The sequence below is a fragment of the Musa acuminata genome, chromosome BXJ2-11 (genome assembly GCF_036884655.1).
Source record: "Musa acuminata AAA Group cultivar baxijiao chromosome BXJ2-11, Cavendish_Baxijiao_AAA, whole genome shotgun sequence".
In the NCBI taxonomy this organism is placed as follows: Eukaryota; Viridiplantae; Streptophyta; class Magnoliopsida; order Zingiberales; family Musaceae; genus Musa; species Musa acuminata.
In genome coordinates, this window is record NC_088348.1 from 24,335,196 (window position 1) to 24,407,284 (window position 72,089).

At 37.6% G+C, this 72,089-nt stretch overlaps 4 protein-coding genes across 5 annotated transcripts; 1 reads left to right on the forward strand and 3 right to left on the reverse strand.

Moving 5' to 3' along the window:
- Positions 1 to 3,602: 3,602 nt before the first annotated feature.
- On the reverse strand, positions 3,603 to 5,889 carry LOC103971376 (pentatricopeptide repeat-containing protein At4g20090). The gene has a single exon (XM_009385380.3). The coding sequence runs from the start codon at positions 5,765 to 5,767 to the stop codon at positions 3,797 to 3,799; it is 1,971 nt and encodes a 656-aa protein (XP_009383655.2). The 5' UTR covers positions 5,768 to 5,889; the 3' UTR covers positions 3,603 to 3,796.
- Positions 5,890 to 6,015: 126 nt separating this feature from the next.
- LOC103971375 (uncharacterized) lies at positions 6,016 to 6,846 on the forward strand. The gene has a single exon (XM_009385379.3). The coding sequence runs from the start codon at positions 6,170 to 6,172 to the stop codon at positions 6,533 to 6,535; it is 366 nt and encodes a 121-aa protein (XP_009383654.2). The 5' UTR covers positions 6,016 to 6,169; the 3' UTR covers positions 6,536 to 6,846.
- Positions 6,847 to 13,790: 6,944 nt separating this feature from the next.
- LOC103971374 (nucleolin 2) lies at positions 13,791 to 27,903 on the reverse strand. Of its 2 annotated transcripts, none has more exons than XM_009385378.3 (19): positions 27,754 to 27,903; positions 27,121 to 27,180; positions 26,993 to 27,041; positions 26,713 to 26,897; positions 26,172 to 26,261; positions 25,953 to 26,084; positions 25,106 to 25,234; positions 23,674 to 23,730; positions 20,571 to 20,651; positions 18,388 to 18,489; positions 18,153 to 18,290; positions 16,410 to 16,484; positions 16,233 to 16,324; positions 15,897 to 16,014; positions 15,563 to 15,651; positions 15,198 to 15,288; positions 15,040 to 15,131; positions 14,099 to 14,403; positions 13,791 to 14,015 (listed from the first exon to the last, which is right to left on the reverse strand). In XM_009385378.3, the coding sequence occupies exons 2-19, from the start codon at positions 27,151 to 27,153 to the stop codon at positions 13,987 to 13,989; spliced, it is 1,887 nt and encodes a 628-aa protein (XP_009383653.2). In that variant the 5' UTR covers positions 27,154 to 27,180; positions 27,754 to 27,903; the 3' UTR covers positions 13,791 to 13,986. The 2 variants fall into 2 exon arrangements, with proteins under 2 accessions (XP_009383653.2, XP_009383652.2); XM_009385377.3 differs by having other exon boundaries at positions 14,084 to 14,403.
- A 424-nt stretch (positions 27,904 to 28,327) lies between these two features.
- Positions 28,328 to 35,528, reverse strand: LOC135626411 (hydroxyproline O-galactosyltransferase GALT2-like). The gene is made up of 7 exons (XM_065131666.1): positions 34,307 to 35,528; positions 30,585 to 30,817; positions 30,171 to 30,461; positions 29,614 to 29,742; positions 29,337 to 29,510; positions 28,894 to 29,001; positions 28,328 to 28,808 (listed from the first exon to the last, which is right to left on the reverse strand). Exons 1-7 carry the CDS (start codon positions 35,181 to 35,183, stop codon positions 28,602 to 28,604), a joined length of 2,019 nt encoding a protein of 672 aa, XP_064987738.1. The 5' UTR covers positions 35,184 to 35,528; the 3' UTR covers positions 28,328 to 28,601.
- Positions 35,529 to 72,089: the final 36,561 nt, after the last annotated feature.

Below are 72,089 nucleotides of genomic sequence, written 5' to 3' on the forward strand. Positions count from 1 at the left end.
CTCTTCAGATAACAGGCTTGGAGTTTTGAGGAGCATCGTCACAATCCTACTGTGTGGATCATCACTAGAGAGAAGGATGCTTGACCTCCTTCATCCTCTCCTAGAGATCTGCAAGGATTCAGGGATATACGATCTCCCTAGATAACACAATATTTAATATACGCAGTTTTCTATTTTGTGCATTTTGCGCACTAATCTTCACACAACGACGAATATATCTTTAGAAAATTGAGGATTTTATTTTATGTTCTTCTACTGCGCATGTGATGTCGTCCCTTAAATTTCCCTACAATAGCACTATTAGAATATTAATTTCTAAGAAAGAGATGTTAGAGAGTGAGGACTAGTAGAAGAACTCTTTGATTGGCTACTTTATGCGCTCTTGTTCATCCTTCGTTACTATTAAAAATAGTCTCGATCATGTTAAAACCTAAAGGATCCCTTGATATATTATCCTTGGATATAAGTTTTTTATCTTTCAATTTCACAATAGTGGTGATTAAACTATACTATTAGAGTTTGGGTAATGGTATGCTTAAAATAAACTATTCATATTTTAACCTTTTGGATCATAACTTTCAATCGGAAAGAATCAATTTTTTCACTATCCTATTTAGGTAAAAAATTTATAATATTTATTTATTTATATAGATACTGAAGTTTATCAGTTATATTATCAGTGGTATTGGGAAGCCTTTATGAACCGTGTAACTAGTAAAAAATAACCTATTAATTTTATAGATGTTTGCATTAAGGCATTCGTCTTTACGAAACTCCCTAATGTTCATTACATTATTATCGATAATACCAAAGACTATATCATTAGGTTAAAATAAAACTAAACGTAGGTGAGATGCTTATATTACTAATATTTTAAGCATTTAAACAAATCTTATAAGTTCTCAATTATATATAACTTTTATACTGATATTGACATATTAATTTTTCATAATTTCTCTCGGGCGCTTGGATTGCCCTTAGTGATTTTAATATATTTTTTTCTCACGAAAATATTGAGGGCTTCCTTGTAAAATATTTAAGTATTACTCAATTTTCATATAAATTATATGAGCTTTCTTTATCTAATCTTAAATGAAAGATACATAATTTTATATTTTAAATGGTCAAACTCCTTCTCAGGTGCCAATGGTACCATAAATAAGTTAGATAGAGTTATGGTTAGTTTAGATAGGTACTTATTCTTTATGAATTTTTAAGTTGTGTTCTTACCACTTAATATCTCCAACCATTCTATGGTTATTGTGTATATTAGCAATACCACAAGGGTAATTGAGCTTAAAATACTTCAACCATTGGTCTAACTATCTTGATTTTTATAAAATTATTAAAGACACTTGTTGTAGGAATGGTCATGTCAAATTGTAAAACTTCCTACTTTCTCATCTGTTAAAGTGGAGTTACATAATATTCAAAATAATTATATCATGACTAACCCTTTTGATGAATCCCTTTATGTTCTAGAGTAGCATATTTAAACTCTAAGACTCTATTAGATGAAAAAAGAATATACTCTAGTAAAAGCCTACTTGTGGTTTTGCTTAGGTGACTGATAATACTTACTTTCATAAATCTTTTTATACTTAATATGACAAAAATAATAATATTTTAACTATCTTGAATGAAAAAGGTCAAAATATCATGTTTTACCAAAAGCTTCTTGCCACTACCCTTCATATTTCACACAATTTCATTTCTGTCTCTTTAAAATTATATTTGAATTATCTTGTTAGCTCCTCTCTAAATATGTCACCAAAGATGAAATCCAAGAGGTTGTTTTTAGCTCTATGCCTGATAAAGCATCGGTGGTCATATAGACTTTTGTTGATTTTAAATCTCATTTCATATGCAAAGTTATTTATCTCTTCGTCTCTAAGATCATAACGAATAGATTATAACAAGTTCTTCTAAAATCATTGATGCAAACTCACATACTTCTTTATCAAGAATAAGCTCATTCATGAGAATAGCATCTTTTGTCATGAGATTATGTATAAGTAATAACTATCATACTACGAAACATGCCTCTCATATAAGTTTAAAAATTAATCTTCATAAGGCTTAGGATCTGATTCGTGAGATTTTCTTCTTTATCTTTTAGACAAATTTAGATTTCTAACCTAATTTGTTGGATAGATCAAAGTTTGCATTTCAAATTCAATTTTTACTATCAATACTAATGATTTTAATGTGGATTTCTTTTAAGGATCTCAAGGATTTTATCAAGATTATCTCATGATACCTTATCTATTCATGGTCGTTATGTAAAATATCTTTGATATATCAAATAATATTACTTAGAAAGACTTTTTAACTCCCCAAAAATTTTGCTCTTTATCGTTGGTTACTCACTTGACTTTTGCATATGACCTATTTATATTCTCTAATGTTGATATAATCTCTACTACTATTATTCGTGATATTTTTTTGCTTATCATTCAGAGATATATATAAGTTCATGCAAATCTATTTTTTTTTTTTTTTTTTTGCATTTTGCTCTAATGAGTTACAATAACTTATTTCTAAAACTCTTCAAATGCTTATTCCCAATCAAATTTTTTAGAGTTCCTCTTGCTACTAAGAAGATATCAGTCAAGCCTACTTCTTATTAATTCTATTATGTCATAATACAAAATTGAATTTCTAGATTTGTTTCTCATGCGAGTTTTCTTAAGCGCATTAAGGTTGTTTTACTTGCTAAGATTATGTATTAGTGTTCCTTAATTCTACTTCTTCGGAATACAATGAATCAACTTGAACAACTTATGGCTCATTTCCTTTGGTCTATCTTAAGAGCTTTTCTAAGGTGTCTCGGAAAACTATTTATCATTCAAAAGATAAGGGGGGTCCTAGCATATGTAGGATATCTTCATTCAATTATGTTTGTCGCATGAGGTATTTATGGGTCATTGCTTCCAAGAATTCCTTAGGGGTCAAATAGATTTCTGATCAATATTTTAAGAGATAATAAATATAAATTTTATATTTTTTAATATTTGTTTCTTAGAACTTTAAAAGTATTTTTCGAGTACCCGTAGGTATAGAACATCTACATTCTTGTGGTTTAGACTCTTGATATCCCAAAGGTATTTTTCATCTCATGAGTTAACCTGTTGACTCGTGTTTTTTATATTAAACGTATCGAGCAATGAATACCTAATTATTATTATCTGTGTGATTCTCTTTCGTATATAATATGAGATGAATTGAATGACATGATCAAATCTAGAAATCATTTATTTCAAAATTATTTACTCTTAAATTTATCTCAACGATTGTTCACAAGCTCTCGGAATCAACTAACAAAAACATAATTACAAGTTTTTACTAAGTTATAGTGTTTTCAATAATACAAAAAAAATACTATAATATAATAGAAAAATGGTTAATCAGATTGAATTAAATCGATCCCATTCGTGACTATCAAATCAAAGAGCTAAGAAAATATGAGGCATCTCCTCTAACGAAATTCTTTTAAAAATTCATCCGTTATAATTTATGTTATTAATAATATTATAAAAATAAAATTTATAATATAATGAAAAGGAGTACGAGGGACGCCTTGATAGAATGAGACAATAGGATTTTCCTTCTCGTAATCCTTATAATAAAAAAATAACATTCACACGGTTAAAATATTTTTAATAGTAAAAAAAAGAGTCGAAGATATTTGAAATCGATCGAGGATCTAATTCTCATTTTCGGATCCAATCGACCAATTCCATCACGGTTTTATAAGCATGTCAAATAAAGAATCTGCTTGTACACGACATGATCATCACATCTTCCACATCTCTTCCCAACACTTGCCAATCCCGTCCACCACCTTTTTCCTCTTGAAAACCCCTCTCAGCACCAGATCCCATGTGGCCATCTCCGGCACCAAAAACTTGCCCAGCATCACCACCACCATTTTCCCAGCGCCGCCCACTCTCCCCCTCTTAATCAGCCTCACCACTAGCCCATCCATAAACTCCCTCCCCTTTCCCCCGTCCTCCCCTCCCTCCCCCAGGAGGGCTTTCAGAAATATGTCGCACGTCACCGGATCCGGGTCGCACCCGCGATCCAACATCCGGCCCAACAAGTCCATGGCCCAGCCCACGTTGCCCTCCTTCAGCAGCCCGTCGAACAGAACGTTGTAGGTGACGGCGTCCGGGTCTGCGTCCCCGCCGGCGAGCATGTCGTTGAGCAACCTCATCCCTCCGTCGGCCATCCCAGCCCCGCACAGCCCCTTGATCATGGAGGTGTAGGCGACCACGTCCGGGGCGCACCCGCGGCCCAGCATATGCTTCCACACCATCATCCCGTCCTTGAGCCTCCCGGCTTCGCACAGGCCGTTGATGAGCACGCTGTAGCTGATGGCGTTGGGCTCGCAGCCGCACCCCACCATCTTCTTCCAAGTCTCCAGCGCCCGCTCGACGTTGCCGGACTTGAAGTGGCCCCTCATCATGGCGCTGAAGGTCACCACGTTCGGGGCGCAGCCCTCCACGGTCATTTTGGCGAACGCCTCCTCTGCGGCCTCCATGCGGCCGTGGCGGCAGAGGCCGTCGATGAGGGCGGTGAAGAGGACCGCGTTGGGCCGCACCCCCTTGGACGCCATCGCCTCCCACACCCTCGCCGCCTGGTCCACGTCGCCGCAGCGGAAGAAGCCGGTGACGAGGGCGGAGTAGACGAATTCGTTGGGGCGGACGCCCCGCTGCTCCATCTGCTCGGCCACTTGGTGGGCGTCGGACGGGCGACCGATCTCGACGAGGCCGTGGACGATGGCGCCGCAGGTGACCTCGTTGGGGGCGAGGCCGTCGCGGGCCATGCGATCGAGAAGGCGGAAGGCGGCGGCGAGGCGGCCATGACGGCAGAGTGCGTGGAGGACGGTGTTGTAGGTGGGGAGGGACGGGGGGCAGCCCTTGAGGAGCATGTAGCGGACAAGGTTTGTGGCGCGGGGAAGGTCGCCAGAGCGGCAGAGGGCAGCGATGACGGCGTTGAAGGCCGGGGCGGCGGGGGGGACACCGTCGAGGAGCATCTCGTCGAGAAGGGCGAGGGCGTCGGTGAGGTGGCCGGCGGCGGCAAGGGCAGCGATGAGGGTGGAGTAGGAGTAGGCGTCGGGGCGGAGGCCACGGAGTGGAAGGTGGCGGAGGAGGTGAATGGCGCCGGGGAGGTCGCCGGAGCGGCAGAGGGACTTGAGGAGGAGATTGAAGGTAAGGAGGTTGGGAGCAAGGGAGGGGTGGCGACGGACAGCGGAGGAGAAGAAGGAAAGTGCGAGGCGGTGGTCGTGGTGGCCGCCGGGGGCGGAGAGGAGCGCGGAGAGAGCTGAGTTGAGGGAGCGAGCGGAGGGAGAGCAGCCGAAAGAGGGGAGCAGGCGGTGGAAGAGACGGACGGCAGCGAGGGGGCGGCCGGCGCGTCCCAGGGCGCGGAGGATGGGGATGAAGACGCGCTCGGAGAAGGGCCGGGGCCGCTCGCGGCGCATTCGGGCGAGGAGGTCGCGGAGGGCGGGGAGGTTCGGGGGCTCGCGGTCGGCATAGGCACGGGCGAGGGCGAGGTATGTGGCATCGCCCTGGGTGTAGCCGCCGGTGCGTCGGGCGGAGCGGAAGATCTCGTCGGCGAGGGGCGGGCCGGAGTCGCTTGCGCTGGCGTCGAAGTCGCTTTCGTTTCCATCGGAGTCGCATCCGCCTCGGCCAGCGGCAGGGGCGGAGGAGAGGGCTCGGCGGAGCTTCCTGGCAGCAGAGGGCCGTGAGAGATTGCGGGAGAGCATAAATCGGGTGGATAGCGGGGTTTGAAGGGTCAAGGGCGAGGGGCATGGTTAGATTACGCGGAGCGATCGGGCATTGCTTGTCGCTGGTAGAAATAGTTAGGGTTTTATGTCGAACAGCCATCAAAGGGAAAGAGAGGAGAGGAGAGAGAAACTTGGGCCACTAATCCGGCCTGATTGGGCCTAATGAACCAGGCCTCATTATTTTAATCGTTTAATTACATTCCTACCACGGTGTCACACACCGTAAAAATCAAGCAGGTCCCCCCGCCTTCCGTTTCAAAAACCCCCAACAAACCTCGCTGGAGTCGTTTTCCTCCTCAATTATCCCGCCCTTCGATCTTCCCCCCAAAACCCTAACGTGCACCTTCTTATCTCTCTTTCCGATCTCATCTTTCTCTCGCTATGAATCGAAGGATTCGGAGCCCAAACGCTAAGCTCTCGGCCTCCCAGATCGAGGAGCGGCACCACCGGTTCCTAAAGCCCGGCGCCCTTGCGCGCCTCCGAGACTCCAGGATCAGCACTGTAAGATCGCCCCGATCCCTCTCCCACCCCCGCCTATCGCCCCCGTCCTTCCCCTCCTCTGCTTCGCCGCCCGCTGCTGCTCACGACTATGGAATTCCTTTCTTTGCCGCTCGGGCCCGCGGCCCGCGGTTCCCGCAGCGGAAGAAGCTCGCCGCCGCCAAGTCGATCTTCTTCGCTCCCTCGAGCCCGGAGTTCAACGAGTTCTTCTTGGACGCCTTCGGCACTGATATGGTTGCTGCTCATTAAGCTAGAAGGGTTTCCGCTGTGGATCTTCTTTCCTTCCGATCGTTTGGTTCGGATGTGCGTTGGGTTTGATAGATCGAGACTTAATAACAGCAGAAGTTGTGGTCTAGGGTAATTCTGTGTAGATCTGATGTGGGAAATGTAGAACATTTTTTCTTAAAAAGAGCTAACCTTTGTTCTCATTCTATAGGTGGATTACATCATGGCTTATTATTACTTCATGCTAAACAAGTTTCTGGTTCTGGTGATGTTTGTTAGAAACTATGTGCCTTTACTAGGCTTTTAAATCTGCAAAGTTGAGCCGATTTGATGGATTATTGGCAGCACCTGCATAATTAGTTTTTCATTTGTTTGATCAGAATGTTAATCACTGCTTCTGTTGCAGTTCTATCTATGAACTGGAGTTCGTAAGTTCTCTATCTATTTATGAATGGTTAATGAACAGTTGTAGAACAAACATTGGCTAGATCTTGTGCTTACTTTCGTCGACATACAGAAGCTGCTAGTCCTGACTCGTTAGGCTTTTTTCCTATTAAGCAAAGATACTGTTTCATTATTGCATAATGAATGCTTGATTGATACTTGCGTGATTATATGCAACTATTTATGCCTCTGATGAGACACTCTAGAAAAGTGTTTTTTAATTGCAAGATATATGGTCATCATTTTTCTTGTTACTGCAAGTTTAATTTGTTCTTCTGCTTTATGGTAACTTTAGGTATTTCCATCTGTTTAACAGAAGCACACACCACCAATCTTCTTGTGAGAAAAGTGATTAACATTCTTATAAATCGTTTGCAAGAACATCTCTGTATTTAAGATATTGTTGCTGGGATTAAATACTAATATAACTTTCAGGATAGTTGTCTACTCTTATTTGTTGTTTTCGTAAATAATAGTGCCCTTACATATTTGTATATTTTTACAAATGGGATGTGTTGTTTGATGGTAAAAAATATGTTCAAAGGTCTTGTTTAGTGACTACTTATCATGCAAAAGTATCTTATGTGTGACATCACTTAAACTATACTTATTACAAGAGAAGTTGGTAGTCTCAGCACATAGTCAAGATTATGGTGTCTAAGCTCTATTCATGTTGTTTAACTTTTGCAAACTGACTTGTTAAATAAATTATCTTATCCTATCCTTGAAGTTTTATCATTTTAAAGAGGTTAGACATTTCTGAAAAGTGCATTAATTAGGGGTTTGTTGTGATATGGTTTTAACTCATAGCAAGTTCCTTTCCTCTTCTCTATTCTCTAGTCAATAAATTATAATATGCACTCTAGTAGTCCTTTCAAGTGAACTAACTACCACAGTTTAATTTTTGAGAACAGTATTTACAACCTGCGTAATTTCATCCAATCAACTCTTTAGAACTGTCTCTTTGGAGATCAATTAGCTAATACTATGCTTGGAATCTTGCCAATGTTGTTTAGATTCTTGCCTGCAATCTGTCAGCTTATCGAGTTATCATTATCTGATTAGAAAAGGCATCTCCATTATTACTGACCCATAGTGAGGTAAGTTGTTCCCTTTGTGCTTTTCTAGGTTCCACTGAAGTCTGAACATGACCAGCAACTTATTTCCACAACAGAAACACCTAATATATCTCATATAAGATCACTTGAAATACAATCCATTTCACTGTTATGTGATGCTCTTGTCTTGATCACCACCATGTTTCTTTTAGTGGATCTGCTCTGTGTACATTAAACACGAATCTGGTGTAGGCAAGGGACCTCCATTACTGGTCATGCCTCTGTATATCTTTTCTTATCGGGCGTGATGTTATGTCACAAGTTCCTTATTACTATGTATGGCCAATCAGTTTGTTAAGCTATTTTCTTGAGTGCTATTTTTCCAATTATCTTTACAACTCAATTTGTTACAGGCTCTTGATTGCACTTTCACGGTCACTTATTTCCATTTTTGTTGAGTTTTGGTTCATGATACTGGATGTTGTTTTTCTTAATGGGCGAGTTCATAATGATTGAGTTATTCTACGAAACATTTATGGATTCATATTTGACTTCTATAAACTGTTTTAGTTTTTGGTAACTCCTGTTTCATTTTAATGTTTGCTTAAAGGGGATTAGACATCTGAATTATATATTAGCATAGTTATATAAATTTGCACGGAGGAAGTTGCCACATAAACAGTTCAGATTCCTCTTATTTGTACTAAAAGGAGATGAAAATTTGAATGCTTCCATTCATGTTGCCTTACTATGACTTTCGTAACCTACATTGGCTTAGCACTTTATGGTAAACATGCTTAAATGGCAGCATATGACATGTTAATTGCTTATTCAATCTACAGACTCACTGGTTTCATAGACACCTTGATGTATGTCTCTGATGCACTGTCTATTTTGTAAATACGAATTGCAGGCTTTCCTTTCAAAGACCACTGGTTCTAGGTTTTCCACAATTAAATGAGCATCTCCAATGTTCTCTACAATTTTCAGTTATGCAGATGAGAAGAATTTGATGCTCCAACTATAGTGAGTGTGGAGAATTTTGCTTTAACTACCACTAAGGACATGATATTGCTTTCCTTTATGCCCAAACATTTTTTTCTGAATATGCTAGTAAGTTTCTTACAGTTGGTTGAATGTATCAGTAAGGTGCCGTTGCAGTTTAATCTGGGGATACATTTGTTCAATGTGATGATTCATTTTCTTTCATCATTTGTGCATTGTCACTATGCAAGAAATATGGGTCCTGTATGTTTGTATATATCTAAAAAATATATATGTTTCCCTCTACAAAAACTCTGCTGTTCATCTTGTATGTACGTTTATCCAGGTTTTTAGCTCCACATCTTTGATGTCATTTTGGTCAAGAACAATATGCTAGTTGTTTCCATCTTTTACTTATATGATTACCTGATCCAGTGTTTTTGTGCTGTAGGAATTCATAGCCAGTCACAGTTCAGATGCAAGGATTCCCTGGAACATTTCTGTATTGATTTGGTGACATCGATAAAGCCTGCCCTGTGAAGTATGGGTATCCATAAAGCGATCCGTGGGGAGTCAACCGAGTGGTCGCACAAGGTGAAATGCTTGCCAGCGGGGGAGCAGACAATGAGGGCATGGCTTGACTAACTGCATGTTATCCTTATTAGGATGCTGATGTTCAATAAAAACACATTGGATGCCTACTGAAATTACTACAAGAATCTAACAAAAAGAAGTTTCAAGAAATTTGAGCAAGCTAGGTCTGAACAACTGCAGAGGATGCTGATGTTCAACCATAAAACATTGGCCTTCTACTGTCTTTGCAGCTACCAAAAAGAAGCTTCAAGAAATCTGTACAAGCCAGGAAGGTAATATGTAGTAAGACCATCTAAACTTTTCTTTATCTGCTGGTGTTGCTTTGATCTCCTTATCCTATGGTTCGTATAATGTGCCCGGTAGGGTCATCCTTCGCTTCAAAACAATATACTGTTGTTTGTCAATGTTTTTAGAGCGTACTTCAACTAATCACCGGATAGTTTTGGCTTTCTTGAACGATATTGAAAATTGTGCTGTGGTGTTCCCTCGTTCAATTGCAAATGATGGAGTCAATGCCCTTTCTTAGTTAAATTGGACTTGTTTTTAATCCATCTTCTTGCATATGAAATTATTGTTTAACATTTACTGTATTGCTCTTTGAACACAATGAAATTTATGTGTACACAGTTAATGATGTGCGGAATTTCTCAACAACAAAGATGAAGACGAAGCCTACTACCCTCAGCAATCAACTCTCATTCTGTTCTCTCACACGGCCGTGGCTTTCTTGGCAGCTTCCAGGTTTGAGGTGATATTTTTAGTATACTCATTTCTTTTATTCAATGAAAATGTTAGGTGAATATTAAACAACCTTCACCTGTTTTTTAAGTCTAATCTAACCTAAGTCCTAACAACATACAAACTGTATTTTCTTCAACATATAATTTTCAAGGACTTTCTTTTATATATCCACACTTGAATGAATTCATTGTTCTCTAAGTAGTTTGATTCTAATTAAGTAATACGAAAACTCTTACTAATCATAATAAAAAATTTTATTAAACAAAATAAATGAAATTTAAACTTTTCAAAAATAGAGATTTTAGCAGGGTGATGATTAAGATCAAAACACAACAGTGGCCTAACATGGATCATGGCACCAACACACTGTAGAGAACAATTCCAACATGTCGGGGTAGCCATCATCAGCCAATTCTTAAGCTACAAACCATACACATGGTTGGCTCGTACACTTATACCTGCATGTACATGTCTGTCTTCACGTGCTTGTTGCCATTGACGGCTGGCTGTTGCTTCCCTCACAGATACGGCATTCCTCACAACCTCCATCCTTCTCATGGATACTGCTGGAGAGAGAGAGAGAGAGAGAGATAATGCAGCAAAACGTTACAGGCTGCCAAATATACTTAGAACAAGGGAAAGGTTTTATACTCTAGTTTAGACTCATATCACTTATTAAATGAATCGGTCAATTATCTAGTTAAAATAGATCATGAGAAAGCAAGTTCTTTGTGTGAGAGAGCAGTTGTGAGTTCTCATGAAATCCATGGAGAAAGATGAAGCATAAAGAAGCAAAACATGTTACTTCCTATGCTTGAGTCCAATTTTGTTGAGAGCATGGCAATTCCTACAGTTAATGTTGGAACTCTTCAAATCTCTGATGACTATTTTGTAGGTAGAACCAGCAGCATTCCCAAATCATAATGGAGACCAGACTGGGTTTTGTCAGCTGCTCATTTTGGCAGCCACGACTCCCACCATATTTAGTCACGATCTGGAAAAGAACTCCTTGAACCCCTCCAAACCGACCCTTTATTGCCTCCAAAAGCCGACCACGCGTTTTGACTCCCCGAGAATAGTCTTGCAGAAATAAGAAGGAGACGGTTTGGCACTCGAGATATAAAAGGCATGGTTCGAGTGCATCGACATCACTTCTTCTCTGTAAAGATCCTCCCTCCTCCGTGGTGCAACAACGAGCCACAGCTCAAGAACAATGGCGGGTGTGCAGTTAGCTTCCTTCTTCTTGGAGGTGGCGCGGAGCTCGCCTCGGTCGCGCAAGGCCCCGTTCTCGGCGGTCGCGCCGTGGCGGTTCATGGCCGGCACGAGGCGGCAACTCCAAGAAGCTACCCTCGATACCACCATTGTGGAGGACGACGGCGCGGATTCCTCAGAGAACTCGCGTGCTGCTGCTGCTGCAGCAGCAGAAGCTCCGTCCTCTGCACGCGTGTTGAGAGCTCGAGAGAAGGAAGCATCTTCCAGGTGGTGACCTTTATCACCGCGATGGGTGATGCAGGTGTGCGCCATACCCGAGGAAGAGATGTGGCTGGCATGTGTTGTAGCTGCATATGGTCGTGTCATCTTCCTAGTTTGGAGCGCTTACATGTAGAGTAGATATGAGTTAAAAGTGTGGTAGCTTTGTCATGATGGCTTTGGATACATCGATATTTTTCTTATGCTCCAATTGGTTCCGTCAACTTAACTGATTTTAATTACATCATATACTATTGTTTTTCGTGACACTAATTCACAAAGGATCGATCTCTCCATATGTGGAGCTGACTGCCAGAACGAGCAGCTGACAAAACCCAATGTGGTCTTCATCATAATAATTTGTCAATCAAGGTTCTACAAAAATGTCATCAGAGAGTTGAAGAGTGGGAATTTGAGTGAAACATAATTGACCAATTCATGATCTATTTGAATGACATAATTGACCAATTCATTTAATAAGTTATATGAGACTAAACTAGAGTACAAAACCTAACCTATCATCCCTTGTTCTGAGTATATTTGGCAGCCTGTAATGCTTTGGTGCGGTATCTGTCTCTTCAGCATTATTATCCATGAGAAGGGTGGAGGTTGTGAGGAATGCCGTATCTGTGAGGGAAGCAAATGTGTACATGAGAGAGGGATCGAGGTTCTCAGGAATACCGTATCTATCTGTGAGGGAAGCGATAGCTGTCAACGTGTACGAGTACGTGAAGACATGTACATGCTGGTTTCAGTGTATGAGCCGACCACACATGAACATGCAGGTATCAGTTTCGTCTGAGCCAACCAACCATCTGTGTGGTTTGTTGCTTAAGAATTTGGCTGGTTATGTAAATCCATCACTGAGTCAAACAAGTGGAGATTAAAAATTTTAGATTATTAGATTATAAACTGTACTTAGATATATATATATATATATATATATATATATATATATATATCATGTGATTCTCTCGATATTTACTATTCTCTTGGTCCTCATTTTCAATTTCTTCTAATATAGAGCTCTTTCTCTTGCTCATAAATAATGTAGGTGGTGCAATCAATTTTATCCGCAACCATAGCTTGATCAATAAAATAGTATGACTAACTTTGTCTGCATCGTAAACTTGTCTCTAGTTACTAAGCTCAAATCTTTTTTCTTTCTCTCTTTTTTTTTTTTTATCATTCATACTTTTCTTTCTCCTTTTTTTAAATTATTTTTATTTTTTAAAGAATTTTTAAAAGAAAATTTTCATGCCTCCGGGATCTTAAGGTGTGTGTCACGCACTAAAGTAACACCTAGCTAAAGACTCTTGCAATCCACTAAAAACCTACATAAAGAAGAAAATATTAGAAAGACAAAAATAAACAATATAAAAAAGGATAAGAAAACTCAATGTCATAAACAACACAAAACAACAACTAGATTTCATTATGCAGAAAAATCTATTGTAGATTTCAAAGAAATGTGTAGGTTAAATATTTACCTCACACTTTCTTTAAAAAAATAATAATAAGCTAAAAAACATTCAACCACTTCTCAATCATAATTGAGGCTTCATCCGATTTAGTATCACTCGAGAGATTCCAAAATGTTGAGATTTTTGTTGTAATGTTATTAACTAAAAATCAATTCAATTTGCAACATGTGAAAACATCACAGACGTAGATCAAACGCTTTGATCGTACCACTTCCTCTCCCACTTGTTATTTTGATATCTTTGTCAAAAAACCTTTTTTCATATTACAAGTTGATCGTCCATCCTCCCACGAACTATAATTACCGAGTAGGCTTCTGTCTTCTTTCGTGACGTTGAGAAATTCCCCACTTATTGACTCCTCAGATCCGGAAAAAATGCCTATCTGACCAAACTGATTTATTAATTGGATTAGTGAATCAAACCACACTGAGTAATATATATATATATATATATATATATATATATATATAGGTAAAATAACTATATATAAAACACAAGTTATCATCATCAACGAAATGATTAGTAGTTCTAAATGTAAATGATTGGTCTTTATGAATTCAACAACTCCAAACAACTAATTCAAGTGTTCAGTGACAAACAAAATGACAAGCATCAAAATTGAGGATAAGACTGCTTAAGATGGAGAACGAAGAGCCACGCCATTGATGTTTAAACCCCTGCCCAGAAGAAGCCATCATCCCTAATCATCGCGGAAGGTCGTCTTCTTCCCTGAAAACGAGTAACCCCATTAACATTATCGAAGTGTTCAAAAAAACAGCATTCATTTCAGTGTATACCAGTACTAGCTGTACCCATGCTTTGCCTGTTGGGTGTGCCACCGCGACCCCTGCCACCACCTCCCCGACCTCTGCCTCCACCACCTCTGTCACCCCGTCCACCTCTCCCACCAAATCTCCCGCCACTTCCTCTCCCACCAAATCTCCCACCACTTCTACCTGCGCTATCTCTACCACCACCACCACTCCAGCCACCATCACGGTTATCGCCTCTTGGCTTTGCTTCATCGACTGTCAGGGTGTACCCTCCAAGTTCGGAGCCATTGAGTTCAAGTGCCTGCGTGAAGGCATCTTGATCCTTGAAATCCATATATGCAATCCTGCAACCATAAAACCTTCAATGTCACTGAACGGAAGCAACCATAAATTTAATTTACTCACATTCTGCCCTTATCATTTGTGTCAGCAAAAATAACCACTCTTGCACAGATTATACTGGAAATAGATCACAAAAGAAACTGATAGGCTATGAAATCTAAGTTTAGAAAAGTGACTGGTTACTTTCATAAAACCCACCCAACACAATTATTCAGCTCTTCTTTCCAACATTATAAAATTAAGCTAACAATTCAAGAAAATTATCTTGATATATCCTAAGATTCATGACTTGTACACGTTCAAGGCTCATGGTATAATAAACTGTGAATTTTCACCTTAACAAGCACCTTCAGTTGCATCTTATCTACTTCTGGTTTTACAGAAACTATATATTAATTAGTTGGTCTCTCATCATAAACATCAGAGAAATGAGCACATGAAAGGATTTTAATCATCAATAAATTTAAGCTATACCATAATATGCATTAATCCATATTAAAAAGCCTAAAATAGCCAATTCTAGTAACACACAATCATACTGATGTAACAGCAAAACTGGATTGAACATACTGATGTAATCTTTACAGGTAGATTTGGCAAAGCAGATTTAAAAAAGCAAATGTAAGATGGTTACTAACCCCTTGGATGCACCACTTTCATAATCCTTTGGAATGGAGACTCGTGTAAGCTCTCCACATGACCCAAAATGCTCTTCAAGGGAGCTTCTAATCTGTAATGACTCACAATTAATAAACAATACGAAGGGATAACAAAAGAGGACATAATTTTATAATACCTGATCCTCTTCAAGTGATTTATCAAAGCCTCTCACAAATATGGTTTGGCTCTGACCTGTCCCACCCTTTTGGTGAGAATAATTGTCCTTCCTGTAAAATGTACAAAAAGCCAGCAAGTTTAGGAACTTCATCTTATTTTAGGAGTAAATCTTTGCAACTTTCTCATCTATAGAGTCACTAACAGGGGAAAAAGTGAGGATCTCTGGCACCAAAAGAGAAAAATAGAATCCTACCCATTTATTACATATTATGAAATGCAAACTGGTTGTTTTCTTGCTTCTATGAAGATCTAGACTAGCAAACATTAGCATCTTAACTTGTATCTTCAATTGGCGTAAGAGAATCTTTTAGTTGAGAATCCTACCCGTTATTAGGTGTATATGAACCCCTTTCACGGGCCACGTCAAGTCTTACTGCACGACCAAATAGTTCCTGACCATTCATTTCAAGTGCCTGCATAAAGAAAGAAAACTGATAAATATCTATTCATCAAATCAAGTCCACTTCAACAGTTTTTCCTGAAAGCATGTACAGAGAGCATCGCAAGTTCACAACCATCATTGACAATTAAAATCATTTAACTAAAACTTCCAAATAGAATAAAGCAACAAAATATAGCAGTGGCATAAAACCCACAGAGTTGAACACAAGATGTGTTGGGAATAACTGAATATACAACTTAAAAGAAGCAAGATGACCTTTTGAACTGCTTCCTCAGTAGCAAATTCAACATGACCAAATCCCTTAAAACTACCATCATCTGCTCTAGCCATCCGCACATCCACTACTTCCCCGGCCACTTTGAAGAACTCCGATCTTCAAGAGAAAGAACAATCTTAATAAGCTCACTATATCAGTAAATAAACCAAACCCTTCAATCATAATTATATGTCTACTTGTAAAAACATATTTATGCACGTGTAGGTCGATGTAAATAAACACATACAGGTTTACACAAATATGCCTACATGTACATACACAAATCAACGTAAAACAACACACTATGATAAATGGTGTTAAAAGATGAAACATACACATCATCCTGTTCAACATTATAGGACAAGTTTCCAACAAATATTGTTCGGGATCCAGTTGTCTGAGTCTGACTTGTAACAGGAGTTTTGGGCTATATCAAAAGGAGGAAAAAAAAACATAAGCCAATTTCATCTACAATAATAAAAATCATAATTAATTGAGCCAGTAGAGTATACCCCTTTCATTTCAGACTTTCTAGCAATTTGTTTTTCACTCTTCGGAGTTGCATCCACCATTTTCACATCTTTAACCTGCATTAAAACACTTTCAACTTAAAAAAATGATATAAGAAACAAATAAGCAATCAGTATTTGGAAAGGAAATAAACTACTGTTACTCCCACACTTCAATGAAAATTCTCGTTCAGGTTGCTGGTGTTGATGGGGTTGTGTGCTTTTTGTGTGTCCAACCACCAACATGAACAGGTCATATTTCCAGATTAATTCTACCTGAACTATGGTACAGTACCAGGTGTTACCAGACCACACAATGTCATCTGGTACCAACCTTCATAGTCATACAGATTCTTGGACTTGAAAAAACCAATTGGTATGTATCAATCCGACGTAATTCAGTGCTACGCATTGAGTTTCAAGGCATACTATTAAAGTCCTTGGATCTGAAATCAGGACGAGCGACCAGATCCAGAACTGACCAAGAAAATAAAACTACTTCAAAGGACAGCTTTTCGAATGGAATTTCTTGCTTTACACACTACAAGTATAGGGTATACAATGGAAATATTCAACTAGTTTAGACCTTGTTTGGATCTGCAGTTTTTGTCACTAGCAATCTTAGATCTGCTAGTTTATTCCCTATCTACTATCCGAAGCATATGCACCTCCATCTAAAAACTAGTACATAATATCTCATTTATATCACATTTAAAGACGATGCAAACGATGGATATTGAGAAGCAGATACAGCAGGAGAAAACAACAACCTCCCTCTCCTCTCCCAGTCAATTTATCTCTCTTTTTTCTTCTTCCTCTCCATTTATCCCATTGTGTCTCCCAACCAGCAACCAGAATTGATGGTATCAGCCAGTCTAGGTAAACTGAACAGTTTCAGTCAATCTTAACAATCGTCTGTGATTCCGGCTCCCCATTATCAAACAATCAAAAAATGTTTAACCCTTTACCATCCACGTTTATAATTTGTTTGTAATTGTTTCATCATACCTCATTACCATCCTTCAGTATCACTACTTTCTGATCGTTAACACATCTTCACTTCCATGCTTTGAAACATTCTAACAAAATATTCTCTAATTTCTCATTTTCTTATTGGTTCCCCAGTTAACTTTTTCAGTACCATTTTTCTGGCACTGCTGTTAAATACTATATTTGACTTTTATGATCTCCTGTGACAATTCCCAAGCAAATCAGGTATTAGCTATCCAGAGTTTGAAGAAACAAAAAAGGCTATGCATACTACCGTTGATACATGCACTGTTTTGTACTCATTCTGTAGTTGTTAGTGGGCATAAAAGTGTAAAATATTTTAAGCCCTAGACTGTCTTATGGACTTGTTCACTCAGCCCTTTTTCCTTGACATTATATCAAATTTACCAACTCACAGATCACAATAATTTGACAATTTTTTATTCGTTTGGTTTTTATTTTAAAACCATTTCATTTCCAAATTATTAATTTTAACTTTGATTCTGTCTGATCTCGTCCAATGAGTCCTGCATGGTTTTATTACCTAATTCTAATTGTATCTGCTCCTAAAAAAACAGTTTGTAGTTTTCCATAGCAGGGTTTGTGAGTGTAATACCAAACTATGAGTGCTAATACAACATTTTTGGCACACCTCATCAGGCATATGACAGCAGCCAAGCATGCATTCATGCCCATTTTGATGATGCTAAATCAAAAGATACATAATAGAAAATGATTAAATATGTTCATGGTCACCTTCTTAGCTTGTTGCCCTTTTGAATGTTCACCATCAGAACTTTCTTCAGAGCTGTCATCCTCATCTTCATCACTACTAGTGCTCTCCTTTTTGATAGCCTTTGTAGCAGGTTTACCAGCAGTAGATGGAACAGAATCCTACAAGATTAATATTTATCAAACCCTATGAGAAGTAAATGGAAGTGCAAATCTATTAATGCATATCAATTCATCATCAACCAACTCATCAAACTACCGGAACTTTTCGCTTCTTCAATTGTGGCTCCTCATCGCTCTCATCAGAACTCTCATCGCTCTCATCAGAACTTTCATCAACTTTAGTCTTGTTCTGAGGCACCTGAACACATAAAATTGAGAAGAACAGTCAATATTTCTAAAACACAACAAATCTACAATATTAAGATACATAACAGCAAAGCATACAACATAAAGTACTTGCAAAAGTCATAAACACATAATAAAGAAGTTCTCTGAACCAAGTCCCAATCAACGATGCAAAAGAAGTTTGCAAAAGATCGAATTCCACAAGAAAAACTTTCTTGTCAATAGCTTCACCAATTAGCATAATCAGTGTAGTCAAAAGCTCTAAGCGCCAAAAATCAGCACGGTCCCAGTGTCCGAGACACTAAACACTCGCCCAAGCAAAGCGAGAAGCTCCCAAATATTATAATTTAAAAATTATATATCATGAATAATAAAAACAAACTAAAACAAAAATAACACATCAAACTTCCATTCATTTAAAGTACTAAATTACATTGTCCATATTCAATAACAAAATGATAAAATAAATCAAGATTAACATCAAAGAACATTAAAATCCAGTTCATCATATTCAATCTTGTCACCATCTAAAGCTACAACAATCCAAAACACTAATAAGTAGCACTAATCACTACAGAAATAGCAATAATAATCAACACTTTACTACTGATTCACTAAAGCAGGCAGCAGCTGCTGTTCTCACAAACATAAACAAACAACAAAGACTAACAGCACAGCAGGCAGCTATTCGAAGTTTAAACTGACAAACATCAATGAAGTGGCAGCGGTGAACGGAGAATAGGGAGTGGAAGATGGAAGAGGGAAGATGCTGTAGGATTGGGTGCGGTGAATGGAGAAGAAGGCAACGGTGAAAGGGAATGAAGGCAGCAATGAACAGGGACGAAGGGAGTGGAAAATGGAAGAGGGAAGAGGATGTAGGATTGGCTGCGGTGAATGGAGAAGAAGGCAACGGTGAAAGGGAATGAAGGCAGTGATGGACGGGGAAGAGGGAAGACACTATAGGAGGGCTGCCGTGAATGGGGAAGAAGGCAGTGATGGACAGGGAAGAGGCTGCAGTGAACATAGGAGGGCTGCAAGGAACATGGAAGAAGGGAGTGATTAACAGGTCAGGAGGGGCAGAGAGAAGAGGGAAGAGGCTGTGGAGCGGCACAGTGAACGGGCAGAGGTACGAGGAGAAAGAGCGAGATGCCGGAAGGGAGGGGAAGCCATCGCTGCTGCCGCCAGAAGAAGATGCCACCACTACCATTGCCACTAGAGGAAGACGCTGTCGCTGCCACTGCTGTCATCATTCACCAATGGGAGGAACCCCGCAGCCGTGCAGAAACAGTGAGAAAGGGTTTCTGCGTTAGGGCTCGAGCGTGGACAGGTCTAAATCAAACTCTACAGTCGTCAGCTCAGGGTCTAACTGGTTCGATCAAACCAGATACAATTAATTGGTTCAACTCAAGGTCAAATTGGTCTCAGTTGAACCAAGCAACCACCCGACTCACTTAGTGCCTAGGCCTCGCCTGAGTGAAGACACCCACCCAACCCAATAGGTGGGTGCTCAAGCCTCGCCTTGCCTCACCTAAGCACCTAGGTGAGTGCTTGAGCGCCCGATGACTTCACTAAGCGTAACAGGTCAAAAGTCTAAAATGACCAAAACAACAGAACAAGTACAATAGCAGAATTTTAGAGAAAATATAGAGACATGACAAAGACAAAAAGCTAGAAACAGTGGAAATGATAGATCAAAATCTTCCTGATTACGACAATGTAAAAGGCAAAATAATTTGCAACTCAAATGAATGTATAAAAATTAACCAAGTTATTCTAGACAAAACAAATGTGCATCATTTTAACTAAGAAGAAGAGCAAATGTTCGCTTCTCAACAGTAGCCAGCCATTTGTACCTACCACTCATCAAAGAGACCAACTATGGCCACATTTGTTTAGAAATTTCTATAGTACAATTTACCAAAAATTCAAGAATTTTAATTTTAAAAAAAGAAATGAACTAGATAAGGGCTAGAGAGAAGAAATCCAGTTCAAACTAACATTCCATGTTCAATTAAAACCAAATACGGGTCAAATTAAAAAGAGACACTATATTACCAAAAGGCCATAAGAATTAAGCGATAATAAACAAGCCACCTTCTTATCAGTTTGATTTTTGGAGGGTTCGTCATCAGAACTTTCTTCAGAGCTGTCATCCTCATCTTCGCTACTGCTTTCCTGTTTAACAGACTTGGATTAAGCTTGCCCACATTTTAAGAAAAAGAATCCTCTATGAAAAACAATCCAGAAACCAAGACAGGAACAAGGAAATTATATGGCAAATAAGACAAAAAAACTAGTGGTCTTTTTTATTTCATTGTGGCTCTTCATTAATCCCATCAGAACTCTCATCAACTTTAACATTATTTTGTAATTTCTCAGCACATAGCCCCATAAAAATAGTCAATACCTCATCTGAGCAAAATTATATAATATCCACTAAATATGACAAAATACAATCAAACTACTAGAATATCATGGCATTGCCTTAACATCAGTATCAACAAATCCTGGAAAATAAACTGTTCAAATTTTACATGCATTGGACTCGTCTGAAATTGAACAGAAGAAATTGAGCACTTTCAGAGAACGATTATGACCAAAAAGAATATGTACTCTTGACAAGTAGACAATTTCCAAATTCAATACTTATACCACTCCCTCAGACTGGCATGAAACTAGTACTGTATTCGCTGGTGCAGGCTGAATAAAATGAAAAACAGATCTAAGAAATGGTTGGTTGCTGATGGTTTGGAGATTGGATAGCTACTTGTTTCATGGCCTTAATTTGAGCTGTTGATTGATCAGATATTAATTCCTTGGGGTGTTCATCTAAAAAATTCATAATTTTGTATGTATCTCTATTCAAATACAAGCACATAAAATAATGTTGTCATCACAGTCCTAACCTCCTCTTATTTTATTCTCTTTCCTTCTTTTACGAGGGTTAGTCATGGCAGAATCATGTAATCATGAATCACTTAAAACAATTTAAGGCCAGTTCTGTGGATTTGCTGTGAACCAGCTTCATACAGGTCAGTCAGCAACCTGGTCCTGGCTCAGACCAGCAGATACCAGGGGTTGTATCGTAAGGTTTAATGCCTTGGCAACTGGAAACCAGAACCACATAAACTTAACACCTATATCGGACAATGAAACTTTGAAAAAGAGAACACCATCATGTGCAAAGAAGTAAACTGGAAAAATGGTCTAAAATGTGCATGCATGAAGATGGGGTTTAACTGTCACGAAAAGTATCAACTAATCAACATAACTTAGCACTATCATTTTTTTTCAATGAAACTCTAGCAGCTTTTCATTCCAGGACTTTACATTACTATAAAGTACATGGAAAAGAAGTGAACTGAACTACCCATACCCTTGTATCCTTTGTATATTAAGTGTGTCCCCTTAAAACCCACTAATGCACCCCGGTCTGTTCGTTAATGCACAACAGCTTGCACCATTGCTTATTCAATTAAGCGTTAGCACAAGGGCTTCGCCCCTACTCTTCTTTACTATTGCTTCTTTCGGTTCACCCTCTGCGTTACTTGTTAAAGTAATCTTTCATTCGATTTCCGAGTCATGTTTTACTCTGTGTTACAACATTTTGTGGAAATGAGTCCAAATATAGCATATCCAGTGATTTAAAAAGCGCTAGGTGCCAGAAGGCACCAAGGTCCAAAAACACTCGAGGCGCTAGGCACTCGCTTGAACAAAACGAGACACTAAAATATAAAAATATATAATATAATTAATAAATATAATTATTTAAATAAAAATATGATATTAAATTTTAAAAATCTTACAAAATCATAATATCACATTAACAAAAAATCTCAAAATTCAAAACAATAACAGTAATTTCAAATAAATAAAAATTAGTAATATTAAAATTAAAATAATATATTATTAATCTAATAAATAAAAAATATTATTACTAGTATACTGTTAATAGTATACTATTAAGTCGATGTGAGAGGAGGTAGCAACAAGCAACGAGAGCGGGAGAGGCGAGCGACGATAGTGGCAACGACAGCGGTAGCAACGAGAAGCGGCAACGGCGAGCACCGATAGCAACGAGCAACGACAACGGGAGTGACGAGCGATGATAGTGCCAACAACAATGGTAGCAACGAGCAATGGCAACGACAACGGGAGCGACGATAGTGGCAACGATAGCGGGAGTGACGATAGTGGCAACGATAGCAACAAGCAACGACAACGATAATGACGAACAAGGTTACAGTTGGGAAGTCGCGAGAGGAAGGCTGATATCGGTGCTTTAGTTGATTCAATTGACCCAACTAAAGTATCGAAGACCGAACCAGACCTAAAACGCTGGTTCGATCGCCTGGTTTAACCCGAGCGCTCGCCCGAAGCGCCCGACGCCTGAGCTCGGGCGAGCACCCAGACGACGCCTCTTTGAAGCGCACCGCCTGGAAATGAAGCGAGGTGCTCGCCCGAGTACCTAGGCAACCACTCAAGCGCCTATTGAAATCATTGAGCATATCAATTGCTCTTGATTCTTCTCTAGTCTCAAGAGGTATTGCTGCACTAAATGTCATTACCCAACCCAGTGGGACAACTAACCCATCAATTTGATATAGACCTAAATCACACGATCTAAAATGCAAGTTAATGATAGGAGATTCTTGTCACCCTATAAATTGGTTCATTCTCCTCCCACATCTGATGTGGTTTAGATGTGGAATTAAACGAGACATCACAATCTCTCATATATTTTAGGCTTCACATCTCATCAAGGCTCAAGAATAGCCCAAAATCACCCCTAGTTGTGAGGCACAACCCCAATCCTTGTGAAGGCTCAAATATAGCTCAGAATCACTCTAGTAAAGCATGTGAGGCACAGTCAATAGTTGATTCATATCATGTCTCTAATATAATTTCAAATGTGACTATCCAATTAACATGGCATGGGACTACATCACATCAACTAAAATTCTTATCAACAATTTGATAACAATAGACTTATACAGCCTCATAAATCAACTCAATTTTCTGTGCATCCATGATCTTACACGGCACTAGATTGGGATGTCTTAACAGAAATATCATACGATTCCCTAATTGATAACAAAAAATAAGGGGTTGCATCATAGTAAATTAAATCTACACTAAGGTAGTGAAACTGCAAGGTAACATTGTATTATAACAAAGACAAGAAAAGGGTAAATACCTGTTTCTCTATGGCAGCCGGCTTTTTCACAGGTAGACTAACCTTTGCTGAAGGTGCCTGCATCGCACATTAAAGAGGATATACTATAGTAAACTGACACTGAAAGTCTACGAGAAACAATGACAAGTAACCATAAATTTCGTGAAGAATTGCACAACAATCATGGTAAAATTCAGAAAGAATCAAATCGGTTTGACCTGAATATTTCATCGCTTTCTAAACCATCTATCAATTCCAAACATACCACAAGCTAAAACACCAAGGACAAAGAAAACTCACCATGATCTGTGTCATACCTTTTCTAGAGATAACATGAAACATCAAACAAAAGGAACTAAAAGGTACACCACCACAAGCATGTGATGTCATTAAAAAAAGAACATAAGACTTGTGTATGCGCTCTGTCATATGCACTAGAAAAGCATGCTAAGAAAATAAAATTCTACTTTTGAACTTCCAACATGAAGTACCAGCATGGTTTCCCAAAACCACTTGGAAATCCTTCCCTAAAACTTGCTTCAAGAAGTAAAGATTTCACTATTTGACATGATCCATATACCAAAGACAACAAGAAAAAGAACAGTATCAGGTTCGCACAAAACCACTACAAAGCACAAAAACACCAGACATGAATGAGACGGCATGATACCACAAGATGGCATGATAACTGGTGCAGACAGATATAACATGCTACAAAATACAATACAAATACTCATCTACAACAGCCACATGCTTCTACTGCACGATATATTACACTATTACAGCAAGTAATTAATGTTAAATAATTACTATGAGACTTACAAGATATCCACAACATCTATGAGACTTAGAAAATATAGAGAGATTTCCATAGTCATTAATGTCAAATAACAACAGAATTTGGCACAGAAAGAATGTGTCTTACAGCAAACAGGAAACAATGACAATGCTTGGTTGGGTCATTAAATAAAATAGTATTTCAGGAGTCCATTCCACACACCAACAGAATGGGCAAATGTTGGTTCCAGGAGGTGTCCTATAGACATGCAGTTTTCTACATTAATCTAGTTGCTTATTGATAATAAATCTGAAATCTTTGGTCTGATGAATATATCTTCAAACATACTAATTCTTTTGTTAAGTATAAAGAGATCAAAAACTAGAGAGCACTTCGGTCCCGTTTTGCCACTACCATTGTTTCCATAACGGAAAAAAAAAACAAGTTCATTAGAAGTAAAAGAACTCTGGCACAGCATTAAATTACATTATAAATCTGAAATATGCAATTACTAGTACAGTTTCCATAAAGAACATAAACTATATTTGCACCTAAACTTCAATAAACCATTAATAGAATCGTCACAAGCACATAACCATGACAAGCATCAATAGGAGAACATAATTACAATATATCATCCTTCAGGGGAGTATTACACCAGAGTCTCAGGCTTACCTTATCCTCATCAGAATCTGACTCGCTGTCTGAAGTATCACTGGATTCTTCTTGCTTTTTCAAACCAGTCGCTGGAGTTGCTTGCTTCTTAGCTGCTGGAATAACCTTGGTTGTTACAGGAGCATCTTCCTGCAAAATTGGCAAGCACTTAAATCAAGTCAAACAGGCAAATTCATAACATATATATACGACTTATTCTAGTATTTACAAATGTTAAAAGAAAAAAAGAATATGGTTCCCCCACATAATTGGGCTGAGCTACAATGTATTGAGGGCAACATCACCAGATGGCACTTCTAATATACAACTTAGAAGCAAAAATTTAATAAAGCTAAACAAAATGTTAAACTGCTTGCATCTTCATCTGAATCATCCGAACTACTGTCAGAATCTGAACTATCACTTGATTCCTGTTTCTTTTTAGATACTACAGGTGTGCCATTCTTCAGGCTAGCTGATGGAAACTTCTTGGGCTGCAGTGCAGCTTTAGCAGGTTTCTGTGATTCAAGCCACATTTACAATTAAGCATGTAATAACAGAGAAATAAATTCCACAACATGTGGCTTTTGGCTTTTTTGTGCCAAGATCATATTGACAATTTAATGACTCTACACCGATGAATTCATAATTTTTGCCCACAATGAAATAAGACCTACTTAAGAGCTTTAATGTAAAAAAAAAACTTTAATAGCATGATGTTGAGACTTCAAATTGGGTTCCTAAGTGCATCATGACTGCAGTTGTAACAACAGAAATTTGGAGCTTACTTAGAAAAGTTACACCATGATTTATCCCTGAAAAATAATAGATTTGACCCAGAAAAGCTAAGCCATAAGAATAAACTCACTTCATCCTCTTCTGAATCACTTTCTGAACTGCTCTCTGATTTTCCTTTTTGGGCTGCAGCACTGGCAGAACCATTCTTGGAGACAGTAACTGCAACCTTTTTAGCTGGAGCAGCAACAGGTTTCGAAGGTTCCTGCACAATATGAAATATTCCTAATTTTGTCATCAAAATAAGAGAGATGATGAAAAACTGCCAGTATTAATTTTATAGACTCTTTACATCATCTGAAGAGGATTCCTCGCTGCTATCACTAGACTCCTTTGGAGGAGGCTTTGTTGGTTTACCTTGCTTCTTTGGAGGAACTTTAACCTACAAAGTCAACTCTCTCAAGTAAGAATTTGAAATATTACCGTTACCAGCAAAACCAACATATTATTATAATAACATTAACATGTTGAACGAAAAAGAAAAACCTCATTATTCCAATATGTAAAAGAAAAACCACCAGATGCTGCACAATATGATTTACCATTATTTGCAAAGCATCACTTTTAACTATCGTGTGTTGTTAACAAATAAATGGGATGCTATTCTTAAGGACAACACAGTTCTTAAATTTGGTAGAAATTAAGAATCAGCATGGTAATGACATGCAAACTTCAATCATGATAGATACATCCTGCTGAAAGATATATCGACAGATGGCTTTTACAACGCGTTAAAGAAAAAAATCATGCAAATGCAATCACAGCAGTACAAGATTGCTACATTACTCCCTTGCCCTATTGTATGAAATTCACGAAGTACAGTGATAACACACCTCCTCTTCAGATTCAGAGGAAGTTTCATCCTCTGAACTACTTTCAGGTTTCTTTTTTGAAGGAACCTCCTGTAAAAACTTCTTAGGCTTCTTAATGTCCTTTTGGGGAACAACCTCCTTGACTTCTCTCTTCTGCTTCTTGGCACTTGCTGCTTTCTCTATTGCCTCTTCGGCATCCCTCTTGCCTGGACAATTAAATAGTCAGATGTCATCAACGCTCATACAAAATAAACAAAACTAATATAGCCTTTTTATGCCCAGTAAATTAATTTGTGCTGACCTTTTTTACCAGATTTTCCAGACAGCATTGGTGCCACAGCTGCTACCACCTGTATGACATTTGTGACTTTTCAACATTTTGAACAAAAGAAGGTCCTTCAAAGCTGGAACTTTAAAGTTTAATATTACCTCAGTACTCGCCTTCTTGTTTGACTTGCCCATTTAGTGATGCTAGAGGGTAGTCAGACCCTAATAAAACAAAAAAACCAAAGTCACAAACGGATCCCCAATGACAATTTTCATTCACGACGTAAAAGAATTTGACACGCTAAATTTCCAAAAGCATACTTAGGTTGTCGAATATAATTTACTATAGATACGAGCAATGACTATTTCAATTTCTTGGCAAGTAAAAAATGTTTGAGAAAATAAAGAAAGAGAAATATCCAAACGAACAGAAAACCTGAAAAAAGAAACACAAAAGATCTCCTAAAATTTCAATAAGCAATATAGTCGCCAACAGACTTATGCACAAACCACAAAGATACAATCTTTATTATCGATTCAACGTCTACACTACAAAAGGCCGCGAACTTACAAGATAACACAGCTAGAACGACGGGAGCAACCAATAATAAAGATGTTCATGGATCCAAAAACCACAGAGAGAAAAAAAAAACAGCGCGACGCTGTACAAAAAACTAACTAAAAAACTTGAGCTCAGACGAAAAGCAGCACGAAACAAGGAAAATCGGAGAAAATTAGAGAAACGAGTAAGGAGTAACAAGAAAAGAGAAAGGCACAAGCATTCAACTCGATTACCTCGAGTAAGGAGAAAAGAAGAGAAACGAGAAGGATACAAGGCAAATCGGAGGTTGGAGGCGGACAAAACGAACCCTAACCTGAAGCGTTAGGGTTTTAGAAGGGCTTCGTTTAGCCGAGGATCGAAGCCTTATATAGGAGGATGTGTGAAGCATGGCATTCGATTTAGGGCTTCCTTGGGTCGGCCGACACTAAAACGCCGCCAGGTCCGGCCGATCCGGTTCAGCTCTAAGGAGTGTCGACCGGGCGGGTCGGACCATAATTTGCTATTAAGGTCGAGTATCAACAATATCTAAGTTCTTCCTCGTATATTGATATCGAAGGGATACTAAATTCTTTAATTATATTTGTTTGATACAAATTATTAATGTCGATTTTGATCATCATAATATTCACCAAATCAAAGAAGAAAAAGTTTCAACCTACCCTCATAGGGTTGGAGTCGAGGTTCGAAGATCTGACCAATCAAAATAAGAAAAAGAACAGATACAACAATAACAAAATATATAGAGCAATCTTGAGAGGTAACAAAGAATATGCATAGCACTAAAGAAGATGTACAGATATACCTTGCAACCATTTACCTTCACATGATATCATTCAACATGCTGCCTCACAAATCAAACAATAATGAAAGTTGGACGCAGCACAAGTGAATCAGAATAGCATATACACTCATTTCAACAAAATCCTCGGCAGATGCCGGGAGAAGAGCTTACTGTTCTAACCAGTGACAGCATTGTTACCATCACCAATGTCAAAAAAAGATTAGACACAGACAACAAGAGGCAGGCAAGCTTCTACATTACAGGGAGGTCGGAAACAATGTAGAAGAATCATCAAAGTTGTCATCTGAAGTTGCAACAGTGAGCTCGACCCCTGGCCAGCTTGTCCCAGAGGCAGAGCATTTGCCTGGGAGACTGATAATGAGCAGTGTAATAGTTCTCCATGCATCCATACTGACAGAACTTCCAACTATGCGAGTATTGTATGGTCATCGAGGAGTTGTACTGTTTGACCCACATGCCCATACTCACATCCTCCATCTTGAACAGCTGCAATAACATTAACAGAATCCATGTCAGATGCTACTAAATCTTGTATTGGCGATGCAGTTTCTAATGGAATTGAGTCTCTCACCCTTAGGCTTTGGTTGGCATGCTGAGAATCGATGAACTTTGCAATGTCTCTTGAAATTATGTAGCCAGGTCCATTAGCATAGGGTGGGTATATGTACCCTGGCCACTCCTGTATACACCACAGTCAAATTTACATGAGAACTTCAAATGTTTTATGGTAATAATACGAGGACAAGAAAAGAAGGTGCAGCCATTTTCACACATCAACCTAAAGTTCACATGAATATTAAATTAGGCAGATCATATAATGGCTGTGATCCATAAACAGTCTGTCGTCCTGTTTACATGAGAATTACAGTATTCATAAAACCACAGTCAATTTCACTTGCTATGAGTTTATTATAGTCAATGAGTTAACTGCCATGACTTTGCAAAGAAGAGAAAACTTGATTAATCCAAGGCCTTCTATCAGGAGCCCTAAAAGTTATAGTTCAAACTTCATACCTCATATGATACAGCCCATTTTCCATGCCTGAGAGGTCTATGCAAGAGATTAAGGTTCCCCATGTACAATGGCTTTTCTTGAGAGACCCGCTTTATTTCTTTTAAGACAACATCAACCCTTATGAAAGTATCATCGTCACACTTCATGATGTATGGAGTGGTTAAGTTGTGAACCTGTATGGTGATAAAGTTATTACTGAACATTGTACATGGAACTGCATTAACATGACGATGCACCACAGGGATAGGGGAAAATAGGACAAAGATGCTAGCTCACCCCATAATCACAAATGGCAATCGTTTTAAGAACGACCAGCTCATAACGATCCATAAATGGCAAAATTACAATATCTTGAAAATATTCTGCTTCTTTCTTTAGCATGGTGTTTACCTCCTTCCTCAGATTCTGCAAGCACAATTGAAATGGTAAAAGTCAGGTTTGCAAATATAACATTAAAAAAGATTATAATTCTATGCAAAATTTAGCAACACAGGAGCATTCAGTATAGCCAATTAGATGTTCCCTGGCAAAGCTGGGTAACCCTCTTGTAAAAGTTTCTTTGTCATTGTCTTATTTAGACTATTAGGCATCACATGATTGAGTTTCACAGGAAGATTTCTATATTCCATTTCAAACTAAACATTTTGGTCTAACCAAATTTCACAACCCTTAAGTTACATGATTAGGTTTCAATTTCAGAAAAATGCACTTAAGTTAGACAGCTATATCAAAATTCTCACAGCGGTATGTATAAATTAGCATCTGGTATCAATTCCCATGCATATGTGTTTTATTTAAAGCCCTATAGTAATATGTTTAAAGAAAAAACTTACTAATGCAACAAAGAAACGAGCCACCACATTAGATGACTTGATTTGAGAAGATTGCATCCATGTTTTTCTAACAGCCATGCGTTCAGCAAAATGATTTGAAGCAGAAATAATTCCAATAAAAAGATCAACTGAACTTTCTGGCAAAGGAGGAGACCTCCAATTTTCTGACATTTCCAAGACACGATCAGGCGAAAAACTGGAATGAGATGTGGGAAGCGAAGTGGCAAACACTGAGTGTACATCAACATCTCCTTTTATTGCTAATCCAGTGGCATCTTCGAGAGTGAATCCCTGAAAACCAAACAACTACTCTGTGAGAAACTACATGATACACTTGATGATAGTTCTTCAAGATCACAACAATAAAATGGTGTTTAACATTAAGAAAATAACGAAGCATCCCAACTAGTTTACCGGCCGATATGGGAATGAAGCTACATGTCGACCCCCAACAAAAATTTGATATCCTTCAAAACCAGCTTGCAGTGTTAAGACAAACAGCCTGCTTTCTACAAAAGGAAAAGACCATGTCATTTCTGGCTTCTTTGCTCGACCTATAAATCTCCTTAGCCAAGAGGTAGTTTTAGATTCTTTCAAATCTATCATATCACTGCGAGCCCATTTCTCACATTTTTTGAATCCATCAACTGTCCAAAAAGAAGATTGAAATTTTGAATACTTTAGCCATATCTGCAAAAGCCTGAAGATCAAAAGAATTCATTTGACATACTTAAAATCATTAGTCATCGTAGTCAGCATATCATTATCACTAAAAATAAACAACTATGAATTCATTCAGGTTTGGTTCGATCATGAGCATCAACAATGTTATTAATATATTGTGGCAAAAACACATTGGGAAAATTAAAATGTACCTGTCTACGGAATGGTTGACTATGGATGAAAATAAAATGGTAGGCTTATGCAAGTATTTTTTTATGTGCCTTAAAGTTAGAATACTTTCTGCAATCTGACTTCACACTGCAGGCTGGGTTGTTTTCATGCAAACTGAAAGAAAGCCTAAGAACCTGAAAATATTAGTAAAAAGGGTACTAAAATTTGTTAGAAGGCCAAAGAAGATAACGATGCATTCTAGGTAGAATAACAGATAGAGATTATCAAATATTGGAAGTACAGATTTGCATTCTACATCATAACACCAAAGTTCCTTACTTAAGAGTTAAGATCATACTTTACTCTTTCTTACAGATGACAACCTAAGTTATAATCAGTTCACGTTTTCACACTTCTTTGGGAATACAAGTAAAATTCCTAAAGAAGTACATAACAAGCACGTATCTTTGGTACATATGCAGTTTGTTGTTCAATGAGAAATGCTTCTGAGTTAATAGGGTAGATCAGACATACTAGACTGTGCAGAAATAACTTTGCAAACCTAAGGTCTGATGTTTTTTAGCCATACAATCTCACTAATGTGCCTCAGTCACATGTCATAGCTTAACACCAGATGGCACATACCATGCTAGCCTGTTCAAGTGAGCATATCACATTTTACCTCATGTCTTCGACAAAATTTAAGCAAGATATTGTAGAGTTTTAACTTTTTAACAAGATTAGAAATTCAAGTGATAGCAGTGGATGTAGCACTGATCAGAGACAACAATGATGAACAATCTGCAATTGAAAATAGTCAGAGAAGGTGTGATGGCTGTGAAGATGGCTGAAAAGTTTGCATAAGTCAGAATTTATTATATGTAATTTACAAGCAATGAATCAAAGAAGAGAGTAAGTAATTGCCTGAGTGCAATTCATCAATGATAGGGCATATTTTGGCATCGCCCACGTGGACCCAAGCAAGCAGACACGACGATGCAGACGTGGAACCTCAAGTACGATGTGGCGCGTAGCACACACGTGGCGGGCAGCCGCTTGCCACCCCCTCCGTACGAACAACATCATCATGGTACAGCCATCCCGGAAAGCTCGAGGCGGCGTCGATCCTTGTAGGTCGGTCGGCACTCATACAGAAGCTTAAGTCGACCGCCCGAGGAGCCAGCCATAGTAAATTGACCCCGTACGACCAACTCATCCTCGTAGGTATAAAAACTAACCCTCCCTAATCAGGAGGGGGAGGCATTTCGAACTCTCAACTCTCTCATACATACTAGTGACTTGAGTTTCAGAGGGGTCGAGTCGGGAAATCCCCCTCCTAACCTCGACCTGTGTGCAGGAGCCCAACGACGGAGAAGCAAGCCACTCACCAAGAGAGAAGACCATACTCGAACCCGACCCGACGCTCGCCCTCACCACTTGAGCATTCACGTGGGCGACCTTGTACATTGGGGACAAGACCGAGCTGTGTTGACACCTCGGCCACGACGTAAAGGTTCACCAATATTTTGACGCTAGAAGGAGGGCCTGATGTCGCAAGGACACCCCCAACCGAGCAACCCGAGAGAGCTCCCCGGAGAAGAGCCACCCCCGACTCACTTGACCTTCGGGTTTGGAGGGCAACTCTCACTTCCTCTGAGCATAGAAGGAAATATCTCGACCGCGACCCCGAGCCGCTATTGGCGACTATTCAATGATCTCGAGTTGTCTCCTCCCGAGATCATCATGGTGCAACCTGCTGTCTCAGCCGAGGCATTTCTCAACCTCACCCGCCATGTGCAAGCTTTAGTTGGGATGATGCAAACCATCGCACCCCTCATACCTCAGCTAGCTCAGCAGACGATTCATCCCCCATGGTCGTCGCCCGTGATCCAACCTACGCTCATCCCTACACCTCACAATGCCACCCTGGTCGACCGTAGTAAATTGACCCTGTACGACCAACTCATCCTCGCAGGTATAAAAGCTAACCCTCCCTAATCAGGAGGGGGAGGCATTTCGAACTTTCAACTCTCTCATACATACTATTGACTTAAGCTTCGGAGGGGTCGAGTCGGGAAATCCCTCTCCCGACCTCGACTTGTGTGCAGGAGCCCAGCGACGGAGAAGCAGGCCACTCGCCAAGAGAGAAGACCGTGCTTGAACCCGACCCGACCCAACACTCATCTTCACCACCCGAGCATCCACGTGGGCGACCTTGTACATCGGGGACTGGACCGAGCCATGCTGACACCTCGGCCATGGCATAAAGGTTCACCAACAATCAACAAACCCTCTTAAATTTCGAAAGCTACACAAATACCTGCATATATATGTCAAACTTTTCATATGCTTGATTAATTTTAGTTAACTGATGATCAATGATGAAACTTCCATTAGCCTATGGCTGGAAACCAAAATTAGCAGTTAATTAATTAATCAACTACTTCGACTACTGCTCCAACTAATATTTCTAACTTTAGATTAATGACTTAATCGGCTATTTTAGTTACTACTCCAAGTCTCCAACTATTGATTCAATTAATATTTTTACTTAATTTTATTGAATAAATTATTTAAATGGTTTCGATAGATTATATATATATATATATGTATATATATATATATATATATATGTATATATATATATATATGTATATATATATATATATGTATATATATATATATGTATATGTATGTATATGTATATATATATATATATGTATATGTATGTATATGTATGTATATATGTATATGTATGTATACATATATATGTATATATGTATATATATATATACATATATATGTATACATATATATGTATATAAAAGCGTGTGTGTACGTGTATATATATATATATATATATATATATAGATAAATCCAATATATCAAACAAGTCATAGGTTCATACACAGTAGGATATATATGCTTGAATGATCCAAAAGTATGAGGAATATCATCAAATATTAGTTTAAAAAAAAAGAAACACGTTACAGATATATGAAGTGCTCAAGAGAGTATCAGATGCTACTCATTCATAAACTCATGGATATTGAAGTAAACATGAGAATTATCATTTTGAAACAAATCAAATTACTGCTCTGTGCAACTGTGTACATTGCTGCGATGTTGGTAAGAGCTAAACTCATCCACGAGTGTGTTTCAACAGTCAAATGCTGTATTCGTTTTCTAGATACTGATCCATTACATTTGATTGAAAAAAGTAACTCAGAAGGAGTAAGAACAAATGTAACTGTAAAAGCAGATTAAAACTAAATGTGGATAGAAACATAATGACATGTTACCTGTGTCATCATCATCTTCTGAAGGCAAGCCATTACACCTTATTGCTGTGCCCCATTGCATCCTATAACATGAGTTAAGCTCAAGAACAGGCTTCTTGCTCCAGTCCCCCATGAGCCTTGGATTCAAATGCAGGATCTTTGGTGGGTCCTCGCCATCAACCACTCTCAGTCCCTGTAATTCAACAACAAATTGCGAGACCCATGTAGTTCCACTTCCATCCCCCTGCCTCAACCTTGCCAACTTTGTGACATGCTCCTCATGGGCCTCCTGAGGCTTGCCGACGACTGTAATCGAAGAGCCTGCCGCAAGGCCACATGGAAGAAAGACTCGTAGCTCTGCGTCAGAGCCCATCTCGGTTGAACTCTTTGCCAGCGATGACCGGCAAGACTCCAGCTTTCCTTCGATCATAGACAGTTGATCCGTGCTGCTCATAGGATCATAATTCTTCACATCATCCCAAGCCTTCTGGCCTAGCACCCATGCCTCATTGATCATAGCCTGAAGCTGAGTCAAGTTGCCTATAGATTTATGCCCAAACCAACGCTGAAATGGCTTGATCGGTGGAAATCTAAGGGAAGGCTGCTCCTTTTCGAGGGCAGGAGGGAGGTTCCGGCTATCCTCCAGTCTCCGGTAGAAGGTATCATGGTCGACCAAGACAGGGGTCCTATGGCCGAGGTGGAGGTGGCGAGATGTAAGGTCATTGACCGGCCGGTCGAGCCCAGAGAAGCTGCCGTCGCCGCTCAACGCATTGGCGATCTCGAGAAAATGATGGAATTTGAAGGAAACAAAGACTAAGTAGATTAATCCAATGGCAAGAACAGGATGCGAAGGCCTCCACCTCCTCGTCCCAGAGGATTCAATGCTTCTCCCCTTCATAATATTTTCGTCACCAAATTGGAAGAGCAAGAAAGATCAAATTCCCATCAAAAAGAGGGAGTCATCTACATATACAAATCTGACATTTCTCCTTCGATATTTTAACAATGTCATCAACGTCTCCGTGAGCTATAGATCCGATCGACCTCAAGGCTGCAAAAAAGATATCGTGCTTCACAAAAATGCTAGTGTTGGAGCCCAATGTAGTGGCAAGCCGGACGAAATTTCCCCTCGGCTACTTCGATCTGCGACGGAGACTGAACAGCGGTGTAACCGGACGAGAATGGCGATCGATCGATAACGAATACCGCTGCGTACTCCGGAGCGGTGATCCAAGAAAGGGCCCTAAAGGTAGATTTAAACGGCAGGAGGAGGCGGAGTTCTGATCCAGTTATCGGACGGTCCAAAAGCTATCTGATATGGAAGGTCAAGAGACCCCACCGACACTTGTGGGGACCAACGTACCGGTCTTGACAATTTTTTATTACAAATTAAATTTATCCTAAAAGCACCCCTCTTTTCATAATTTATTTGGGTGCTTAAGATGAAAAATTGACAAATATCTTTTATTCTTTAACGATTATTATATTTTTTTTATAAGATTTGAATGTGAATATTTCCAAATTCGATTTGAAAATTTTTAAAAATATATAAACATGAAAAACCAATAGAATCATTATTTATATCATATTTATCTATCATGTTAGAAGATAGAGGTGAGTTTGACGAGCGTCATGATATTATACTTGTAATATTCGATTTACATGATCGACTTAAAAATATATCAAATATGATTTACGAAAATCATAGAATCATCTAACTGTAGAATCACTATGTATGTAATATTTGTCAGATGTGATAAAAATATTAAGATGAATTTGACGAACTAAATATTATCTTTTTTTTAAATAAATAAAAACATCTATTTAGATTTAAAGGTTTATAACAAAAGAAATGGGTAAACCATTAGCTCCTGCCCCAAATATATATATATATATATATATAGAGAGAGAGAGAGATCTACCTAAACTAGCATGACTATAAGGTATGGAAACTATAACCAATCTAATGTCTTAGATAAGTTTAAAATTCTCTAACAATAGGGCATTTAAAAAGAATATAGACACAAAGTTAGAATGTATTTGATAGATTAATAATAATCTACTTGGCTATGCAAAATACAAGAGATCCGACTTAAAAGTAGGAAGTCTTTCGTAAACTAGAGAAGTCTTTTGGTAAACTAAAGTGTGATACAAAAGTTTGATGAGAAGTTTATTAATATGTTTCTTATTTATATAGGTCAGGAGAGAGGATTTTTCTTATCAGAGCAGTGAGATTTCCTCATGTAATTGGAAAAATCTTATCTGTTATTATGCCCCCATAAGCTGGTACTCCTGTCAAGAATGTCGATCTTAGATCGATACATTAAAAATAGTTTATGGGTGAGAGGCTTCGTGAATGAGTATGCTAATTGATCAGTCATATGTATGTGAGAAACACATAGTCGATATTGGACAACTTGATCTCGCACGAAGTGGAAATTGATGACAATATGTTTTATGCGGGAGTGAAACATTGGTTGGTGCATATAGCTCCAACATTATCATAATATATTATAGAAGTAAAAGTGGAGTTAATGTTAAGTTCCTTGAGTATATTCGTGACTTAATTGAGTTCCGCAGTAGTGGTGGCGATAGTATGGTATTCAGCTTCAATTGTAGACCATGCGATTGTCTTTTGCTTTTTAGAACTCCAACTACTTAGATTAGCTCCAAGGAAGTTTATACCATAACGTGAATATTATATCATCAAAGTTTCCTGTCCAATCAACATTGGTAAAGACATAGAGATGAAGTAGAGAGTGTTTACGGAGAAAGAAACCATGACTAAGGGTCCATTTACGATATAGCAAGATTCGTTTGACTACAGATCAATACGTAGTAGATAGCCGATGTATGAATTGTGATAATTTATTGATCACAAATGAGATGTTTAGACGGGTGAGAGCTAAGTATTGTAAGGAGTTAACTACTTATCGATATTGAGTGGGTTTTGTAGTAGGACTTCCATCACATAATTTGAGTGATTTACTACTAGTAATGAGGGGAGTTATAACCTTTTTTGTTTCATGCATGTTTGTCTTTGATAAAATCTTGAATATACTTTCTATGTGATAGAAAGAGACATGAAGATGTATATATTGCTTCCACTCCTAGAAAATAGCTCAAGATTCCTGGATCTTTGAGGGGGAATCTGTTAGGACCGAAATCAGCACAAAGAGGGAGGGCGAATTAGTGCTTTCGATAAAAATATTGGTTTTGAAAAATCTTCGCTCGACGAAAATAATAATGAAAGCGTGCTTGACTTAGAGTAAGTGAACTAAGTAATTAACTCAGAATGTAATAACAGTGAAACACAGAAAGAAAGTGCAAACTGGATTTATAGTGGTTCGGTCATTGTGACCTATGTCCACTTCTAATTCCTCTTCCATTAAGGCCACCTGCGATCACTACTAGTCTTCCTTCAATGGGCAAAAATCAACTACTCTCTTACAACTCTTTCTCCTTTTTACAGGTTTAGGAGACAACCTTTACAAGTCTCACACCTCTCTTAGAATGATAAAAAATCTAAAGAAGGAGGAGCACTTAACACTATTTCAAGACTTTTATTCACACTTTTCGTGCTCTTTCATACTGGAAAGAGTGGGATATTTATAGACCCCAATGGCTTCAAAAATAAAGCCAAAAAGTGTCTTATCCTATGTTTTTAGGGTACTGACGGTACCACCACTTGTAAACTAACATTGGACGGTACCACCGCCTGACAAAGCCTCAGAGACTAGGCTTTGGCGGTACCACTACTTGACAACATTAACTGTTGACAGTACTACTATCCAGACTGCTTGGGAGGCCGAGCCTCAAGCGGTTCCACCGCTAGTCTTAGTGGTGTCATCGCTTGATGTGACTCCGGATCATTGAATGGGCCATCCATCTGGCCCAATTCAACCTTGATTTGGGTCCAATTAGCTCCTATTTGAGTTAATAAGATTTTTTCCAAAACTAACTCAAATTGAAACCCTAACTACGATAATTAATGCTAAACAATTACAATGCAAGCAATTCTAGTTGTCTGACACATCAATTATTCATCTGAACTTTTAGCAAAACTTTCGACGTACTCTCGACGATCTTCCGGCAAACTCTCGGCGAGCTTCTGACGCATCGTCCGAACCTTCGGCATATCCCCTGATTCTTTTGGCTCGATGCCCGATCTTTGACTCCGGCCCAATATTTGATTCTTCTTTAATTGTTTTGTCTTTTCACGATCGTAGTTAGTCCTGCATTACTTTTCTCAACACATGGATTAGATCATTAATTCATCAATTGATTTCGTCATCAAAATCCGAGATTCAATAATCTCCCCATTTTTTATGATGATAACTAATTGATGACGGAGTTAATCTTAACTCCCCCTATCTATATGACATATTGAGATAAGGTAAACTTGTATTTAAAATGAATCATAACTTTTGAATTCAAGTGAAACAATTTTGGATCATAATGATCAAATGCAATATATCATATCAAAATTTCATACATTATGCATCGTAATAGTATCAAAATGTAACATGCACAATTTCAAAATATTACAATACATTATCACTTCATGAATGATACCAAAAATAAATCAACATCACTTTGGGCATACATGATACTAAAACATTAAAATTTTAATAATTTATCACTTCATTCATGATACCAAAATTAACATTATTTTGCGTATGATACCATTCATCATTTCATGATACCAAACATTCATTATTTCTCCCCTTTTGTCATCAATAAAAAGGAGAATGTTTAACAAATATTTAGACCATATAAGCAAGTTTTACTTCACTTTAGAAGATGCAAGCTAGCAAGTGAAGTTGAGCAAAATAGCAACTTTTGAGATATGCAAGATAGCAACTTTTGCTTTTTGAAATGGGCAAGTTAGCACTTATCTTTAGATGTGCAAGTACTTTTGATTCTCTTGAGATGTGCAAGTACTTTTGATTCTCTTGAGATATGTAAGCTAGCATTTTTGCTTTCTCCCCTTTATCATAAAAATGAGAAGAAGAAGGGAGTAATTCATTCATCACATAAAGAAAAGAATCAATTCATAAGTTCAGAAAGTCCATGAATCAAAGTTCTACTTTCATGAATAGAAAGAGGAAGGAATCATAGGAAATAATTATCACATAAAAGATCAAGTATACCAAAAGTCCATGAATCAAATATCTTCTTTTGTACATTGCAATAAGAATGAATGATAGGAAACGATCTCAATTTAAAAAGAAAACTCAAGTTATAAAAATTAAAAAAATTCAAAAAATGTATAAGAGGAACTCATGCATTAAGAAGGCTTAATATGCCTAATTCTCTTCTAATAAAATCAAATTATTCTTCATTTAATGATTTTATGAAAATATCAACTAATTGATGTTTTATATCAATAAATTCTAAAGATATATCATGGTTATTAACATGATCTATGATAAAATAATACTTAATGTCAATATATTTAGTTCTAGAATGTTAAATGAGATTTTTTTGTTAAATATATTGCACTAGTATTATCGTATTTTATAGGAATATTTTTTAAATATAGTCTATAATCTTCTAAAGTGGTTTTCATCCAAATAACTTGTGCACAACATGTACCTGCTACTATATGTTTAGCCTCAACTATAGATAATGTAACCAAATTTTATTTCTTGGGCGACCAAGAAACAAATGAATGACTTAAGAGCTGACATGTTCTAGATGTGTTTTTTCTATCTATTATTTATTAAGCAAAATCAACATCAGCATAAGCAATCAATTCAAGATTTTTAGTTTTTAGATACCATAATCATATATTAGGTGTTCCTTTTAGGTATCTAAAAATCCTTTTAACAACTTTTAAGTGAGACTACTTGGGATTAGATTTAAATCTAGCACATAGTCCAACACTAAACATAATATCAGGTTTAGTTGTTGTGAGGTATAGTAAACTACATGTCATACCCTTATAAGTTTTTTGATCAAAACATTCTCCATTAATGTCCATATCTAATTTTGTAAAAGTGCTAACTGATGTATTAATAGCCTTAGCACTATCCATATTAAATCGTTTTAATAGATCTAATGCATACTTAGTTTAACTAACAAAAGTTTCATCACTAAGTTATTTGATTTGTAAACCTAAGAAAAAGGTTAATTCTCTTATTAAACTCATTTCGAAATATTAGCTTATACTATTAGTAAAAGATTCACATAAAGACTCATTTGAAGATCCGAAAATGATATCACCAACATAAATTTGAACAATGAAAAAATTAATTTTAAAATATTTAATAAACAATATAGTATTGACCTTATCTTTTATAAAATTATTTTAAATAAGGAAAGAACTAAGCCCCTCATACCAAGCCCTAGAGGCTTGTTTTAACCTATAGAGAGCCTTAGATAACTTAAAAATATAGTTAGGAAAGATAGCATTTTCAAATCTGAGTGGTTGTTCAATGTAAACTTCTTCGAATATTAAAAAATATTAAGAAAAACACTTATAACATCCATTTGAAATAACCTAAAATTATTATAACTAGTATAGGCAAGAAGAATCCTTATAGCTTCAAGTCTAGCCATAGAAACAAAAGTTTCTTCATAATTGATACATTCTTCTTAGTTAAAATTATTAGCCAATAATCTAGCTTTGTTTCTAACCACAATAGCAAGTTCATCTTATTTGTTCCTAAAGACATATTTAGTACCAATTACTAAATGGTTTAGAGACAAGCTTCCACACCTCTTTTTCTCAAATTGATTTAACTCCTCTTGCATTGTAATAACCCATGAATCATCTTTTAGAGCTTCGTTAATGCATTTTGGTTCAATTTGAGATAAAAAAAGCTGCATTCGTACAAAAAAATTTAAAAGAAGAACGAGTTTGAACATCTTTTGATGTATTCCCAATGATTAGCTTGTTAGGATGAGCATCTATATACTTCCATTCCTTCGGTAAGGATTCTTTAGAAGAAGATGCATATAAGTTGCTTGGGAGAGAAGTGTTTTTATTTAAATTTAAAGCATGAAAATCAAAATCATCATCAAAATTATTTTTCTTAAATTCGAAAAGCTCATTAAAAACAACATGAATGGATTCCTCTATAACCAAGGTTCTTTTATTAAAGACACGAAAAGCTTTAGAAATAAAGGAATAACCAAGAAATATGCTTTCATCGGATTTTGTATCAAATTTTCCTAAGGCATCTTTTTCATTTAAAATAAAACATTTACAACCAAAAACTTTAAAATATGAAATGTTAGATATTTTATTATTCTATAATTCATAAGGAGTTTTTAAAAGTAATTGTCTTACGAGAACCCTGTTCATGACATAGCATGCCGTGTTAACGACTTCGACCTAAAAATATTTAGGTAGGTTATGTTCGTTTAACATGGTTTTTGCTATCACTTGTAAGTTCTTAATTTTTCTTTCAACTACTTCATTGTGGATTTCTTGGAGTAGAGAAATTATGGTTGTACCCATTTGACTCACAAAAATTTTATAAATCATAGTTTTAAAAATAACCACTATGATCACTACAAATATACAAAATCATAAAACTCTTTTCATTTTGAACAAGCTTACAAAATTTTAAAAAAATATTTAAAATAATCACTTTTGTGTGTCAAGAAATATGTCCAAGTGTATCTACTATAATCATCAACAATTATAAAGGTGTATTTACTACCTCCTAGACTTATTGTATCAATTGGTCTAAATAAATCCATATGGATATTGTACTAGTCTAGAGGTGCTTAATTGATTTTTTGATTTGAAACTACTTTTTATTTGTTTTCTTAGTTGACATGCATCATAAACTTTATCTTTGACGAACTTGATATTAGGCATTTCTCTTACAAGTTCTCTAGTTGAAATTTGAGAGATTAGTTTCATGCCAACATGACCTAATCTCCTATGCCAAAGCCATGCATTATAATCAAAAGTCGATATAATCAAAAGCCAAAAAACACGTTTCATTACAAAAATCTTCAATATCAATAGTATACATATTATTATTTTTTAAGACAATCATAGATCTATTTTTCTGTAGTATTTCAATTATACAAGTATTATATTCAAATTTGATGATATATCCTTTATCACACAATTGACTAATGTTTAGTAGATTATATTTTAAATCATCTACTAATAGCACATATTCAATTAAAAGGTTTGACTTGTTACTTATGGTTCCTTTATCAATAATTTTCCTTTTATTATTGTCTCCGAAGGTGATGTTATTGGGAAGTCTTGGGGGCGACATCAAATGCGCATCAGAAGAACAGAAAACAAATTTTGGACCTCAAGGACGTACACGATTTTCTCTGCCGTGAAAACAAAATTTGAAGTCTTGGGGCCGACCTCAAGGACGTATGCGATTTTCTCTGCCGTGAGAATAACTCTCAAGTTGTGGAGCCAATCCATATAATTTGGACTAGTGAGGCGGTTGACATCAAGTATGCCACATAAGGGATTTGAAAGCGATATTTTTTGAAAATAAAGATGTAGCGGAAATAAATAACATATAAATTTTATAAAAATAAATAATCAAGATATGAATTTCTATCTTAATATGCTCCCACTATTTTACTGGCAAGTCATGCGACACCTTCAACATGTGAAACGGAAGTCTCTGATAGACTTCTAGTGGGGATCAGGATCCAATCAGCGTCTTAGTGTAACATTGAGGGACTCGACCAATCACACTAAGCTAAAATGTAGGCAACTCTTGTCAATCACAACTTCTTGTGATTCTCGTCTTGTTCGGCCTCTGAATCACCATGGTCTCAAGAGACTCGACCAACCATAATGTTCTGTTAAGTCAACATCATTGTTACAAGATGAGTCTGATTCGATGATATACCATTGAGGGACTCGACCAAGTATATCATGTCCTCAGGTCACCGGTGACATCTCTATGTCATAGGCAAGATAGCGAATCGCGATATAGGTGAGCCTCGAGGGACTCGACCAACTTAACCTACACCAGGAATTAGTCCCTACCTATAACGATGGAAGGCCACGTGGGTCAATCTAATTGTCTCACATTTATTGACTTAATATTATCGAGAAAGGGGTTTATATGATTTGGTCTCCTAATATGACATGTCTTATATATACATATTTAATATATATCTACATCACATGTAAATATATATACATATCTAGTAGGTGTATAAGCAATCACACATCACATGAGCAATCACACTAGATGATCATGGATCACAACCTAATATGATCAGGCCTGAGCTAGTGGGCCTAATCACTCACATCAAGATCTATATGTGCAGCGGTGCATCTCCATGCCCTGTGATCATCCATCTCATCCTCGTCGGTTCTATCGGCATCTCGACGCATCTCCATGCATCACGATCGTTCATCTCGTGGGTCCCGCTATCGTATCCATGCTCCCGTAGTGCCTCCTTGTATGATTATAATTTAATCATAGGCACACATGCCTAATAATAAACGAAAAATAAAATGGAGGCTTACAAGCCCCAATAATAATAATCACAAGTACACACATCACACGGTCCATGATCATTCGTCCACATAACATATATCACATGTATAAATCATCATCATATAGGACTACTAGATAATAATAAAAATAATAATCAATTAAACTTTTTTTATTAATTAATATTTTTTGAAATCAGGGACATGTAGGGAATATTTTAAATTCTAAGAGGGTATTTTTATAATTTAGACAAAGGATAAACTTGTAATTTCTAAAATTCTAAGAGGCAAAACTATCTTTTGCCAAAAACCTTAACTGCCCTCCTCCCTCTCCCCTACTGCTACAGCCGCCGCCACCCTACCAGCGGTAGCCCTTTATGGCGGGGGGCGGGGGCATCGCCCCTGCGGGTGGCCTTGCCCCCCGCCAGCACTGTGCCCGCGGGTGCAGTGCCCACAAGCGTTGTGTCCGCGGGTGCAGTGCCCACAGGCGCCCCCCGCAGGTGTTGTGTCTGCAGGTGTAGTGCCCGCAGGCACTGTGCCTGCGGGTGGCGCCCCCCTCTTGTGGGCACTGTGTCGCTCGCAGGAGCTACCTGCAGGCAGCGCCGCCCCTACAGGCGCTGTGCCCATGGGTGGGGCACCCGCGAGCTGCTAGTCCTCTCCCCGTCGACCGCAGGCCTGCCTACCTACGGTCGTTGCTGCAGTGGCTGCACACATGTAGAGGGCAGCAAGCTGCCATTTATGAGGGCAACAACAGTTGCTGCCCTTTCTCTCTTTTGTGTCAACGATTTTGACGTCAAAAGAATTACAAAATCACAACACACGTAGTTCAAAATAAATCTTTCACATGAACAACCTGGCTTTGATACCATTGTTGAGAAATCTTGGGGGCGACATCACATGCGTAGCGGAAGAATAGAAAACAAAATCCCCAATTCCCAAAGATATGTTCATCGTCGTGCGAAGATTGGTGCACAAAAATTCATGAAATTTAAAACTGCGTATAGAATAGATTGTGTTACCTAGGGAGATCATATATCCTTGTGTCCTTGCAAATCTCTAGGAGAGGGTGAAAGAGGTCAAGCGTCCTCCTCACTAGCAGTGATCTACACAACAATGCTGTGACGACGCTCCTCAAAACTCTAGGCCTGCTCTAAGGTGGAGAGAGGGAGGAGAATTTGAGAGGCAAGCAAAGGCCTACCATATTTATATAACCCTCTAGGCTCAATATTGATTTGGCCGTGAGTTATACATATCAAAACTCCTTCTGGCTCAGTGAATTAGTATCTCCATAATAATTCACTCGACTCATCGACTACGGACGTACTAGGCCATTACGCCGCAATCCCCAGATGATACAGGGGAATCCAATCCATTGAACCTATCTGTCCTCAGTTACCATGTACTTATAGTCCCTTATCCATATAATATCCCAAAGATCATATATTGAGTATGGTGCTGTCAGACCCATACGGTTTCTACTCGAGTCTCGCTCTAATCGGATTCTCCCAGAGAACTCTTTCTCTCTCAATCCGAATGACCCTGGCTAGGGATTTGTCTAAGTAAGAACATATGGGACATTCCTCTCATGACACCGAGAGTGGATGATCCTCTATCGACACTCAATAGCCCTGGTAAGGTTAACTACTACTCCCGAAGACCGGTTGTGTTAGATCTGGGACATCTAAACCTATAAGTCTGGTATCAAAGAGTGGAGCACTCATACAGGACATTCTTAGTGTCTCAAGTCTAAGGACCAGATACACCACTGGGACCATAGAATCGTTATCTAACAATAAGGCATCATCAACCATTCAGCATTCCGTAAGCGGATCAATTAGTGAACTCATTCTCTAATGAGCACCTGTATTGTATCCCTAGTGTCCTCACATGAGCAGCTATGAGACTAGCTGCATCTATCATATGGACAAATATATAGCACACCAGTCTGTCCGATTATCTCGATGTCCCTCTCGAGTAACCTATGACCAGGATTATTAAGGATTTGTGTTTGAAGGCAAATCGGTCACATTATCGTGATCTCATCACAATCTGATTCCCATTGCACAGATCAAATGATATTACACTATATACATGCATATATGTAATAGTCAGTATAAAGTGATAAATACCAAAATATAATAAGTAAAAATACTGTGTATCAAGTCACATGTGCCATCACTCATGTGATTGGCTTATCGGGCACATATGACTAGCAATCTCCCACTTGACCTAAAGCCAATCACCTGTGTGTCTGATCCCCATCAGACCTCTGTGACGTTAAGTTATATTTATAGGTCCCTCATTAATAGATCTACCTATTTTAGGTACCCATTTAATTTTAGGTCACTCATTGATAGATCTACCTATTTTAACTATTATTATTGTGTTATTTAAGGTTCCTTTAGGAATGCAAACTAATTTGTGTGGACTATACTTTTTAAAAGAATATCTATAGGCATAATATCCATATTTTTCATAAAAATTCTATTTATCTATAGGTGAGACATGTAATGTAGATCCTTTAATGAAGAGTGTCGGCTTTTGTTGAGTGTTACTCACAAAGCCAATTCCTTTCTTTCTATGAACATGACCCTTGTTAGCAATGATCATGTTTAAAGATTTATTATCTATTTTAAATTTTTTTATTATTTTTTGTAGTAAAATATTTTTATTTTTAAGTGAATCTATCACTTCACACTTAGTAAAAGGGGTTAACATACTATTATCATGCTCATTTTTTAATTTATCAAATTCACTAACAAGAGAAGCATTCTACTTTTTTAATAATATATACTTTTTACAAACTAATTTAAAATTATCAAACAAATCATTAGAGGCATTGAATAATTCATCGTAATATAAAGAAGATTCGTTTGAGTTACATACCTAGTTGACAAATATCATTAATACATAATTTGTAACTTCTTCTTTGTTGGTAGGCTCCTTATCTTCAGATGCACTTGAGTCATCCCAAGTAGCTTTTAGTACTTTCTTTTTCTTTGGTAGCTTCTTCTTCACTTGGGAACATTCATTTTTAAAGTGTCCTGGCTTCTTGCGTTCATAGCAAATTATTTGGTCCTTTTTTAGTTTACTTTTGTTCTTAGTGTCTTGTTTTGTTTTGTTTCTTTTTAAGAATTTTTTAAACTTTCTGGTAAGAAGTGGCAAGTCATCATCATCATCATCGTCGCTTGGGTTTTCACCCAAGTGGCATTTTTTGGTTCTAAGTGTCAAGTCAGTTATATTCTTTGGAAGGTTGTTCTTAAATTCATCATGTATTATACACATCATTTCATAGGCTATTAGAGACCCGACAAGTTTTTTAAGTGGAAAGTATTTAGGTTCTTTACTTCTTTTATTATCGTCAATTTCTTTTTGGAAGGGATCTTACTAACTTGTTAACAAGTTCAAAATTAGAAAAACTTTTACCAAGTACTTCTAGACCATTAACGACCTCCGTAAAAAGGGTGTACATGTTTCTAATGGTCTCGCTTAGTTTCATATGAAACAACTCATAGCTATGAGCCAAAAGATTAATTTTTGACTCTTTAACCCTACTTGTGCCTTTATGTGTGACTTCGAGTATGTGCCAAATTTCATGTGTAGTTTCGCATGTAGAAACACGATTAAATTTATTTTTATCAAGAGCATAAAAGCATAAAATAAAGCGTTCATCACTTTAGCATTCAAAGAGAAAGTCTTCTTCTCCGAATCATTCTATTCGTTCATTAGTTTAAAAGACTTTTCAAAATAGCTTTCAATAATGTTACATAAATCGAAATATATAGAAAGCAAGAAAATTCTCATTCTAGTTTTCCAATACGTATAGTCCGTCCCATTAAACATAGGAGGACGAGTGATAAAAGACCCTCTTGATTGTCGGTAAAAATTATTTCTCTTGGGTGTTAAACCAAGTAAGAAAAACCTTGGCTTTAATACCAACTGTTAGGATCAAAATCGACACTGGGCGGGGGGGGGGGTGAATTAGTGCTTTTGATTTTAATAAAAACGTCGGTTTTGGAAAATCTTTGTTCAACGAAAATGATAATAAAAGGATGCTTAACTTAGAGTAAGTGAACTAAGCAAATAATTCATAATATAATAGCAATGAAACGTAGAAAGAAAGTACAAACCAGACTTATAGTGGTTCGGTCATCGTGACTTACATCCACTTCTGATTCCTCTTTTGTCGAGGCTATTGGCGATCACTAACGGTCTTCATTTAATGGGTGAAGACTAACTACCATTTTACAACTCTTTCTTCTTTTCACAGGTTTAAGAGATAACCTTTACAAGCCTCACACATCTCTTAGAATGATCACAAATCTAAAGGAGGAGGAGGACACTTATCACTTTTTTAAGACTTTTACAACTCAAAATCTTAAGAATTTTGTTCACACTTTTCGTGCTCTTTCATATAGGAAAGAGTGAGGTATTTATAGGCCCCAATGACTTTAAAAATAGAGCCAAGTGTCTCATCCCAGGTTTCTATGGCACTAGTGGTACCACTGCCTAATAGAGCCTCGGAGATTGGGCTCTGGCGGTACCATTGCCTGATAGGGTGGTACCACCACTTGGAAACATTAACTGCCGGCGGTACCACCACCCAAACTGCTTGGGAGGCTTAGCCTCAAGTCGTTCTACCGCCTTACGTGGCTTTGGGTCACTGAATGGGCCATCCATCCAACCCAATTCAACCCTAATTTGGGCCCAATTGACCCCTATTTGAGTTAGTAGGATTTTTCTCAAAATTAACTCAAATTGAAACCCCTAACTATGATAATTAAGTCTAAACAATTACAATGCAAGCAATCCTAATTGTCCAGCATGTCAATTGTTCTTCCAAACTCCCGACGAGACTTCCGACGATCTTCCAACGAACTCCCAGCGAGCTTTCGACGCCTCATCCAAACCTTCGACGTATCCCCCAATTCTTCTAGCCCAATGCCCGATCTTTGACTCCGGCCCAATATTCGATTCTTCTTTAATTGTTTTATCTTTTCACAATCATAGTTAGTATTGTTTTGTATTTTCATTATCATAGTAAGTCCTACATCACTTTTCTCAACATAGATTAGATTATTAATTCATCAATTGATTTCATCATCAAAATATGAGATTTAATAGAATCAATTTGCCAATTGCTTAATGAATGTTTGGATCTCTATAGGATTATTATCCATGACAATAATATCATCTACATACACCATAAAATATATTGTGTCTCTATTTTGTTATCATAGAAATAATAATGTATCAGACTTTGAGTTGATAAAGCAATTGAAGTCAAAAACAAGCTAAGTTCGATGTACCAAGCTCTTGGAGCTTGAGAAGTCCATAAATAGCTTTTTGTAGTTTATAAACATGCCTTGGATACTAAGGATGGATGAAACTATGAGGTTGCTACATAAAGATATCTTTAATTAGATTTCCTATAAAAAGACATTATTAACATCAAATTATCATAATTGCCAGCCTTTAATGATGGTCAAACTCAAGATAAGTTGAATTATTATGGGTTTAACAATGAAACTGAATGTCCCAGTGAAGTCAACACCAGGTCATTAATGAAACCCTTTGGCGACTAACCGTGCTTTATATTTGACAATGAATCCATCCGAGTTCCACTTAATTTGAAAGACCCACTTACACATAATGATGTTTTGTGTATGATAAAAGGGTACAAGGGTATATGTTGAGTTATGGAGGAGGACATCATATTCTTCACACATGGCTTTATGCTAGTGTAGAGATTTTGTGGTGGTGGGTTCAATGGTCTCAAGTGAGGATTATGTGATAGCATGTAGGTTAAGGACTTGACGCAGTTTGAAAATACTACTCTTGGAGCATATTATCATTGGATGTCCAGAGGCTATGAGATTGTGAGGTTGTGTTGTTGGTATAGGCAATGGAGAGTCACTGACATAAGCCGGGTTAGGCTAAGGTACTTCAGTGTCACTAGGTCTAGAAGGAGGTAAAGATAATGGTTGTGTTTCTGAATATATTGCCTCATAATGGGGGAAACTTGAGAAGAATAGAGTAGAGAAGTATTGGAGGGAATGAGCAGTTGTTGAACTGGAGTAGCAGTAGAGTATGGATCCTAAGGGGAAGGACTGGACGATGTCATGGGAGGCTCGTCCGATAAGATCGGAGGTATACTCCAATGATGAATATTTGTTGGAGAGGTTTGCATGGCAAGAGACTCATGGTTTTGAAAAGAAAAGGTAGACTCCATAAAAATAACATAATGTGATATAAAGACTTTTTGAGTTGGATGTCGTAGCATCGGAAAGTATTATATTTAAGAGAGTATCATATGAAAATGCAAGGCTTAGATCTTGATGTTATTTTATGGGAGGCATAGAGACGTAATTGTTGAATCTCGTATTTTGATGATGAAACTACTTGATATATGTTTATGATTTAATCTGCGTTTTGAGTGACGCAGGATGCTTCGATCAGGATGAGACAATTAAAGCAGCAACATCATGTTGTGCCGGAGGAACATGTCAGAAGATTGGACGTCGGGCCGGTGGATCGGTCGACGTATCGACAGAAGGCTTCGGGCCGTGGACTCGGGCATCGGGCCAAGAAGAGCGGGTATTGTGCCAAGGATATCGGAGTTGCGGAGCTAACTGGCCGATTGGGCAATAGGCCGCAGGAAAGGACGATGCGCCAAAGAATCGGAAGAAGCGTCGAGGGACCAATGACATGCCGGACAACTTGGTTAATCGCTTAGGATTAATTGTCTCGATCGAAGTTTTATTTTGAGTGTGCAGGATTAACTACGATGGAAGTAAGACATGTAGCTAGAGTTGCACTGGAGTTAAGACTATGATCACGTTGGGAGTTCGAGAGTTCGACGGAAGTTCAGATGGTCATCGGAGGTATTGCGGGAACAAATCCGTGAAGTCTAGAAGCTTGCCAAAGGAGCTCGTCGGAACTTGCCAAGTAGATCGTCGCAGTCCACGAGTTTGCCGGAAGTCCGCAGGAGCATCACCGAGGGTTCATCGGATGATCGACGGAAGTTCGCCGGAAACTCGCCAGAAGAAGCAAGTGACGCACCGAAGCAAGCTGCAGAATATGTCTTAGGAAATAATCGTAGTTAGCACTTTGATTAAGTTAGAAATGGGAGGTGATCCCATTAGCTTAATCTTGGGGCAATTGGGCCCTTGAAGAACTCAAATTGGGTCGAATGGTTCAACCCATTCGGACCCAGGTTGCTGTGGGAGGTGCAACCGCCCAGGCAGGGAGGTAGCACCGCCCAGGCTATGTCTCCCAGCGAGACTGGGCGGTGCAACCGCCCCAGCCAAGAGGTGCAACCGCCCAGGGCTCAGTCTTCGAGCGAGACTGGGCGGTGCAACCTCCTCTGTCAGGAGGTAGCACCGCCAGAGCTCAAGTTTCGAGCTCTGCCAGGCGGTGCAACCTCCCTAGTCAGGCGGTGCAACCGCCTGAGCTCGGTCTTCGAGCTCTGGCAGAGAGGTGCAACCGCCCCTGACAGAGGTAGCACCGCCCAGAGGCTCAGTCTTCGAGCTCTGCCAGGCGGTGCAACCTCTCTAGTCAGGAGGTGCAACCGCCTGATCCCGGAATTCCGGGATTTGATCGTTTTGAGCTCCAAATTTGAACTGGGTTGGGGCCTATAAATACCCCACCCATTCAGCACTGAAAAGATACAGACCTACACCGAATTCTTGATCTTTTCTGTGATTCTAAGAGCTCAAATTTGTGTAAAGTCCAAAAGTTCTCCTCTTTCTGTTCTTCAAGTCTTGAGTTGTAAAGAGAGGAGAGAAAGGTTCTGTAAGGGTTGTCTCTTGAGCCCGTCAAAAGGAGTGAAACTGTAAAAGGGCAGTTGGCCTTCGCCTATTGAAGGAAGGCCTCTAGTTGACGTCGGTGACCTCGTCGGTGGAGGAAGCCAAAAGTAGAGTAGGTCAAGACTGACCGAACCACTCTAAATCTCTGGTTTGCTTTCATTTTGAGCACTTTATCATTACTGCAAACCTCCTACATAGCTACTGCTCTCTGCGCTTTTACGAACAAGTTTCTAAGTTCTGTTCTTTCCGAATCTGCATTCAGACGTAAATCGGTGTTTTCGTACATTGCGGTTTACACTTACGTTTTGATTCTATTTATAACTGCAAACTGTCTTCTACGCTTTTACGAACGAGTTTCTTTGCAGTTTACGTTTACGTCTTGATTCTGTTTATAACTGCAAACTGATTTCTGCGCTTTTACGAACGAGTTTCTCTGCAGTTTACGTTTACATTCCATTTATAACTGCAAACTGACTTCTGCGCTTTTACGAACAAGTGTCTAAGTTCAAATCTTTCCGAATCTACGTTTTGACGTAAAACTGTGTTTAGACGCAAATTGCGCTTAGACGCAATCTGCGCTTAAGACGCAAACTGCGCTTAAACGCAAACTGCGCTTAGACGCAATCTGAGCTTCGACGCAATCTGCGCTTAGACTCAAACTGCGCTTAGACGCAATCTGAGCCTAAGACGCAAACTGCACTTAAATGCAAACTGCGCTTAGACACAATCTGCATTTAGACGCAAACTGCGTAAACTACGCTTAGATGCAAACTGTGTTTAGATGTAAACTGTACTCAATCATAAGTAATCTTAGAATCGGCTTTTGCATCAAAATAGTTTCTATCAAACAAACGCAGCTTTCGTTTTAATCGTTGAAAGATTTCCGCTGCACTAATTCACCCCCCCCCCTCTTAGTGGTCTCGATCCTAACAGTAATTATGGATAACATAAACAGCTAAATACTTTAAGTTTCTGAAGGTTGGAGGTTTATGAAATAGTGTTTCAAAGGAGGACTGATATTGAAGGACTGGAGTAAGCATACGATTAATAAGATATACTATAGTTTGAAAGACTGTTGATTAAAAGGTTAGAGACATGGAGGCCTGATATAAAAGCATGAGACCAGTTTCAATTATATGTCGATATTTATATTCGACAGAGCCAACTAGTTGAGGAGTATGTGAGGGTGACATGAGGTGTTATATACCACAAGCTGAGAGACATGATGTCAGGGCTTGATATTCACCTCCACCATCAGAGTAAGCTGTTTTGATTGTAGACTGATGTAAGGACTTGACGCAGTTTGAAAATATCACTCTTGGAGCATGTTGTCATTAGATGTCCAGAGGCTATGAGATTGTGAGGTTGTGCTATTGGTATGGACGGTAGAGAGTTACCAACATAGGTCAGGTTAGGCTGAGGTACTTCGGTGTTACTAGGTCTAGAAGGAAGTAAAGACAATGATTGTGTTTCTGAATATATTATCTCATGAATGGGGGAAACTTAAAAAGAAGGGAGTGAAGAAATAATAGAGGGAATGAGTAGCTGTTGAACTGGAGTAAAAGTAGAGTGTGGATACCGAGGGGAAGGACTAGACAGTGTTATGGGAGGCTTGTCCGATAGAATCAGAGGTATACTTCAGTGATGAATATTTGTTGGAGTGGCTTGCACGGCAAGAGACTCATGGTTTTGAAAAGAAAAGGTAGACTCCATAAAAATAACGTAACATGATATAACGGCTTTTTGGGTTTGGGGGTCGTAGCATTGGAAAGCATTGCCTCATGAGTATCGCCTCTCTTGAGATATGCAAGTTTTGCTTATCTTGAGATATACAAGTTTTGCCTTTCTTTGCAAACTAAAAATTTTTGCAAGTTAAAAATTTTTACAAGTTTACAAGCTTTTGCTTCTTCTTAAATTGTGCAAGCTAGCAAATCTTTCTCCCACTTTATCATTATTAAAAAGAAAGAAGAAGAGAGGAATAATACAATGGTGCAATTCATTTCCCTTTATATCAATTATCAAATCATCATATGAAATATATCAAGAAAAATTAACTTCGTATACAATTCATGAATATAAAGAAATTATATATAATAAAAATCATGTCATGAAAGATAATATCAAAGATTATGTGAATACCAAAATACATGATTCATTTTGACAAATCACCTCTTAAATAATCAAAAAGAAATCTTAGGAGATCAAATAGTAAAAGATCTTTAAAAAAAAAATTAAGTCATTAATTCTAAGAAATCAAGATAAAAATCATGATTTATTTGGATAAATATTCTCTTTAATAAAATGTAAGAATCATTTGAGAATAAAAAATAAGGGATCGTGATTCATATAAAGAAAATCTTAAGTTATGATTCCGAGAATTTAAGATCATGATATAGATAAAACTTATTCAAATTCAAATCGTCAAATTATCAAAATCATCAAATCACTTTCTTAATTCAAGAGATAACATAAAATAGATTCATCACTAAGAATCACTTGTTGAAAAATTGAAAAGCTTTAGATATATTTTTAAGAAAAATGTATTCTCCTCTTTTTGTTTCAATTTAAGTGATTTAATTTTATACAAGCATACCCAAGTTTTTTATGCCAAATCAAAACATATATTATAATTTAAAACCGAAAGAACAAATTTCATCATAAAAATCATCAAGATCAATAAACCATAAATCATAAAAGTCATAATTACTTCAAATCATCATGCATGATTAAATCATCGAGCATGATTTAAATATAAAGCATTTTCAAAATCATTTTGTTTCGGCTAGAGAGCTTTGTGAAGTGTGTTGGATCTCCGGTCATAAGCCTTGAGCATCCATAATCAAAAAATCATCTTTTGCTCATAGCTTTCAATTTTATAGATGTCTATAAGAAAGGTGGGTTTGTTCTAAGTACCTATTTAGCTTTAGGTTCCTTTTGATTGGATCTATCTATCTTGATTTTTGGTATAAGGTCATTTATGGTTCCTTGAGGAACCCAAACTAATTTATGCAAGCCATACTTCTTGAATGGACATTTATATGCAAAGTGTCCACACCTACCACAAAAATTATATTTATTTTCATGGGAAACATGTAATTTGGGTCTTTTAACAAATAAAATCAATTTTTATTGAGTATCGCTACCTACAAAACCGATTCCTACTTTTGTATGTACATGAACCTTATTGGCAATAATCATATTTAATGATTTTCTACCAATTTAAAAATTTTCTAACATTTATTTTTTACTATATTTTCATTCTTAATTAAGTCTAACTCTTCACATTTAGTACAATGAGTTAATATATAATTATTATGCTTATTTTTAAATTTTTTAAATTCACTAGCAATAGAAGTATGCTTATTTTTTAATAATTTATATTTTTTACTAACTAATTTAAAATCATCAAACAAATCATTAAAGGCATTGAGTAATTCTTCGTAAGATAAAGAAGATTCATTTGAGTTGTTTACCTCATTGTCGAGAGCCATCAAAGCGAAGTTTGCAACTTCGTCTTCATCGGTTTGCTCATCGTTTTCATCGGTTTGCTCCTCGTCTTCGGATGTACTCGTTTCATCCCAAGTCATATTGAGTGCTTTCCTGTTCTTTGATAGCTTCTTCTTTTTAAGTTTATTTTTATTCTTTAATTTTTTATTTTATTACTTTTTAAATTTTCTTGTAAGGAGTTCAAAGTCATCATCACTTGAGCTTTCGCTCGAGTAGTTTTCTTTTGTTCTAAGTGTCAAATCCTTCATGTTCTTTAGAAGGTTGTTTTCATGTTCATCAAGTTCATTATGTACCTTGCATGTCATTTTATAGGTCATTAAACACCAGATAAGTTCTTCAAGCGTAAAATAATTTAGGTCATTTGTCTCTTGTATTGTAGTTACTTTCGAATCCTAATTTTTAGAAAGTGATCGTAAAATTTTATTAACAAGTTCAAGATTCGAAAAACATTTGCTAAGAACTTTTAAACCATTGATGACATCCGTAAAATAGGTGTACATATCAACAATGGTTTCGCTTGGCTTCATTTGAAATAGTTCAAAATTATGCATCAAAAGATTAATTTTAGAATCTTTAACTCTATTTATGCCTTTATGAGTTATTTCTAATGTGTGTCAAATCTCATATACAGTTTCGCATAAGAAAATATGATTAAACTCATTTTTGTCTAAAGCATAAAATAGAGCATTCATAGCTCTAGCATTTAAAGAAAAAGTCTTCTTCTTCAAATCATTTCATTCATTCATTGGTTTGGAAGACTTTTGAAAACAACTTTCAATAATATTCCATAAACCAAAATCTATAGAAAGCAAGAAAACTCTTATTGAACATAGGAGAATGAATGATAGAGTGACCCTCTTGAAAACTAAAAAAATCCCTCTCATAGGTGTTAAACCAAATAGAGAGAAACTAGCTCTAATACCAATTGTTAGAACCGTGATGACACTAAAAGCAAGGGAGGGGGGAGGGAGGGTGAATTAGTACTTTCATAAAATCAGTCGGTTTGAAAACTTTGTTTGATGAAATCGTATCGGAAAGACGTTTAAACTTAAAACATTTGCAAGAATAGTAATGAGGAGGTAAAACAGTTGTAAAATAAATAAATAAGTAGAGAAATGGAGGCACACCAATTTTATAGTGGTTCGGTTGTCGTGACCTACATCCACTCTTGATTCCTCTTCACTTGAGGCCACCGGCTTCCAATCTTCTTTTAATGGGCAAAGATTAACTATCCTTTTATGCCCATTTTTCTCCTTTACATAGGTTTAGGAGATAACCTTTATAACCGCTCACCCCTCTTTTAAACTTTATCAACACTTAGAGCTCAAAGAGGAGTTCTCACAATATTATAATAGCGTTTTCTTTCTTTTTTGCTCTCGGTTCTTGTGTTAACTGAGCAAGGATGTGTGAGATTTTTATAGACCCCAAATGGATTCAAATTTAGAGCCAAAATTTTAAATCCTCAGAATTTTAGGGTACTAGTAGTACCACCGCTAATACTAGGTAGTACCACTGCCTGTCAGTTCTAACACTAAGCGGTACCACCGCCTGACACACTAACACTGGGCGGTACCACCGCCTGACCCTACTATAGGACATTGAATGAACCAAATAATATGCCCAACTTAGCCTTGATTCAGGCCCAATTGGCCCATAATTATGTTGGCATTGTTTCACCCGAATACCGACTCAATTAGATCTAAACTAACTTAATCTAGACAAATTATTATAAAGCATGAATTATATATTGTCCGGCATGTCATTGGTTCTTCCCGCGCTTCGTCCGATCCTTTGGCGTATCGTCCTCTTTGGTGTATTGCCCAATCGGCATGTTGACTCCTATAACTTTTGATCTCCTTAGCGCAATATTCAATTCTTCGGCCCGATGCCCAAACTCACAGCACAAAATCTTTCTATTGACATGTCAACCAATCCTTTGGCTCGACGTCCAATCTCCTGACAAGTTTAACTCCGACCCAACGTTCGATTCCTCCTGCTTCAATCAATTTGCTTATCCTTGATCGAAGCTAGTCTTGCGTCACTCAAAATGCAGATTAGATCATAAACTCATCAATTGATTTCATCATCAAAATATGAGATTTAACAGATGATACCTTATTATCAAACAACGATTTTGTTATCCTAGTGGTGTATCTAGTCCTTAGACTTAAGACACCAAAGATGTCCTATATGAGTACTCATTCTTTAATACTAGACTTATAGGTCTGGAAGTTCAGATCTAGTACAGCCGATTTTCGGGAGTAACAACCAACCTTACGAGGGCTATTGAGTATCGATAGAGGATCATCCGCTCTCAGTGTCATAAGAGGAATATCTCATGTGTTCTTGCTCACACAAATCCCTAGCCAAGGTCATTCGGATTGAGAGAGAAAGAGTTCTCCGGGAGAATCCGATTAGAGCGAGACTCAAGTAAAAATCATATGAGCCTGACAACACTATGCTCGATATATTGTATCAGGGATGTTAGATGGATGAAGGAATATATATATATATATATATATGATAACCGAGGGAGGGTGAATTAGTGCTTTCATAAAATCAGTCGATTTGAAAACTTTGTTTGATGAAATCGTATCGGAAAGACGTTTAAACTTAAAACATTTACAAGAATAGTAATGAGGAGGTAAAGCAGTTGTAAAATAAATAAATAAGTAGAGAAATGGAGGCACACCAATTTTATAATGGTTCGGTCGTCATGACCTACATCCACTCTTGATTCCTCTTTACTTGAGGCCACTGGCTTCCAATCTTCTTTTAATGAGCAAAGATCAACTATCCTTTTACGCCCATTTTTCTCCTTTTCATAGGTTTAGGAGATAACCTTTATAACCGCTCACCCCTCTCTTAAACTTCATCAACACTTAGAGCTCAAAGAGGAGTTCTCACAATATTACAATAGCGTTTTCTTTGTTTTTTGCTCTCAATTCTTGCGTTAATTGAGCAAGGATGAGTGAGATTTTTATAGACCCCAAATGGATTCAAATTTAGAGCCAAAAATTTAAATCCTCAGAATTTTAGGGTACTAGTAGTACCACCGCTAATACTAGGCAGTACCACCGCCTGTCAGTTCTGACACTAAGTGGTACCACCGCCTAACACACTGACACTGGGCGGTACCACCGCCTGACCCTATTATAGGACGCTAAATGGACCAAATAATATGCCCAACTTAGCCCTGATTCAGGCCTAATTGGCCCATAATTGTGTTGGCATTGTTTCACCCCAATACTAACTCAATTAGATCTAAATTAACTTAATCTAGATAAATTATTATAAAGCACAGATTATATATTGTTCGGCATGTCATTGGTTCTTCCCGCGCTTCGTCCGATCCTTTGGCGTATCGTCCTCTTTGGTGTATTGCCCAATCGGCATGTTGACTCCCATAACTTTTGATCTCCTTAGCGCAATATTCGATTCTTCGGCCCGATGCCCAAACTCACAGCACAAAATCTTTCTATCGGCATGTCAACCGATCCTCCGGCTCGACGTCCAATCTCCTGACATGTTTAACTCTGACCCAACGTTCGATTCCTCCTGCTTCAATCAATTTGTTTATCCTTGATCGAAGCTAGTCTTGCATCACTCAAAATGCAGATTAGATCATAAACTCATCAATTGATTTCATTATCAAAATTTGAGATTTAACAGATGATACCTTATTATCAAACAATGATTTCATTATTCTAGTGGTGTATCTAGTCCTTAGACTTAAGACACCAAGGATGTCCTATATGAGTACTCATTCTTTAATATTAGACTTATAGGTCTGGAAGTTCAGATCTAGTACAACCGATTTTTGGGAATAACAGCTAACCTTACGAGGGCTATTGAGTATCGATAGAGGATCATCCGCTCTCAGTGTCATAAGAGGAATATCTCATGTGTTCTTACTCAGACAAATCCCTAGCCAAGGACATTCGGATTGAGAGAGAAAGAGTTCTCGGGGAGAATCCGATTAGAGCGAGACTCAAGTAAAAATCATATGAGCCTGACAACATAATGCTCGATATATTATATTTGGGATGTTAGATGGATGAAGGATTATATATATATATATATATATATATATATATATATATATATATATATATATATATATATATATATATATATATATATATATATATATATATATATATATATATATATATATATATATAGACAGGTCCAATGGATTGGATTCTCCTGTATCGTTTGGGGATTGCAACGTAGTAGCCTAGTACGTTCGTAATCGATGAGTCAAGTGAATTATTATGGAGATAATAATTTATTGGGTTAGAATGAGTTCTGATAGATATGATTCATGGCTAGTCGATATTGGACCTAAAGGGTCATACACTTATGGTAGGTGTTGCGACAAATAAAGGTTCGATTATGAGATATCCGTCGAAGCCCCTATCTTATTGGATATCCAATAAGCCATTGAATTATTGAATCATATGGATGAGATCCAATAATAGCTAATGAGAAATTATTGGATATAGATCCACTTCAGCCAATAGGTATAGAGATTTGGACAATGATTCGAGAAGCATCTTTGCAGCCCCTGTCATGTGGATCACCGCTAAAGAATATGACACTTAACCTCCTTTCTCTTCTCCCATAAATCTATAAAATTTCAGAGATATATGATCTCCCTAGGTAAAATAACTATCTTACACATGATTTTCTGTTTCGTGGATTTTTATACACCAATGTTCACATGACGATGAACACTTTTTTGAAAAATATGATAATTTTATTTTATGTTCTTCCACTGTGCATATAATGTCACCCATAGATTTTCTTAAAGTATCAAAATAGGAGATTAGAAAATTGAGCTCGCCAAGATATGCAACTGCCACTTTTTGATAACTTGAAAGGGATTAGAGTTATAGCATTGATGGAGATAAATCTTGTATGTGGAGTACTATAATTCCCTGCAAGAACAATAACTGGACTGTCAGAGGTAGATGATGAAGATGTTTTGAGGATGTGTAGAGGGCTGAGAGTTTGCGATAGAATAGTAAGGAATTGGTTCCTATACTAGCTGGTTTGGTTGTACAGCAAGAGGGATATGGAGCAAAGTTATAACTCTTCTTTCTACAAATTTTGTAACGAAGGATTTGAGCAGTAAAGAGCTCAACAACAGACCGGGAAGTCAGCTTTGGTTAGGATCTTTGCCGAAGAAGGGGTTCATGTATTCATGTGAGCAATTCTCGATGGGTTGAAGATGTGGCCTGCGATCAGAGAATCATAGTCGCTAGAGGAGGAGAAGCAACAGTAGATCACTGAGGAGATCTGTCGGTGAAGAGCAGCACTTGTGAATGCAACACTAGAGGCACCATAGCAGGGAGACCGATCGCAATAGATGAGATCCTGTTTTATTGATAGAGAGCATGTTGGGACTGTAGTGAGTGAACAGTGTAGAGCGGTAGTAGAAGAAGAGAATCGTCGTTCGCCGAGGAGGAAAGTGTGGTTCTGATCAACGTCATCGGGGGCGGTAGATCCAGGCTGGACCAGAAGTTCCTTTCGATTCTACCATGGCAAGGAAGATGATGCAGCGGTTACAGCACTTGCACTTCCCTTGGGAGCATCATCTGTAGGGAAGAGAGAAGAAAGAGGGATGCTGCACTGAGAGGAAGAGGTCACCTTGCACATGAATGCAGGTTGTCGGTCGTCGAACACTCGCTTAGGAGAGGAGAGGAGAAACAGGGGAACAATCTTCTGGGGTAGGAGAAGGGACAACCGGAAGGGCAACAGAGCTCGAGGAGGAGGAGCCTTTGGTAGTGGAAGTCTTTGGCTAAAGGAGGAGGGTGGGAAGACATCCTGGGGCATTGGTCCTCATAGTCCACCATAGTGATCACTGTGATCCTCATCACACACATTGGACTTCTTTTAATCAAGTCGACTAACTCTCAGGATCGACCTTCAATAAAAGATCTTCAGTTCTTACCATAGATCTATGAAAGATTTGCAGGTTTGTGATGGTACAGTGTTGCAACTGCGGCTTCAGGGAGTTGCAGTGAGGAGGGTCAGCATCAGAGGTGAAGAAGTATGTCGATTAGATCAGTAGTGACTATGAGCAGAGTTTGTTACCGAGTAGATGGGGAAACAGTGATGTTGCTGCAACGATGGGTAGAGAAGGCTTTCTCGAATCTTCCTGGGAGGAGGAAAGAATTGGTGTTGGTAGAGGATGTCCAATACGCTTAACCGTTTAGTTAAAGGATATCAGTCGATGGAGGGAGGCAATCAGACGATGCTCTACAACTAGGCAAGTGGGCCAACTCTGCACTTGGTGCAGAGTTCTAGATGCAGATCAAAGTGTTGGAGTTACAATGTCCGATAGAGGGGTTCTGCATAAGTGATCCTCGACGGGGCCGACGAGGTGGGCTAGCGATCACCTTCTAGTTAGTTTGGTAAGTTTTTTCACATCGGGAAAATCAGACTTGTTATTTTTTATTGAAAATATAAATAAGGGTCTGGGCTTTGAAGTCAAATGCACCATAAGAAAAACTTAAGTGTTTGCTTTGGGTTTAAGTCCACACTCAGTTAAATAGTTTGGGCTTATAGTTTGGATTTTCTTGTTTAGTATTTTCGGGTGTTTTATGGCCTAGGAACATCTTCCTAAGGCATTTGTAATAGTCCATCTTTTACGGTAGTGATTTGCTCCTCTTTCGTCTGTGGATGTAGGTCAAGGTTAATTGACCGAACCACGTAAATATGGTGTTCTTGTCGCTTTTATTCTTTCCGCTTTATTGTCTTTGTCGGGTTGTCAAAATTACCCTTTGGTAAATTTCCTGAGGCTAGCTCTAACAAACTGGTATCAGAGCCTGGTTTCGGGATCTTTTGGCAACAATAACAATAACAAATATCATTGTCGAGAAATTCGACAGAAATGTCAACTTCGGCATGTGGCAACTCAAGATGGAGGCCATTCTGATTCAAGACAGAGTTGATTTGGCATTACAGGGAGCAGAGAACATTCCAGATGGTACATCAAAGGAAGATTTTGTGGGTATGGATAAGAAGGCCCGATCCAGCATTATTCTAAATCTACAAGGTTTTATGTGAGGAGGTAGCTATGTAGACTACATCTATACTCTCACATCTTGATAAATTTGATTCCTTGGTTATGGATTTGGAGAATATAGATGCAAAAATTGATGATGAAGATAAGACCCTATTACTTTTGTATTCTCTTCCCCAATCTTTTAAGCATTTCCATAATACTATGATTTATGGAAAAGAAACAATTTCATATCAGGCTGAAGGTCTAGTTGTTAGGGGGAGAATAGATAAAAGAGAATTTGACGGTAGTAGATCTAAATCTAGATCTAAATCCAAACATAGAAATTTGGAATACAGATATTGTCATAAAATGTGGTACATTAAGGCTGATTGCTTTAAATTAAAAAATAAATTAAAGCAAAAAGAAAAAAATGTTGAGAAAACTACTGAGTCTACTGAAGCTAGTGTAGTAGCTGATGAGAATGATGGAAATATTTTCTTTGCTACTGATGACAGGACGAGGTCTAAAAATGAATGGATTTTAGATTCAGGTTGTTCTTATCACATGTGTCCTAATAGAGATTTATTTTCCACATATGAATCTTGTAATGATGGAATTGTTTTGATGGGCAATAATGCAGCATGTGATGTAGTTGGTAGAGGAACAATCCGAATTAAAATGCATGATGGTATTGTGAGGACGCTCACTAATGTTAGACATGTTCCTGATTTAAAAAAAAAAAAATCATCTCTTTAGGCACCATAGAGGCCCTTGGGTGTAAATACACAGCTGAAGGTGGAGTTATGAAAGTTTCTAGAAGTGCTCTTGTTGTTATGAAAGCTTGTAGGTCTGGTAGATTATATATTTTGCAGGGAACTACTATCACAGGCTCGGTTGTAGTCTCGTCATCATCATTGTCTGATTCTGACATCACCATATTATGACATATACGTTTGGGTCATATGAGCGAAAATGGTTTGAGCATATTGAGCAAAAGGGGTTTACTTTGTGGATAGAGTACTGGGCCACTGGATTTTTATAAACACTGCATTTTTGGAAAGCAGAAAAGAGTTAGCTTCAATTCTCCAGCAGTTCACAAAACAAAAGATACTCTTGACTATATTCATTTAGACCTTTGGGGTCCAGCTCATGTTCAGTCTAAGAGTGGTGCTAGGTATATGTTGACTTTCATTGACGATTATTCCAGGAAAGTTTGGGTTTATTTTCTGAAGCATAAAAATGATGTTTTTCTAACCTTTAAACAATGGAAGGCTTTGATTGAGAAGCAAATAGGTAAACAGATTAAGCGGCTTCGAACAGATAATGGCATGAAATTTTGTGAAGGTGACTTTAATGAATTTTGCAAAAAAGAAGGAATCGTTTGGCATCGCACTGTTAGGATGACGCCTCAGCAAAATAGTGTGGCCGAACGTATGAACAGAACACTCTTGGAGAGAGCAAGGTGTATAATCTCAAATGCAGGGTTGACAAAGGACTTTTGGGCAGAGGCGATTAATATGGCCTATTACATTGTCAACCGCGCTCCTTCTGCAGCACTTAACTTTAAAACTCTAGAGGAAGTTTGGTCAGGTACTCCTACTGATTACTCTGATTTAAAAATTTTTGGGTGTCTAGCATACATGCATGTAAATGAAGGAAAATTAGAGCCTTGAGCTAAAAAATATATTTTCCTTGGGTATGCTTCTGGGGTGAAAGGATACAGATTATGATGTTCTGATCCCAAATCCTCAAAATTTGTAATCAGTAGAGATATTACTTTTGATGAATTGTCTATGTTATCTTCCAAAGAGGATTTTACTAATTGTACAAATGATAGTGCGCAGAAGCAGGTGGAGCTTGAGATTGGTAGTTCAGATTTTTTAAGTCGAACTCTTCTACTCAAAGAATGCCAGTAGGTAGTCCCGAGTCTACTAACGAAGATGATATAGAGGAAGAGCAATATTCCATAGCCAAGGATAGACCACGGAGAAATATTCGACCACCACAAAGATATGCAAATTTGGTTGCATATGCTTTGTCTGTTGCAGAAGAAACAAGTGAAGTTGGTGAGCCTACTTCCTACTCAGATGCAGTTTTTTGTAATAATTCCGCTAAGTGGTTAATTGCGACGAATGAAGAAATTGAATCTCTCCATCGGAATAGAACTTGGGATCTTGTGAAGCTGCCTTCGGATAAGAAAATTATTGGATGCAAATGGGATACTATTGTTGAGGGAAAGGTCCTTGTTCAGAAAATTCATACGAAGGACAATCCAGCTGATATGCTTACGAAGCCTCTTCCAGTTTACAAGTTCAAGCAGTGCTTGGACTTGGTTGGTGTTTATTGTTGGTGATTTCCCATTGGGGCTTTTATGAAGAATGTGGAGCAAGTTTTGATTGTTAGGATCGGAGCGGCACTAAGCGGGGGGGGGGTGAATTAGTGCAGTGGATTAAAACTTTAGTTTTGGATAAATCTTTCGTACGATAAAAAACCGAACTCGGAAGTGCTTATCTTGAAAGCGTGTTCGTAAAGGTATGCAGCAAAAGTAACGAGGAAGTAAAGCACATATGAAGGTTTACAGTAAGGTAAATAGCAATAAGTAAATGCAAACCAGAGAACACACCAATTTAAAGTGGTTCGGTCAAAATGACTTACATCCACTTGCGAAGCCTTATTTGAAGAGGCTCCCAACTTCTACTAGCAAATCATTTTGAAGGGGAAGGACAAATATCCCTCTTACAACCTTTTACAAGTGGTTCACACTCTTATAAATTTTCAAAGAGAAAGAGGGAGGTGAACACTCAAGCTATTGAAAACAAAAACTTGCTAAAGGCTTTGCTAAGACTTTTATCTCATTCTCTTGCTTCTCAAAAGTTGTTTTCTCTGCTGAGAATTGAGGGGTATTTATAGGTCCCAAGAGGATTCAAATTTGGGCTCGAAATTTTGAATTCTCTTGGGTTCCCGAGGCTGGCAGTGCCATCGCTCAGTTCTCAGGTTCTAGGCGGTACCACCGCCTACACTATTTCAGCTCACTGGTTGGGCTCCAAACTTGGCCCAAACCAGTCCGAACTCGGGCCCAATTGGCCCCTACTTGGGTTATAGGATTAACACCTAATCCTAACCCTAATTAACGTGCTAAATATGAATTTAAAGACATTTCCTAAGCTATTACAAAGTCCACAAGTCAAGACTTCTTCCAACGAGCTTCCGGCGAACTTCCGGTGGTCTTCCGATAAACTCTCGGAAACCATTCTGTGGACTCCCGGCAAGCTCCTAAACTTCACGATTTGATCTTGGCGAGTTCCAACAAGCTTCTTCGGCAAGCTTCGATCTTTCTCGGTGAGCTCCGCGAACTTCCAACGAACCTTCCGGCGAGCTTCCGAAAAACCCTTTGGCAAGCTCCCTCCTCATTCTCGGCTAGTTCCGGCAGCATTCCTGACGAACCTTCGGACTTCTGTCGAACTCTCGAACTCACAACAAATCCTTCGCGCTTAACTCCGACACTTTATTTCGCTTTATGTCTTCATCGTTATCATAGTTAATCCTGCACACACAAGCCAAAACTCTTCTCCGATTTAGACAATTATTACAACGCGAATTGACATTCTGTTGCCCGGCACGTCATTGGTTGGCACTTCGTTCGATTCTTCAGCGCATCGTCCTCTCTTGCGGCTTGTTTCCCAATTGGCGGTTGACCTCCGCAACCCCGATATCCTTAGCGCAATTCTGCTCTTGGCCCGATGCCCGACGTCCGAAGCCTTCTGCCATCCAATATCCTAACGTGATCTCCTCCGGCGCAACGTTAATTCCTCCTGCGTTAACTGTCTAATCCTGATCGAGTAGACCTGCATCACTCAAAATGCAGTTAAACATCTAAACACAATCAATTAGTTTCATCATCAAAATCCGAGATTCAACAATCTCCCCCTTTTTGATGATGACAACTAATTGATGATTAACGGAGTTAACCTTAACTCCCCGGAGTTTAACCAAACTCCCCCTATCAATATGCCATTGATATAACACTTGGATTATCCCAAATCCAAGTAACATTCATCACATGTTATGAAAAATATTTAAACCATCATGCAAATATATATAAAATATTCAATTCAATGCATGAAGTCATCAATATACTTCTCCCCCTATGTCATCAACAAAAAAGAGAAGTAGCTCTAGCTATTTTAAAAGATATGCAAGTTTTTGCAACATGAAGCTAGATTTTCATCACAACATATAAGCACAAAAGCATAGCATGACTCTTAAGTTCAATCATGGCAATTCAACACTTGAATTTTTGTGCAAGATTGCACTTTGCTTTTCTTTGCAAGTAACAATATTTATGATGTTTGATATAGCAAATTTCTTCATTACAATGATAGAGCTAGCAAATTCTTCATTCAAGTGTGCAAGCTAGCAATAACTTTCTCCCCCTTTGTCAATGTCAAAAAGAAGGAGAGGAACCAATGATTTAGACTTTTACATCAACTTTGCATCAATCAATATTTCAATCATCACATGATATATACAAGACAAAAATGCAAAGAAATCATATCATGAAAGACATCAATTGTTAAACATGATATGATAATAGTCTCAAAAATTTCAATTTGAGATACATGTGATACATTGCGATACTAGAAAATTTAATGCGATGCTTTTAAGGATATCAACCTGTTTTTTATACAAAGCATGGCAAGAGCAATTATATTACAAGTTTTCTAAGTTTTGCATTTTTTGCTTCTTTCGAGATAGCAATTCTTTGCTTCTCTATAAGCTAGCAACTTTTACGATATGCAAGTTTTACTACATACAAGCTAGCAAATTTAAAGATGTGCAAGTTGGCATATTTGCTTTTCTTTGCAATGTGCATGATAGTATTTTCTTGTAATGTTCAAGATAGCAAATTGTACATCATGCTAGCTAGCAAATTAAAGATGTTCAAGAAAGCAAGCTCTTTCTCTCTTTTGAGAAGTGCTATTTTCGCTTCCTTTACAAAGTGCAAGCTAGCAAAGTGTTTGAAAAAGTGAGCAAGTTTTGCAACATACAAGCTAGCAAAAATTTCGAAAGCAAATACAAGATAGCTTTCTTGTTGAAGTGTGTAAGCTATCGATTCTTGCTTCCTATTGTAATGTGCAGGTTGCAAGTCTTGCTTCTTGAGATAGGCAAGATAGTGATGTTCAAGAAGACAACTTTTGCTTCTTGAAATAATCAAATTAGCAATCTTTGCTACTTAAGATAGGCAAGCTAGCAATCAAGTTTTTGCATCTTCTTGACTTGTGCAAGCTAGCTATCTCCCCCTTTGTCATTGTCAAAAAGAAGGAAAGACCCTTTACATCAATTATGACAAAGGTAAGTATCAATCTCATTTGTGCATCATTATATTTTTAAATTAAAATATACACTATTTCAAAAACCTTATATTTCATTCATGCACGATATTGAATAAATCAATCAACATTATAAGCATATCATACATGATACATCATTTTGGCAATAAATCATAGCATTTATCAATATTTTGATCATGATACCAAGCATTCATCATTTAGAGCATTCATGATAAACATTATATGCATATATCATCACAACAAAAAGCAATTGCGTGTATAATTTCAAATCATAAATGTTTCAAATCATGATGGTATCAATTTTATCAAATTATATCCTACTATGTTCATAACCTTTCATTTGTATGCATCAAAATAATATCAAGAGTATTTTATACATAATACAAAGTCATCATTTATAATTACATCAATATTCTAATCATTATTTCAATCTACACATCATGATAGTAATAAATTTGCACTATAGACAATCTCATGTTTTATCATTCAAGCTAGCATATATTTTTACAATTAGCAAGCTAACAAATTCCTTTTTCTTTTATAACAGTGATTCAATCATATCAAGGTATTTGTATCATAGATACAAAGAAATCATATCATCAAAGATAAGACCATTTGAATACCAAAAGACATGATTTATTTCAACAGACCTCCTTTATTTTTATAAATATCAAAAAGAAATGTAGGAGATCAAATGTTATAGTACCTTGATTCTTGCATAAGAAATCATAAGTTATAAATTTCAAAAAATCAAGATAAGTCTTATTCAAATTCAAATCATCAAATCAAAATCATTTTTCAAGAGATTCATAAAAAGAAAAACATAGATAGATTTTTTAATCTCTCAATTCTTTATGAATCATAAACATTATAATTTCAAAAAATCATGATTTATTTCAGAAATTTTCTTCTTTAGTAAACAATAAGAAGAAATATGGGAGTTCAAAGAACGAGATCTTGATTCACAATAAAATATCATGTATTGAATATCGAGAAATCAAGATGATGATTCATAAAGAATATCATAAGTTACATTCAAGAGAAAAATCATCATTCATTTTCAAATCATTCAATTTGTCAAATCAACATTTCTTGGGTATGCATGACATCAAAACATGGTTTCAAATCTTCAACATATAACATGCATGAATTCAAAAATCGAAAGGAGAAGGAAAGAATTCAAGGGTACAAAGATTTCAACCATCTCATAAACAAATGAAGGATCAAGTCATGAATCCAAAATTCCATGAATCATTTCGTCAAATCTTCTTTTAAATAATAAAAAAGATCATCAAAGGAAATCTCATATTATTCCAAAAAATCAAGATCATGATTTTGATAAAACTCATTTCAAATCAAATCGTTAACTTGAAATTCATAATCAAATCATCAAAATCAATTTCGAGATTCATAAAATATCATGAAATCATTAATCTCGATCAGATGGGAAAAGCATTTTTTAAGTGATTCTTTTTCATCTAAGCATGCCTTAGTCATTATATGCCAAATCAAGATAAGCATGAAAGTTCAAGACGTAAAGGCAAAATCTTATAAAACAACTCATCAAGCAAGATTTTAAACATCTATTTTCAAGCCAGAGTAAGTCAAGGATTCAATTATCTCGACATGAATTCCAATAGGCATCTCAAATTATCAACATCACATTAAAAAGATATTTCAAAAAGACATATCGATAAATGATTCATTTGTATCATTTCATTTTTGGAAGATTCTCCTCTTTGGTAAATAAATCTAGGATAACAAAATGAATTAAGGGAGATATAATATGATTGAAGCATTGAACATGATTCATATTTAAAATGTGTCTCATGTCATAAGTATGAATCAAGCATTTGTGAAATCCGAAATCATCCTCAAAGTCACATTCAATAAATTCATACATGACAAGCATAGATTTATTGAAAAGTCGATAAGATAGAGGATCACATTTCATTTTTATAAATTTATATTCATATGATTTGCTTCTTATAAGCATGCCTTTACCTTTAATAAAACAAGTGTCAACATTTAAGATGGAAAGGTAAATTTCGTAAAATAAATCATCAAGCATGATTCCATGATAACATCCTTTTAATATCTTGATATTCATCATCAAGTATGATTTCAAAAAGTATGTTTAAGAGAAATCATTAAGACCAAATACATGATACACTCATTTATTTTCAAAATATTCATCATGTTTATTTTCATGAAATTCACAAGATTGGTAAAATAAATTCATTAATTTCAATAGGATAGAAAATTCATTTCCATTTCATACAATTGATTTCATGTGAGGGTATTCAAGTCTTTTGTGAAAACATGTATCATTATTTAAAATCGAAATATAAGTTTCGTCATGAAGCCGTCAAGACCAAACACATCATAATATCACATCTATCATCAAAAGACTATCAAGAAATTCATATATAGATGTACATGCACTATGTCATCTTAATATATCATGAGAATGTCATCTTAATTTATCATAAAAATGATTAGACCAAAAACATGTTAATCTAAAATGAGAGTTTCAAATCAACATTTACTTCAAAAACTCATGCATGACATAAAATCATCAAGATACACATGCATAGATTAATCCTAAGCATTATCACATATCATATAATTATCATCCCTAATGTTGCATACATCATTCAATATTTCAAAACATAACATGCAAGAAACCTTAGCAATATACTTTTCATGATCAATTTTTTTAATTTTTCAAAGATGCTAAAAAGAAAAACATGATATAATTTTTGAAAAATAATTTTTATTTCCTATTCCTACTATCTAAATTAAGCACTCATGAAAAACTTCAAGTAATTTCAAAATAATTCAAGAGAGTTGAGTTACTTACCTTGTAGTCGAAGTCCATCAAAGCCCAATTCGCCGTTTCGCCTTTGGAAGTTTTTGATTCATCCTTGGTTGCCTTCCTCTTCTTTGGCCTCTTCCTCCGTTCAAGTTCATTGTTTATTTTAGATTTTTGTTTAATAAACTTATTAAGATTTAGTGTTCGAAGTTCAAGTTCATCATTGTCCTCATCACTTGAGTCATCGCTTAAGTGGTATTCATTTGTCCGAAGTTCCAAATCCTTCCTGTTCTTTAGAAGGTGATTTTGTTCATCATGTTCATCATGTGCATTGTGCACCATTTTATATGTCATCAACGAACCAATTAGTTCTTCAAGTGGAAAAATATTTAAATCTTTTGTTTCTTGTATTGCGGTTATTTTAGGATCCCACATTTTTTGAAGGGATCTTAAGATCTTGTTTACGAGATCAAAATTCAAAAAAGATTTACCAAGAACTCTTAGATTATTGACGATATCCGTGAAACGAGTGTACATGTCGCCTATAGTCTCGCTTGGTTGCATTCGAAAAAGCTCAAAATCATACAATAAAATGTTAACTTTCGAGTCTTTGACTCTACTAGTTCCCTCGTGCGTGATTTCAAGTGTTCGCCAAATATCAAAAGCCGCTTCGCACGTAGAAATCCGATTGAACTCATTTTTGTCCAAAGAGCAAAATAAGGCATTCATAGCCTTTGCGTTTAAAGAAAAATACTTCTTCTCCAAATCTGACCATTCGTTCATCGGTTTAGAGGGAAGTTGAAAATCGTTTTCAACGATATTCCATAAATCCAAATTCATAGAAATCAAGAAAAATCTCATTCGAGTTTTCCAATAAGTGTAGTCCAATCCATTAAACAATGGTGGACGAACAACCGATAAGCCCTCTTGAAAGCCATGAAGAGCCATTTCTCTTGGGTGTAAATCCGAAATGAGAAATACCGGGCTCTGATACTAATTGTTAGGATCGGAGCGGCACTAAGAGGGGGGGGGGGGGGGGGGGGGTGAACTAGTGCAGCGGATTAAAACTTCGGTTTTGGAAAAATCTTTCGTACGATAAAAAACCGAACTCGGAAGTGCTTATCTTGAAAGCGTGTTCGTAAAGGTGTGCAGTAAAAGTAATGAGGAAGTAAAGCACATATGAAGGTTTGCAGTAAGGTAAATAGCAATAAGTAAATGCAAACCAGAGAACACACCAATTTAAAGTGGTTCGGTCAAAATAACCTACATCCACTTGCGAAGCCTTCTTCGAAGAGGCTCCCAACTTCCACTAGTAAATCACTTTGAAGGGAAAGGACAAATACCCCTTTTACAACCTTTTACAAGTGGTTCACACTCTTATAAATTTTCAAAGAGAAAGAGGGAGGTGAACACTCAAGCTATTGAAAATAAAAACTTGCTAAAGGCTTTGCTAAGACTTTTATCTCAATCTCTTGCTTCTCAAAGGTTATTTTCTCTACTTAGAATTGAGGGGTATTTATAGGCCTCAAGAGGATTCAAATTTGGGCTCCAAATTTTGAATTCTCTTGGGTTCCCGAAGCTGGCGATGCCATCGCCCGACCTCTCGGGTTCTAGGCGGTGCCACTGCTCAGTCCAGTGGTGCCATCGCTCAGTTCTCAGGTTCTAGGTGGTGCCATCACCTAATCTGGTGGTGCCACCGCCTAATCTGGCGGTGTCGTCGCCTACACTATTTCAGCTCACTGGTTGGGCTCCAAACTTGGCCCAAACCAGTCCGAACTCTGGCCCAATTGACCCCTACTTGGGTTATAGGATTAACACCTAATCCTAACCCTAATTAACGTGCTAAATACGAATTTAAAGACA

What these genes read in the sequence shown, in the direction of transcription:
- LOC103971375 (XM_009385379.3), top strand. Translation starts at nt 6,170, where the DNA reads ATGAATCGAAGGATTCGGAGCCCAAACGCTAAGCTCTCGGCCTCCCAG.
- LOC103971376 (XM_009385380.3), bottom strand. Translation starts at nt 5,767, where the DNA reads ATGCTCTCCCGCAATCTCTCACGGCCCTCTGCTGCCAGGAAGCTCCGC.
- LOC103971374 (XM_009385377.3), bottom strand. Translation starts at nt 27,153, where the DNA reads ATGGGCAAGTCAAACAAGAAGGCGAGTACTGAG. An exon ending in AGGAATCCTCTTCAGATGAT is followed by an intron (nt 26,085 to 26,171) that starts GTAAAGAGTCTA and finishes CATATTGTGCAG; the next exon opens with GAACCTTCGAAACCTGTTGC. An exon ending in GAAAGTCTGAAATGAAAGGG is followed by an intron (nt 16,325 to 16,409) that starts GTATACTCTACT and finishes CTTTTGATATAG; the next exon opens with CCCAAAACTCCTGTTACAAG.
- LOC135626411 (XM_065131666.1), bottom strand. Translation starts at nt 35,183, where the DNA reads ATGAAGGGGAGAAGCATTGAATCCTCTGGGACGAGGAGGTGGAGGCCT. An exon ending in AGAAGATGATGATGACACAG is followed by an intron (nt 30,818 to 34,306) that starts GTAACATGTCAT and finishes CTTTTTGGACAG; the next exon opens with TTGATGGATTCAAAAAATGT. An exon ending in CTCGTTTCTTTGTTGCATTA is followed by an intron (nt 29,743 to 30,170) that starts GTAAGTTTTTTC and finishes TTGTGCTTGCAG; the next exon opens with AATCTGAGGAAGGAGGTAAA.